The sequence below is a fragment of the Cucurbita pepo genome, chromosome 2 (genome assembly GCF_057944985.1).
Source record: "Cucurbita pepo subsp. pepo isolate OVF chromosome 2, ASM5794498v1, whole genome shotgun sequence".
NCBI lineage: Eukaryota > Viridiplantae > Streptophyta > Magnoliopsida > Cucurbitales > Cucurbitaceae > Cucurbita > Cucurbita pepo.
Window position 1 is genome coordinate 6,927,758 of NC_141799.1, and position 71,712 is coordinate 6,999,469.

The following is a 71,712-nucleotide window of genomic DNA, read 5'->3' on the forward strand; positions in this document are numbered from 1 at the left end:
GTGTTCGAATTCAAATTAGGGAATATGCGCTACATATATACGATATATTTAACCGCATTTTTGTTTTATTTACGAATTAAACAAAAGGAGAGAATCAGAGATATTTAAATAAGATTTAAATATCTTAATCAATTATGTGTCGGAATTGATTGGGATTGGCATTTGAATTAATATTAAATATTAATTAAATAGTTTAATTAATCATTTAATGTTACTTTAATTTCAAATTATTATTCAAATTAATTGTTGAATTAAAATGAAGAAAGTCAAAATGTTGACTTCATTTAATGGAAAAATCCATGTTAGTGGAACTTTGAGGTGTCAAAATTTGGTTTAACCAAACTTGCATGTTTGCCAAATAAACCCCACAAGTTTGAGTTAAATTTTGAGTGTCAAAATTTGGTTAACTCAAACATGCATGCTTGCCACATAATCTCAAATATTTGAGTGGAATTTTAAGTGTCAAAATTTGGTGATTTAAAATTTGCATGAACATGCAAACATCACTCTTTAAATAGAGTGATCATTGTACATGGAAGGTCTTCTTCTTGGTGGAAAACCTTGAGAAAAACCTCTCACAAACATCTCTTCACATATACAAAATCCCTTCCAAGTTTAGTCACTCACCGGATTCCACAATCCCGTTCTAAGGCCGGAAGATAGTGGAGAAGACACTAGTGGTGGTTCGAAACCGGTTCGCGAAGAAAAAGAAGTTTGAACTACAAAAGGTTAGTATCTAAACTAATTAAGTTTTAATACTTATGAACATGCTAGTTATATACTATAATTAATGTTCTTAAAGTGCTTAAGATCCAAATTGCTTCCGCATGTGTTATATTAACACCATCACATATCATGTTGTATACACACAATTTAAGAGACCTAACATAACGTTCTATGCTTTTAACAAGTCATAACGTAAACACTTCGTAGTCATATCGTTCTCTAGCTTATCATAGCCTTAACGTTCTTATACCTATCACAGACATATCATTACGTGAAGTACTTTAGTCATATCATCACAAGAACTTAACCTAACGCTATCGTTCTATCAATCTATCACAAACCTATCCCTCTCTACCCGTAACCTAACCGTATTCTTCCATCAATCTCTCTTATTCATATCACTCAGATATGTAACCTAACCTTAACGTTTCATGAACATATTTTACTCCTATCGTTACATTTCGTTTTGTTCATCCTTCTTGTATCCTATCTCAAACATATCCTTGAACACATCGTACCATAATTATTATCATACAATTCACATATTATAACATATACATAACATAAAGGAAGCATATCGATCCACAGAAATTTTGCACATATCAATATATATGACATGTGCAGAACCACAGGGCACGTGTCAACATCAAATATAACCATGCTGATAGTAAGGTCACTTACTTGGTTAGCTTAGGCTGATGGTTCGTCATTATCCTTAATGAAAGTTCATTGAAATCCAAGTCAACCTACGTGAATAAAAGAAAAACTACTGACCTCTTTGAATACAATATCTCTTTTTAGTAAAATATCTCTTACTAGCAAAATTTAATATAAACCTTTTTGTGTTTGTTTTTGCAGGAGAGAAGAAATTCTGATAGGATTAAATTGGTTTAATCCTTTCTTTTTATGGTTTGTTTGTTACCTTTTCAATTACGTTACCAATTACTTTTGACCAATTTAATCGATTCTATTTTGTTTCTACTAATCCTGACATATCTTTCTGTTTAAATTGCTAAATAAAACTAAATAATTGGAGAAAAAAAAAAAAAAAGGAGATTGAGATATAACTTATGTAAAAATCTCAAATCTCTCTCCCATGTAAATCTTCATCATTTCTCTAAACCCATCTCCTATAGATTTGATGCGAGGCATTTCTGTTTTATCAGGGAGAAATGAGGGAATAATTGTTTTTATTTACTTATTTATTATTTATTTATTTATTATTATTATTTTTTTTTTTTACATCATAATAATTTTTTTTTGTTTATTTATTTATTTGTTTATTTGGGCTGTTAGAGTTTAAATGGACAAACAGTGAATCAGAAGCATACGGGGTCGGTGCATTTGAAAGAGTCATATGTATCAGAGGAATAATGTCAATGGTTGCAAGCAAAGAAGCCAAGGGTCAGATCAGACGTGCGCCCGTCAAGTGCTAAATGTGCACAATGCAATCCATATGGGTGGACAATGTCACTACAAGAGTTAAGTGGGCGAGAGCCTTAGAGAATTAGTTGCTCACTCCAAAGAAGTGCTTCAAGAAGCGAGTACAAATGTGTCCCTTGAGTCATCTCCTAGTGTCTAATGTTGATGACTTCATAAGAGTGTCGAGACTAGCATTTGCTCAAGAAAAGAGCATCAGACTGGACACGAGCGATATAGTGATCGAAGCTGTAGTAATACCAAGGAAGTGTTAGTACAGTGTTTGCCATATGAAGGTGGCCAATTGAGAAGTTGGCTCAAGTGTAATGCCAACACGGGGCTGAGTTACAAGCTGGTAGAACTTGCCTCCGAAAAGGGTTGTGGTCACGACAAGGGAATGTATACAAGCCCACATTGCCACCGTAAAGGGATGTGGCCATGACGAGAGAATGTAGATGTTAGATTTTTCCATGGTTTGTGTGGTGAATCCATGGTCGAGTCCAAAAAGTCGGTGAAGTAAGGTCCCTGGAAGGATAGCCTACAACTATTGGGCAAGTTGTGTTTTTTCATGTTTATGCTACGAGTCTCAAAGATCGAGAGAAGTTCCGACAGTGGAATAGCCCATAAGTAGTGTGCATGTTACTGTATTCATTTTAAAAATTGAGAGAAAGTTGGTTGTGACCCCACATGCAAGACAGATAAGGAGAGATTAGGTTGTGACCCCACACGCAAGACAGATAAGGGGAGATCATGTAGCGCCTATCCGTCCACATGAGAGTCAAGATTGAGAAGTACCATTATGCGATCGAGGAGGGCATTACGGCAACCAACACACCAAAAATGTTCATTCAAGCAAAGTTGAAGCATAGCAAGAGTTAAGAGAACAAGGCGACACAAGTATCGAAGACAAGTGCAAAGAGGGCCAGGTAGGGCCCCGGGCCATAACCTTAGAAGTTTTAGTTTCGAAATGAGTTTCAACATATGCGACTCTGGAGCTAAGTCACTTTCTTATCTCGTTCACTCGATGATCTCTGACAACTTTCTCTCTCTTCCTGAAACCATCTTTGACGTTAGTTTCTCACCGTTTTCCTTCAGTTCTTCATCGTTTATCCTTCCTCTTCACCTCCCACGTTGTATTATGGTTTGTAATACCCTAAAATGCACAGATATGTGAGGTTCTAAACTTAAAAAACCAATTCTCCTTTTCGACGACGAATAACACGTCTGAGGTATGAAAGCTTACCCCTTCAGTACGTGTAGTAGTTAGTGATCCCTTTTCCAGCGTGAAATGGACATTTTGACATCAGATATGTGGGATTCGTCTCGCTGGAGAAGTTATCGAGCTTCCTCTCTCTTTCTCTCGTTCTCCCTCTTGCTTATTCTCTCTGTTTTTCCTTGCAGGTAGGCTTTGGGTCAGTTACTTATTTTATTATTTTTATATTGGTGTCGTTATTACTGTCCTTTTTATGTCAACCACACACTTTTCAAGATTACACTAATGACCTAAAATTTTCATACCATGATAATATTAAATGGTAAATAAAATAATAAAAATTAAGTAATTAATTAAGTGTCTTTTTAGCATAAATTCCAACACTTACGTACTTGGGTTGTCCATTATTTTGTATTTGGTTTTTTGGTCCTCGTTTTGTAATAAACTTTTGAACAATACTTTGATTCGTAATGTTTTTTTGTTTTAATTTTTTAAATATGTTTTTTTTTAAAGATTGGTATAAAATTTTATCGTACTTTTCATTTTTGTCGGTCTATCCGTCCATGTCACGATCCATGGTTCTAACTTTGAAAGTTTAGTCATGACATTTTATATGTATATGCAAGACATGTGTTACATTTGTCACGTAAGATCAAGAGGTTGTAGAAATGGTTGATAGTCTCATGAGATACGTTATGTATGAATAACATCAGTCATGGCTTTCATAAAAATATCGATAGGTAGAAATGTTGATAAATAATAATTTTTTAAAACTCGATCGAAATAAAATAAAAATGTTGATTACTCCGGCCATTATTGTCTAAGCCGCCGCCGCCGCCGTCGGCCCAATAAAAGCCCAAATCGGAAGAACCGAACCGATCGAATTGTTTGAAGATCGGTTTTCTTCGGTTTTAAATTGGTTCGGTCGTCTTAGAAGCCGAGAACATTATTGATTGTACCGGGACATTAGATTTAAACCTATTTTCAAAGTTCCTCCTTCGAATCCTGCCCAAACACCCATCGCGGGCACTTTTGAAACCGTTCGAGAATTTTCTACTGCACTCCAAGAAGTTGATTCTCTTCGGATCGGGGGCTCTGGAGGTTTGTGATTCTGTTTTTCTCTTTTCACTTCATTGGTTTATCGGTCAATGTTCCATTATATGATTCTGTTTATTCCAATGTAGGATCATTCGGATGATTTAAATTCTTTTAGGGTTTTTTTTTTTCTTCTTTCCCTACAGGTTGTTTCTGCTTCTACGAGTCTGCTCCGTATTCTTGAAGATGGTATGTGTTTTGTTTTTCTTTTTGGTCCACTTGTGTTTTGAACACAGTTTCTAAATTTTGATGGTTGTAACTTATGAGCGTGTATTTATTCACTCAATGCCTCGGATCAGTTGAATTGATTCCTTCAAATGCTCCGTCGTTATTTGTTTTGTTCGTTCTTTTCTCTTTTTGGATGAACTCTGAAAGATTTTTTTTCCACTTCTCAGCTTCCACTTTCGCTCCTAAAGACTGCTCAAGGGCATCCAATGGTAAGGGCCTCATTTCAATTTTCTTATTTGAATCTTTTAGTATATACGGGTAGAGACAGACTCACATTTTATTGTCAATGAACTTTACAAATTTTATATCGAGATAGGTGGCACCATGTGTTTTGAACCCTTCTTTCCCCGGAGCTCCAATTATGATTATCATTATTAATATTTTCACGTGCCTAAAATGCCACTTTGCGAATTCATTTTAGTTGTAACTTGTAAGGCTGTGCTTTGTCTGTGCGATTGCGGCTGCTATGCCAATAACTTTCATCTTAGGAATTTGTTTGTGAATGTATTTTATGAATGTGTAATTTCTGTGTTGAACAGTTGGTGGAACTGAAAAATGGTGAGACGTACAACGGCCATTTGGTTAATTGTGATACGTGGATGAACATTCATCTCCGGGAAGTCATCTGCACTTCTAAAGTAAATGCACTTTTATTTTATGGATGAATTTTGCTCTTTTACGTTTGTTTTTCTTTCTTTTTCTTGATGATTGTTTGCAATGGCTAAGTTTTATAATTATCAAATTTAGGATGGTGACCGGTTTTGGCGAATGCCTGAATGTTATATCCGTGGTAATACAATCAAGTATTTGCGAGTTCCTGATGAGGTAATCATGGAAGCTATTTCCATTTTTTAACGTCTAATTATGACTTTGGAGGTTTCAGAGGACCAATTATATATATGCTTTTAGAACAAAAAACCCATATGCCTTAAGATTTAGTTCTTTGCCCATTTCTGTCACATGCTTGCCAGCCACATCTCATTTTTATTTCTGGTTTCTAATATCATTTCCTATCTTCTTTTACTTTTACAACTTTGTGTTTAATTATTTATTTATTTATTATTATTATTGTTATTTTTTGGTGGCTAGAAATATTTTCATTGATGTATGAGATTACAAACAGTGAGGGAGAGAAAGCCCCAGACCAAAAGTGTTACACAAGACATCTCAAATAGGTCAAAAGTAAAGAAAAGCTAGAGTAAAACATAGAGTTCAACTTACACCAAGTAATAGTAAGGTAAACAACACTATCAAAGGAAGCCAAGTAATCGTTTTCCTTTGTACTGAAGGTCCTATTGTTTCTAACCAACCACTAAAAAGCACAAACAAAAGTCTTCCAAAGAAACTCCTTATCCTTGAAGGGATGGCCCAAAAAGAGGATGTTGAGGAGAGAGTAAGGGCCATTGGAGAGCACCACCAACCAGCCAAATATAAGTTGAATGTCAATCCTGAAGCTTTGAGCAAAGAGTAGTGATTAAATAAGTGAGATTGATTTTCCATACTGCTCTTGCTAAGGATGCACTGCGACTAGGAGAGATGGCCATGTAAGGAAGATGCCTCTAAAGGCTATCATGAGTGTTTATACCCTTGTGTGATAGCTCCCAAGTGAAGAATTTTACCTTCTTTGGGTATTCATCATGCCGAATCACTTTGTAAAAAGATGGGAGGAACTAACAGCTGAGAGGTCAAGGATTCTAATTTTAAGCAAGGATTTGACAGAAAAATCACCATTAGCCTTGTGTGGTCGAACTCAATCATCACCATCAAAACTCAAACTAAAGTTGGAGAAGAGGAGGATTAGGTTAGCCCATTATGTGATTGAATCATCCTTCAATAATCTTCTGAAATCCTAGCCCCAAAGAGCTGTATATTCATGCCACATATCTTTGACTGAAACTGTCTTCTTATTAGTAACCCGAAAGAGCTTGGGAAAATAAAGATCCAAGGTCTATTACACAACCAGGAATCATTCCAAAAATCAATGGATAACCCATTTCCCACTGTGGACCAAATATAGCCATGAATTAATGTTTCTCCTTTTTCTAGTGCCAAAGCCACTTGGCTAGAGAGCACGGCTTTATCTTTGATATAATGGAGGCCCAAACCGCTTTTTCAATGGGGAGAAGAACTGTTTCCCATTTAATTGTTTGTGGTTCACCGGTGGAGCCTTTCCCAAAAGAAATTCCTGAATAGTTCAATCAATTTAGCAACCTTTGTGGGAAATTTTCGAAGGGTGAGGTAGTAAATAGGAAGGTTGGATAGAATGGCTTGGACGAGAGTTAATCTTCCTCCCTTTGATACATTTGCTCTTTACGAGTCAGATACACTTTATCCGAAGCTCTTCTCATTACAAGATATCTGTTGATATTGTAATACTTTGTTCGCATATAATTGTTTCTTGGTTTCTTTTATTTCTTGTTTTTATTTATTTATTTATTTTTGTTTCTTGGTTTCTTTTATTTTTTGTTTTTTTTTATTTATTTCTTTTTTTTTTTTTTTCTCTTTTCACTCCTTTATAGAGCTTGTATCTTTGAACCTTAGTCTCTCTTAATTTTTTCAATGAACAATTTTGTTTGTTAAAAAAAAATATATATATATGTAGAGCTTGATGTGATAACATTTATTTTTTATTTCTTTTCATTCATCCACTAGCTCATTAGCAATGTATGATGCATCAAGATTTTGGCGAACAAAAGTAAAAGATGATTGATAGTTTTTAATTGCGGGTTCTTCCCAAGTCTTTCAGAGGGAACTTTAGAAATGAGAATACCTTGTAAAGGCTAAAGTAAGGCAGGTTGGTCTATTGTCATTGACTGTAGGTGAGTCCACTCTCTTAGGGATGAGACAAATGACGATCTCAATTAAGGAGGCATTGTTAATCCATCCTTAAAATGTCTTGGAACAGACCTCATGACGTCACCTTTAAGGATGTTCAATTTTTTAAAAAAATAATTCAGCAGTAAAACCATTGGGACCGGGAGATTTGTTCGTGCCCAAATAAAAAACAGCATGTTTTATTTCTTCCTCAGTAAAGTCTGCTTCCAATTGGGATGCATGTGTAGCTAAAATAGGGTCCCCATTGAGTAAGTTGAGGGAGGGAACGATTGCCTGTGCAGCTTCCAAATGTTTTTTCAATGAAATAATTATTTGTTCAATTTCACCATCTGTTAGGCAGCTTCGGTTCTGTTCAGAAAGATATTCTGTTATAGTACTTTTTCTTCTTTTTGAATCCATGATACGGTGAATGAAAGAGAGTTAATATCACCATCTTTCAAAGTCTCCTTTTTGGCGGTGAAATAGTGCAACTGTCCTTTCATAGAAATCCTTTGGATTTTGTAGTTAGGGAGCATGTCACCTGACTCCTCCATACTGTCAATAATGGAAATCTCAGATACAACTTGGTTTTTTTCGGCTGTTAAACAGCCGTAAGTGTCATGATTCTTATCCTTTAGAATAACCTTTAGACCTTCAAGTTTTTTCATAAAACCAGGGACCAGCCATCCTCAAAGAGGGGTGTTAATTCACCAATATTCCAATGAAGGTAGAAAAGTATACAATGATGATGCATCCACCTATTTTCAAAATGGAAGGGGGTGTACTCCAATTTGTGATAATTTTTAACTTTTTTATTTGATTTTACCCTTCGTCATCCACCAATTCAGTTACTTGTTAAAACTGTTCTTTTTGTGATTATAGAAATTATCATTCCCATCATTTTACTTGTCATAACCATAGCAAAGTTTTTGTGCAAACTGTTGCAATATTTGCTAGCTCAAGTATCTTCCTCATCCATACACACATGCACAAGCATGCAGACGTAAAACGTTCTCATTCACTAATTTTGTATTGTTTCCCAGGTTATTGATAAAGTACAGGAAGAAACCAAAACTCGTGCAGGTATGGTGTCAAAGCATTTTATGATATAATCAATTGGAGTGAAATATATTTTGCTTATAGGGAACTTTAAAATCAATTTCATTGATTATTCATCTGGCCTTACTAAAATTTTTGACAAAATCCATGTACTAAAGGATGGGCATTTGATAACACTCCATAAAACACCAAAGACATTTGCTGACGTTTCGATGTATTTTCTCTTGAGTCTAAATAAACAACGCCATTAAGATTAAGATTAAATTCTCTTTTGCCCTTGGTTTTGACAAGTTATAGCTTTTGTATTAAGGAAACTGATGGTTGGTCACTGAATTTTCAGATAGGAAACCTCCGGGTGTGGGACGTGGAAGAGGAAGAGGGCGTGAGGATGGTCCTGGTGGAAGACCAGCAAAAGGAATGGGGCGAGGCTTTGATGATGGTGCTAAAGCTGCTTCTGGAGGACGTGGAAAGGGTGGCCCTGGTGGAAAACCGGGTGCCAACAGAGGTAAATTCAACTGAATCATTATTCGTTTTTTAGTTTTTAAAAATTCATCTACGATTTCAAAGTGGAATTTGAGAGTAGATACAAACAGTAATGCCATGCTGTTGTGTTTTTCTTGATATAGTTGGAGGCAGAGGCCGAGGGTGATCTGAGTGCCCATATGGGTAACAGATGAGATGGACTAACTACATATGCAAGCCCTGCCCCATTTTCTGGTCAGTGGCCGTGTGTTTTTCATTTTTTATGCATTTTCTCCTGGTTTGGATTCTGAAGTGAATATTTATGCGAGCTTAGTCCGCCCTCTACCAAAGTTGTACACGAGATGACTATGGTTTTATTGGTGTAATTGAATGCAAATTGGTTCATGGAATTGTTATGTAGCAGATGATCTCATGTTTCCAGATGTTTCTTAGGGGGTTGGAGGCTATTATATGTCATAAATTTAGCTTCACTCAACATTTGAAAGCAACTGAGACAGTTTAAAAAATATACAAAATGGCCACTAACAACTACTAATTACAAAAACGGCCGTAATCTAAAAGAATGATGCCAAGTTGGTAGTTACCTGATGAATGGGTGCCCACAAGGAGTTAAACATTTGAAAGGTATTACTATCGAGGTCTTAACACACCTTAATTTAATTTTTAAATCTAAAATAAATATAAATATGAGACAACTAGAAGTTATTTTCTTTTTTTAATATATAATAAAAATTTTTATTTGGGGAAAATTAGAGTAGGATTGTAATGTATTTTTATTAAAAACGTAAATATACATATTATCTATTCGTAATTATTTTAAAATGTTCAAAACATAACTGTGCTTGAGATGATATAAAAATAACTTTTTCAGTATTATAATTTAAATGTTATATTAAGAACTTTAAGCAAATGACTGAACAAGTGAAAAAGCCAATGGTGGAGTTCTCAATTGAGATGTTCACTATAGCATAATATCAACATTGTTTTCACTCCCAATTTCACAGGATTCTCTGTTTAATTGGGGTTTCTCTGCCACATTTGAGGCGGTCTCCGAAGGATCTTGATCTAACCGGGTAAATTTAATGGACATCTCTAGTTGTTAGTCCTACACAACTATGCTTCCGCAATGATCAAAGATTGACCTGCAAAAGAACTTTTAGAAATTAAAAAAGGATTGGTGGGTACATCTGTTTGTGAGTCGGTTGCTTTGAGGGAGAAAGAGTGGAGTAAGCATCAAACGTGGGTTTAAGTGAGAGAATTAGAGTTACCGGCCAAACACAAAAATGAATTGTTATGTAGTTGTTAAACTCTTTTTGTACACAACCTATCAAACAAATCATATAAAAATATTTTTTTAATATGTCGTTTTGTCATGTACAAGTCTTCGGTCTTTCATTTTAATGTTCCTGCTCTTGCCTGGAGATTAAATGGGCATGACTCCCCCATCTTCACTGTTCTACTGTATTATATGAGTGAGAGCATAGATAGAATTAGTGTAACACTACTTTTTGGAACACGTGATCCATGAAATCGTAATGTAGTGACATGGAATATAAGACATATATCTGAAAAAATAAAGAGAAATGCTAACTTGTAGCTCTGGAGGCTAATGGAGGATAGCCGGCCTTTATTGGATCCTAACCCCTCTAACCCAAAATTATCTCATGTTTAGATCCTATATGGGCTGATTGTTTCACTTAGTCTAGCTTCGGTAGGCTCTCATGTTTGGCCCAATCAAGGCTCTCAGCTCGGTTGACATCTCATCACTCGATTTCTCAAAATGCGTATGCTCCAGAGCAGAGTTAAGTCTCATTCTTAGTCTCTCTCACAGTTTAGTAGGGGATCTTTGAGTGAATTGGTTAGCTCTTTACAATTGTATGTGTTGTAATCACGTATCATGATCTGTGAGGCGTGACCTCTTTCTAGTTCCAACTTATTGGTCTGTTGGGTATATTATGGAGAGAATTGTATGCTTGCTAACTACATTATGTATGTGTGGTTCAGGTTAGATATTTTATACTCTAAAATTTCGTAATTAATAATTTAATTTTAATAATAATTTTGATTATTTTACTTGCAATTTAACGTTATCTATTGTATCAAAAAACTGTGATTATTAATGTAATATTGAATAGTTTGTGGTTTACCTACGTGAGAATCATATTCACAAAATAACCTAAAGGATCTATAGCATATGGATAAGGCTAATGGGCTTATCCTAGTAATATCAATGGTGCAACTTACTTTGTAATTGTAACAAATGATTTGATTCATGTCCTTCGTATGGAAATATTTGAGTGGAAGTATCCTATACTATAAGATTGTATAAGATTGGACCACAAAATATTTAATATTTTCATAAGTTGATTAATTGAGAAGATTGATAATTTACAAAATGATCATATATGACTCAATCTTAATTCTTAGTGAGTTAAGAACTCTTACGTACAATTTTGGGGACTTTTGTAGTCAATTCAATAAGCCTACAATTTTGGGGACCTGACCAATTAGGAAATGGGAGACTTAAATTTATGAGATATAATTCATTCATTCCCAAATAGATGCAAGTAGATGAGTAGTTCCTTTAAATGATGATTTCAAAATTGGACAATGAGGCCCTACCCTCCCACTCGTTTGATTAGGACTTTATGACACCCGAGTAAAGGAGTGGTATATGAATGAACTAAGACCACATCCGAATGAAAGCGATCCTGAGGATAGGATGACTAAGAAAGACTGAAAAGAAATGAAAGTTACTACTTATAACAACAAGGTGCATCTTCCTTTCCAGTGACCTAATCATAAGATCTCTATGATTAAACGTGTTTTGCTTGGACTTCAACGGTTGGAGGAACTAGAGTAAGAAATGACTTGTTCCTACCTTCCTTGAACTCCAAAATGACTCCAAATACTGAAAGAATTTCAAACCTTACGTCCTCCCTCCTTACTTCGTTAATACTGGTTGGAATTGATCTAGAAAACTTTTCTTAATGTCTCATCTTTCACTAAATTGAAAAAAAAAGAATGATTGAGAATTTGCTTGAATGGAAGTTTGAATAGTATAGTTTATAGGTTTGATTTATGACTTCTACTACCTAATTATGACTACGATTGATATGTTTCAACAATTGGGATTAGAATGAAGGACATATCGAAGACGACCTTCAAGAGCCGTTGTAGGCATGACGAGCTTATTGTTATGTCATTTGATCTAACCAATGCCGCTAGTATTTATAGAGTTGATGAACTGAGTGTTTGAGGACTTTCTCCATATTTTCCTCGTTGTCTTAATTGACTATTCTAGTGTTCTCTAAGACAGAGGTGAATCACAAGCATCACCTAAGAAAAATATTATCAGTGCTGAGAGTACACTAGTTGTACGTCAAATTCTCAGAGTGTGATTTGTAGCTTTATGAAGTGGCTTTCCTAGACGTGTGGTATCGAGTAAGGGGATAATAATAGACCCAGCTAAAATAAAAGGTAATAATGAGATGGCTCAGGTCAACCCGATAAAATTCTTTTTGGTTCCTTAAGAATATACTCAAAGGAAAAATTGGAGCCATTTGGTACTGGAAGCTCGAGAATTGAGGACTCAAATGTCAACAATAAGATAAATATCTATTTAGAACTTTTCTTAAGTTATAGTTATAGGAACCATTTGGATTATAATATGAACCTTAGTTCAAGTAAAGGCTTAAGAATTATGCAAGAATTAAGCCAAGAACTACAAGTTAAAGACCTAAACTGAGTGTTTTGCTTAAGATTTAAGTAACGTTAAAATGACCTACTAAATGAATTCCGCTATTTATTAATTTTTACTAGGGGGCTTAAGATGACATGATAAGGATATGTATAAAGTTTGATGGTCATTGGAGTTTGTTTAGGTGCTAAACCAAAGATAAGTGCAAAATGACCCAAATGCCTCTACATGCCTAAGGTCATGTATTAAATGAACTCCAAATAACCTAAATTTTTATATATGGTCTACTTTAAAAGATATAAGAGGTTAGACAAGGTTTCACGTTTAGGAGATAAATCAAGAATTGAGGGTAAAGTGAACAAATGTCAAATGTCAAATGTGAAGTAAGATAGTTTATGAAGACTCATGCACTGATGTTACAATAATAAGAATTTGTTATGTAATGACAAGTAGGATGCTATAACTAGTTTAAGCTAATGAGGATGATATGTTAACACAAATATGACATGCATGCTTACTTTAGGGCCTTGAATTCTAAGCATGCCATGAAGTTAGAGGGTGTTATTACTTGAGGGTTAGCCCATGATGATATGTGAGGATTACTACCCTAAGAACATGAGCAAGACATGAACATTACACACCCATGCTTTAAAGTTATCATGACCCCAAAGAATGCAATGTAATACTCTAATCATCCCCGATGTGACCCTTAATCTCCCACCATGCAGTGTATCATGATATCTATGTTTTTCCTCATCTAGATGGGATGCTCTGCAACAGCCTTACCGGGATCATATTTTCCTCATCTAGATGGGATGCCTTGTGCCAGCTTTAGCAAGATGACATGTTTCATGGTTTCCTCACCTAAATTTCTAATTCTAAACGGGATGCCCTGTGTCACAACCTCACCGAGAGAAGTGTCATGATGGGCCCCCACACACAAAACAAACAAGGGGCGACCCTCAAGTGGCACCCATCCGGCGACACGAGCACCAAGATTGAGAAGTGTCATGATGCGACCGAGGAGGATGGTGCATCATTCAACACACCAAGAGTGTGCATTCCTAAGTCGAGGCATATGCAAGGTTTGAGAGAACAAGGTGACAAAAGTGTCGAAGATAAGCTTGAAGAGAGCCAGGTAGGGCCCCAAGCCATAACCTTAGAAGTCGGAGTTTTGATATGAGTTTCGACATTAAGTCTGTATATATGAAAGATGAAAGCACACCAAATTTGATGTCAATCGGATACTCAATGAACTATGCATGAGGTTGTATGTTCGTTTGCCAAAATGACGTCTACTCGAGAAGGATTGAAAATGCCTAAGAAGTGTACTATAGGCGGAGGCATGGTGTCAGCTGTCCACAACCCGGGCCTTGTGGCCTAAGCAAGCTATCTTGTGGCACGTATGTGTGTCACAGCGTAGACGAGCGTCACAGGACGAGCATCTCAAGCGTCTTCCTTTGAAAAGAGTCTTTTAAAGATAGCACTTTACAACATGAGTGTGCCAGTATTGCGCCCCAACCCATGTGTCAAAGGTTGAATTATTCACTCGCTATCTGGAATGTATATTGTAAATGGTTTAGCATGGACATGAGAGAGTTTAATGCTCGCGAGAACCCGAATGGATGGATGTTCAAGATGTCTCCATGAGATAATCGCCACATGGGTCAGTTTCTAATGGATGTGGCTGAGCAAGCCAGGATGACCTATCTCTCTCAAGACATGTGATGACATCACAATGTATGAGTCGTGTTGTTGGAAAATGAGATGATGATGAAATTCGATGTTGTTGTATCGTTGACAATTGAACATGCACATGTAGGCGACGTGTGTGGCCAGACAAGCTTAGATTCTGCACAAGTGATGTTCGGTTTGCGAAGGCGAACCTCACCTCAGATCTGACGAAGCCACATAGCTGGACAAAAACTGTGAATAGGGCTTGAGTTCTCCTTTAAGGCTTGTTGTGAGCGTATCAAGATCACGATATCGCACGATTGAAAAAGTACGATCGTGACACCCTACACCATGTTTATAGGATGTCTACCCACGCCTACATGCGTAGTATGAGAATAATTGGAAGTAGTATTAGTGCATAATGGTGTATAGATAGTGGTGTGACAACGACCAAAATAGTGAATGCCTTCCCCACAACACACCCAAAAAGCACACTAAATTTCAACATAAAAACCAATGGAGTATTGGTATTGAAGGCACCATAGAAATGAAGTGCATGTCTTCTAGATTTCCACCTCAAATTTGTCTCTCTTTTAGACATTACCCAATGTGCCAAACTTCCATGTCCACCCACAAACCAGAAACAACTACTCTTCTTTCTTACTTCTTCTATTTTTTTTCTTTACTTTTATGAATATTTTTAGGCCACAAATACTCCCAAACATATCTCTATTTTATTTATTCAATTTTAGTGTATAAATTGATTAAAAAAAAACTTATTTTATACTTATTTTAGTGTACAAAGACAAAGGAAAGAAGAAAGTGGGTAAAGATGCAAATCTTTTGATGGAACTAAGGCAAATGGTGTTTTGGTAGCCCTTTAAATGCCTTCTCTTACATTGTTGTTCCATTGTTCAATTCTTTGAGAGATGAAGCTTTGCCTGCCTCTCTTTTTCGTATTAACGCTTCCTTTTCTCTTCTTCTCAGGTATTTAAACTACGTACGTCAATTATAATTGAACTATGCTCATTTTTATTTACGTATATAACTAAATATGAACAGGGAAGGTGGTGGAAATGAGGGGAGATGGAGGAGGAAGATGCATGACAGTGATTGATCCAAAGGCATGCGACTTGTGGTCTTGCAAGAAACAATGTCTTGAGCATAAAAATGGAAATGGAGTTTGTTTAAGGAACTTCAAAGTGGGTTACCAATGTGTCTGTTACATTAATTGCTTTTTAACTTAATGGAAATGCATTATCATAGACATACAATCAAAGAACCATGAGGTTACTTTATATTAATTTCTTTCATGATCTTTTCGAAGGAATTTGAAAAATATACCTGATAATTGAAAATTTGAAAAATAGCCCTGTATGTTAGAACTTTGAGAATAGCCCAAAGAGTTAAAAATTGCAAAAATAACCTTACAAAGCTTGATTTTATGCACATATGGTTGTTGAATAGTGGTTTTTGGGCTTCCCACGTTACTCTGAATCTTGCTTGCTGCTATGAGGAGCTGCCATGAATGATCCAGCAGTCTTGATTGGCTTGAAATAGTCTTAGTAGCAAAAAAGGTCAATTTTTATGAACTTGCATAATGGAACTTGTAAGAATTTTGTAGAGTCTAAGGTCGTTGATGGTAGGGTTTTAAAGAGCTCAATGAGGGCTACATTTTCATGTCTTCAATTTTAAAAATGAAGCATTATAGGCAGTTCTTTTCTAGCTTCATACACACAATTCGGGAAGAAATTAGAGGCCTACATAGCATCAATTAGGCTGATTCTTGATCCTAAAAGTATCTAGAATGCAAAAACCGATTAAGCCTTACAAATCAAAAGAATCAAAGGCTAATAAACTCGACATTCAACGATTTATAGAAGTGTTTTTGGGTAAGTAAGAAATGGCTTAACACACAACTTTTACTTGGTATAATCGAATCGAGCTTTTGTTTAAATTGACCCATGAAATAATTCGACAAAGTTAAAAATTAAGTGAGATGTTATAGTAATCATTATGTTTTGTTTAGGACATTAATTATCATTAAGGTTGAAAACAACGAAAATACCCATGGTGGACATTTTAACATGTTTAATAGCCCAATAAATTCTGAATTAAATGAAACTTGGCATACGCCTTATTATGATAGTTTAAATGATTTGACATAAAATTAATAAATATATGATGTAATGACCTTACTTTTTATACTAAGGTAAGGTTGTTACTACATGCATATCATGAATATCGTGAACAAGAAAATCATTTAAATGTACATAAACTCATCCAACACAATAATAGCATCTAACATAAATGAAAATTGAAAAAAAAATAACATGTCTTGTCAAGATGCTATTTTCCTATCTTAAGGACTATGACTTGGATGCAGAAAGCCAACTATCGTAACTTCCACGACCTCCTCAACTAATGTCATCATCTATACATGAGAGCCGACTTAAAAAAAAATAGTAAACCTGGTTTGAGTATTTAAAAATAATCAGTAAGTGGCCTCACTGTTGGGGCCGAAAATGCAATCATAACCAATCTTGGTTCATGGTAGGACCTATCTTTTCATGATTGTTCTTGGGTTCTACTTTCTTTTCCAAGTAGAATTGGATATGTAACGATCCGAAATTTTCTACTTAATTTAAGGTCGCTACTGTATACATACCATAAACATTGAATGCGGAAGACTTCATTTAAATTCCATAAAACATAACCTTTATCTTAAAAACACAGCCATGGACTTACGTGTTTCGAAAACATCTTTAAAACGACACAACAAAAGACCCGAAATAAAATAAATAAGCGTTTAAGTTTAAAACATCTTATTCTATCCTAAGTCTAAGAAAATAAATACCACTATCCTATGCATGTGCCATGATCTCGAATTGCGATGCCGTCGTCAGCCGTACAGGAATGCCTTGCCTTAACCTGAAAAATGTAATAGCACATGGCCTGAGTATTTAAAGAAATACTCAGTAAGTGACCCCACTATTGGGGTTAAATGCAACAATCACATGCAATGAAATGATGGGACCTATCTTTCGTTTCGTTTCGTTTTCCCTACGGTGTAATCCTAACAGGTAATCGTGGACGTGTACCATATACTCTACACGCAGCCCATACGTGCGAGTATGGGCTCACCAGCTAGTTTGCACACCGCTGGGCCACTGTCCCTAGCCGGTGGGCATGCTCTGGGGGCCCACCGGGACCCGTTAAAACTAAAACCGTCATGGCAGCCCTATGCAGGGCATAACGATCGTTGTCCTGCCATTTGGATGTACGCGTCCGTACCCTCGTGATGGGATAGGGGTATCCCCCCAAATGCATGATCACACAATATACATGAGGTCCCACTAGTCCTACAGTCATCATTTAATGAACATAACCCCGTGTCACGTTTTCATGCTTACATGTCATTCTCATTCTCATTTCGTTACATATCATACATATTCCTAGCGGGGTTATGTATCATGCAATTTACCGTATTTCATGTCATACAATTCATTCAGTTACATTTCATTACCCATACAACAAGTCATAATCGTACAAGGGCCACACATCGTCACATGCATTCATATCATATCAACTAAGTAGCATAAATAACATACATTCACGTTCACATGATTTCGTACTTAAGCACAATAATCTAGCATACAATGTATCATATCATAACCAAGTCATAACGTAAACACTTCATAGTCATATCGTTCTCTAACTTACCATAGCCTTAACATTCTTATACCTATCGCAGACATATCATTACGTGACGTATCTTAGTCATATCATCACCAGAACGTATCCTAACGCCATCGTTCTATCAATCTATCACAAACCTATCCCTTTCTACCCATAACCTAACCGTATTCTTTCATCAATCTCTCCTATCCATAGCACTCCGGTATGTAACCTAACCTTAACGTTTCGTGAACGTATCTTACTCCTATCGTTACATTTTGTTCTGTGCATCCTTCTCGTATCCTATCTCAAACATCTCCTAGAGCACATCATACCATAATTATTATCATACAATCCACATATTATATAACATAACATAACATATAGGAAGCATATCAATCCACAGACAATTCACACATATCAATATATATGACACGTGCAGAACCACAGGGCACGTGTCAACATCAAAAAATAACCATGCCGATAGTAAGGTCACTTACCTGGTTAGCTTAAGTCGTTGTCACGAATATATCCTTAATGAAAGTTTGATTCCGTCGTTATCCTTAATGAAAGCCCATTGAACTCCAAGTCAACCTATGTGAGCCCATGACATCAGTTCCGAGTTTGAATTTCTACAAAATTGTTTCTCTAATTTATATTGATTCATGTGTTATACTTCATGCGAACGTTAAAGTCTTTGCCTGAGTTAGGTCTTGAAATATTTATATACGTTTGTTATAGTATTATTTTCATATAAACCATTTAATACCCATTAAAATTTTCCAGATATTCTATTTTCTCTTACCGTGTTTAATACTCTTTAACATTTTCCAGATAATTTCAATTATATTCACAATCTTCCCTCCCGGTCTCTTACTGTATTTCTCTCCCCTGTGTTTGAGGATAACTTTTAATATCATTAAATAATATAAAAGGAAAACTACGAAATGCAAAATCCTTTTAATATCATTAAATAAAATAAAAGAAAACTATTTACCTCTTCAAATCAAAATCTTTTTCTAGCAAAATATCTCACTGACAAAACTAAACCTGAACTTTTTTTTTTTTTTTTGTTTTTGCCGAGAGAAGAAATTCTGATACGTTAAATCTGTTTAACCCTTAGCAATTATTTTGGTCAATTTAATCGATTCTATTTTTTTCCGCTATTGATACTGACGATCTTTCTAACCCGGTAAATTGCTAAATAAAACTAAATAATTGGATAAAAAAAAGGAGATCTGAGATATAGAAATCTCAAATCTTGATCAATCTCTGCAAATCAATCTCCTATAAATTTGACGGTAAATTTGACGCAGATATTTCTGTTTGGGTAAATTTGACGTGACGCAGATATTTTGACGCAGATATTTCTGTTGGGGTAAATTTGACGTGACGCAGATATTTCTGTATATATTTCTGTTGGGGTAAATTTGACGTGATGCAGATATTTCTGTATCAATCTCTGCAAATCAATCTCCTATAAATTTGACGCAGGTATTTCTGTTTGGGTAAATTTGACGCAGATATTTCAGATATTTCTGTTTGGGTAAATTTGACGCACATATTTCAGATATTTCTGTTTGGGTAAATTTGACGCAGGTATTTCTGTTTTCCCAAATATGATATTATTTCTGTTTTCCCAAATATGATATTTTTCATTTGCAGGTATTTCTGTTTCCCAAATCTGACATTTTCATTTCTGTTTCATTTTTGCACAAATCTGACATTTTTCATTTGCAGGTATTTCTGGGAATTGCAGGTATTTCTGTTTCCCAGATCTGACATTTTCATTTCTGTTTCATTATTTTCATTTCTGTTTCATTTTTGCACAAATCTGACATTTTTCATTTGCAGGTATTTCTGGGAATTGCAAGTATTTCTGTTTCCCAGATCTGACATTTTCATTTCTGTTTCATTAGGAACTATCAGGTGGGTTGAGGAGAGGGAATTGCAGGTATTTCTGTTTCCCAGATCTGACATTTTCATTTCTGTTTCATTAGGAACTATCAGGTGGGTTGAGGAGAGTGTGTTGTCATTAGGAACTATCAGGTGGGTTGAGGAGAGTGTGTTGTCATTAGGAACTATCAGGTGGGTTGAGGAGAGTGTGTTGTCATTAGGAACTATCAGGTGTGTTGAGGAGAGTGTGTTGTCATTAGGAACTATCAGGTGGGTTGAGGAGAGTGTGTTGTCATTAGGAACTATCAGGTGGGTTGAGGAGAGTGTGTTAGGAACTATCAGGTAGGAGAGTGTGTTAGGAACTATCAGGTAGGAGAGTGTGTTGTCATTAGGAACTATCAGGTGGGTTGAGGAGAGTGTGTTGTCATTAGGAACTATCAGGTGGGTTGAGGAGAGTGTGTTGTCATTAGGAACTATCAGGTGGGTTGAGGAGAGTGTGTTGTCATTAGGAACTATCAGGTGGGTTGAGGAGAGTGTGTTGTCATTAGGAACTATCAGGTGGGTTGAGGAGAGTGTGTTAGGAACTATCAGGTAGGAGAGTGTGTTGTCATTAGGAACTATCAGTTCAGGTGGGTTGAGGAGAGTGTGTTAGGAACTATCAGGTGGGTTGAGGAGAGTGTGTTGGGAGGGAATTGCAGGTATTTCTGTTTCCCAAATCTGACATTTTCATTTCTGTTTCATTAGGAACTATCTTAGGTGGGTTGAGGAGAGTGTGTTGGGGAAAGTGACTAGGAGAGATAGGGAATAATTATTTTTATTTACTTATTTATTAATTTATTATTATTATTATTATTATTTTTTTTTTTTTACATAATAATAATTTCTTGTTCTTTATAATAATTTTTATTTATTTATTTATTTATTTATTTTTGGCTGTTACAGGATACATAATACTTTTCTACACATAGTTCACGCACACATGAATCAATTAGGTTGGCTAATATATGTACTCCATAGGCATGACTGCGGACTAGCGCACGCTCACACTGCTAGAAACCACAGAAAGAAATAAACTTGTATCAAATCATGGTGTACGTGTCAGTACATAAAATATTGGAGAAGTATTCCGTGCTTGTGACACACAACATGCATGAGATTCCACATTTTCAAATCATGGCATATGGTTATGATGCACATCATACTTCCATTACTTCTCATAACATTACTCCCCTATGAGAAGTGCATATGTATACATGACATATCTTTCATCATTATCATAGATGGCTCATCAATGTCTTATAGGCTAAACATGAATATATCATAAACATATATGGGCTAGCATACTAGAAGTACATATCATTACATAATCACAGTAAACATCACATAATCAAAGCATAACATTAAAAAACATGAGCATAACATTAAAAAACATGTAAATGGGTCACAGGTTGGTATGTGTCAATCATACATCACTGAAATGATCCAACCAAACTCGAAGGCATTTTAACAATAAGTCCACTTACCTTGTTGGCCCAAGTCAAAAACACTAAATTTTCTAAGTTGATGTGTATTTGATCTTGATCCTGCTCACCGAGGTCTAATTCCAAAGTCGATGCTTTCAAGTAGTTTAGGTTTAGAGTAGAGTCTCTTACTTTTGCTTCACAAGAATCACAAAAAAAAAACTACCCTTTCTTACCAACACTTATCATATTAAGATACCCCTATTAGTACACTCACTGAATGTCAACTTAAACGAACCCCAAGTACCCTGTTGTTCTTTCATTATCTCGCAACAATCCAGAACCAAACATATAAAGTAGAATTCTCTGCACAACCTGGAAAGCAAAGAAAGACAAGGAAAAAAAAACAACAGAGATGATAACAAAACTTCATTTCTAAGTGACAATGCAAGTCTTTGGCAGGCATTGCGCGATCGGGCTAGGAGCTACCATCAGACAAAGGCGATCCGTAGCTCCTCCCCAATATCGGTATATGTACATAAACAACATATTTGATAACTTAATGGGAATAGAGTTTCAGATCATTTTATTAGTTTTGTAATTAGAAGACAATAATTCTGAGGGACGAGCGTTTTTTTAATTCTAAACTGGCTGTCCAGGTCAAACGGATTAATTGGCAAACTCTATCCCTGTCAAGGGAGATCCAGCATGAAGTTGAAGGGCAACATCCCCTATAACCTGCAGTTCATTGCAGAGACATATCAATTCTCTGTTAATTGATTATATGAGTATAACTCAGAAGGCTAATGAATCGCAAAACCAAGGTTTCCAACAACATTCACCATACGTGACCGTATCGTCTTCATAAAAAAAAAAAAAAAAAAAAAAAAAAAAAAAAAACTGATACAATCCATAAAGTCTTGTAAAAGCCAATAATGACCTTGAACAGTTCACCAAAATATCACATTGAATTCCCATCATTATTAAACGGAACTAACAGGTCTGAATTAATAAAACCATTTCCTCTGAGAAAACTTACAAAATTCTAAACAATAAAAGATATATTGGATGCTTTTATGCTATAATATATATTTACTCTAGGTTATATCTATAATTTAGTCCTTAATGTTTGAAAAAGTTTTCAATTTTGTCTCTAATCTTTTCAACATTTTAGTTTCATTGTTTATATATTGATTTGTTTTTTCAATCAAGTTATCATTGTCACACAATTAAAATTTATCAGTGACAAACAGAATCAAGTACTACTTCTGCTTTATATATTAACTACAGGGATCTCATGGAAAGGCTTAAATACTGCATTATGGAAGAGACGATAAACAGAACCAATGTCGCCATGAAATTAAGAAAACAATACCAATAGAATACCTTAGCCATGGACCGATAAGAGTGTTCGGTAACTCCAGCAACATGAGGAGTGATGATCACATTATTGAACTTCAAAATTGGATCATTGGGGTCAAATGGCTCAGTCCAAGCAACATCAATGCCCAAGCCTCCTAAGTGACCAGACTCAAGGGAATGTAAAGTGGACTGGTAATTCAGGAGACCACCTCTAGCAACATTTACCAAAAGTGAACCCTGTAATTGACATTAAATTAAAGCACAAAGCATAGGAAAGAAATATAAAGCAAAAATTCCAACGATATTTTTCAATACTTTATTCAGTTTACTACTAGAACCACAAACCTTTTTCATGGAAGATAAGAATGACTCGTTCACGATGCCGACCTGAAAGTAAAATCACAAGTCATGTTCAGAGAATAAGTCACACCTTAAATCTTAGTGTCCTGACTCCGAATCGAATTATTTGGGCTTCAGAATGATCCTTCTGAATGGTAATGACTGAAGTAACACTGCTAGAAAATCGACTTTCCAAGAAACTACTTCACTTCTCACAATGGTTTAGTTCAGCAAAACAACAAAGTAGAGAACACAAACTTGCAGTAACGAAACTTGAAGCAAATAAAAAGTTTAAGATATTTTTTGAAGTTCAGTGGCATTGTCAACAGAAGGCTTTTAGAATTGTAGCTATGCGTATTCAATCAACAGGGATAGGCAACAAAATTAAGAAGATTGACAATCTATTTTTAGTGATACATAAAACATAATCTGCAATGATCATTGCTGAAGAGGCAAGAAGAAAGTAACCAAGAGGGCAGTCTTACAGTTTCTCTATTAAGACACAAGCAACAAACAACGATGTCTGCAATGCTCGCGAACTTGTGAATATCCTCGTGAGCACCTTTCTCATCAACAAGATCATCACTTGCACCTTTATGAAATGGTATTGACACCAATGAGTAAGAGATTAAACATTAAAAGTATCATCTTCTGGTCGCTTTTATTACCATTCAACTGGCTAGAATTTTGCGCCCAACTTCGTTTTGTAGCAATAATTCTTACACCAAATGGGCGCAAGCGCTTTGCCAATTCCAGACCAATGTTCCCGAAGCCCATGATGAAAACCTAAAAAGGTAGAAAATTACGTCTCTTAAAAACTGACAAAGAAAATTGTGTCCGAGAATATTAGATCAAACTGTCTAGGTGGGAGGGGAGGATTCAAACAAATACAACTTCTTGAAGAAAATAAGTATGACTTAACCACTGAGTTATAATTAGATTGGCAATGCATTATAATTCATAGAAAGTCAGTGACTAGTTCCTGTGGGTGGGACAATTCATGTTGACCGACTGGAGAAGGCTATTGACGAGGATAATTTCACTTAATCAGATGGTTCGAAAATCACTCCCTTTAAATAAAGTTTACAATAGTAAAAACTTCAAGTCAAAGGCTGCCCTGTGAAATTCTGAAATGCAGAAAATTGTTAAAAATATCAACAATTTTATTTTCATTTTGTAGTAGTTAATACCTCAGTTTAACACCCCCCTCATTTGCATGGTTTTTTGAAGTAAAGATATTTGTGTCAAAAAAGGTTTTTCTGAAAACTTGATTGTTGAATTGTAATACAATAAATGACAGTGACTTCTTCAAGATCAAAGTGTATAACTCTTCAAGAATCTTTTTCAACTAAAAGGTTTACTGCTTCTTAAGAAAACATGAAATAGCTCCTAAACTTAGCATGAAATCTTAACTCAAAGCAGTTTTCCAATCATCTCGCTCTCCTGCAAAAATCACTCAATAAAGCCTATCAAACGTTTTTTTTCCTTTCTCGTAAAGTAAAACGAAACTCCATAATTCCTTTCAAATTGCCCAATTCTCTTTTCAACAAGAATACGTATCTTCTTTGATTTCTCCATCTACTTAAAAAGAATTTTTTCATACATTATACAACCTTGTCACTAATAAATACATAATACTTCCAACAATTTGTTCATAAAAAAGTAAAAACATTCAAAATTGCAATTCAAGGAGGAACTTTCTGGCTGTACGAAATATTTCTTGAAATATATAATTTTAAACATATATGTTCATCTAAATTCATGGTTATAAGCATATTGAACCATTGTTTCAGAAAAAATGTTTCATCATTCTTAAAAGTTGTAGTATCCTCTTAACATGTAATTTTTGTTTTCCTTCAAACAAATTCTATGTATAAATATCACTCACTCGGCTTATCAGCTCATTATTTCCCCTATTTTTCCTATTAGGCAGCACTTGAATTTCACATAGACGAGCCTATTGCACAGACCATCACCTATAATTATTTCTAGTAGTTGTGTGCCATCTTGTACGTACATATATTTTGGTTCTGTTTGCTCTTTAACTAGTATGGCTAATATTTTTTACTTGCACTATAATGTTTTTGAGGAGTTATAAATATTTTAGCTACAGAGTAAATAGTTTATTATCGATAAAAACGTATGATTAGCATCATTAGAGAATTTGGGAACTAAGTGACATACCTATACAATGTAGTTACAAGTTGGGTTATCCAAATTTAAATGAATCAATGTAAGCTTATTTGGAGTATCATTGAGTTTTCCTTCTATTGTTGTGAAGGTGAATTGATGTAAAATTATTAGGAGTATCATTGTGATTATTCTATAATTTAGTTAATGAGTTAGTTTGGGCTACGTAGCCAGTCAGTCAGCTTGATTAGTTTATTTGGTTGTGTGACTAATCATTGTAACATACTTTCGACATCCTACACCTAGGCCATAAGTATAAAGACTTTGGTTTCCCAATCGTAACAGCATAAAGGCTCTACCACTGATCATTTTAGATTATTTAGCAAATTTCTGAAATTGTAGCTTCTCTGACTGTGCAAAGAGTGAGAGAGAGAGAGTTACTGTTTTTCCAAGGAGTGTATCCCCAGTTGGCTCTCCAAGCCTTCTTTGGTCAATTGCAATCTGCATCTCTTTCTGAAAATGCATAACATACGGTAAAATATCCATTTGAATTGAACAGAATAATTGTCTATTCTTTCATATTCACAATAGATACAAGGGTGAGACCTTTTTTAAGCAGAAGAAAGACCTAATACATAAAGGGAAAAAATTTACACAAATAGTTACAATCTAATCACTGCTAGTAAATATAATTAAAGAAAATATCAAAAACGTAAACCAACACTCCCCCTCAAGCTGGTTTGAAGATATCTTCCATTGTTAACTTGTCAATGAACTTTGCAAATTGTCACTTTGGAAGTCCTTTAGTTAACACATCAGCAATTGCTCCGTTGTAGGAAGATACGGAATACATATCACTCCAATATCAATCTTACTGTTTATAAAGTGCTTATCAACTTGGATATGTTTTGTTCTATCATGGAGGATTGGATTGTGAGCTATTAAGATGGCTGTCTTATTATCACAATAAACACGCATAGACGTCATCTGGAAAAATTTCAATTCTTCCACTAGTCTTTTTTATCCAAATACCTTCACTAATGTCATGAGCTGAAAGCTTGAATTCTACGGCAACCTACATCTAACTACGACTTTTTTTTTTTTTTTTTTTTTTTACTTTGTTGGGTAACTAAATATTCCCTCCTACAAAAGAGCAATAACTAGAAGTAGATCGTTATTTTGTGGTGCTGCCTGCCTAATCAACATTTGTGTAAATTTCAACATGTAAGTGATCATGTTGGTTAGAAAGTATGCCCTTTCAGGAGTTCCTTGCAAATATCTTAGGATCATGTAAATTGCCTCAAAGTAGCACATGCATGAATTAGCTTACTATACTAACTATAGTAATATCCTAACGAGTGTGAGATAAGTAAATAAGTATTCCCACAAGTCTTTGGTATCTTTCCTTATCTTTTACCTCTTCCTTCTACACCTAGCAATTTTTAATTTGAATCGATAGGAGTTTATGTTGTCCTACGACCTAGCAAATCTATCTCTTTAAGCAAGTCAATAATATATTTCCTTTGATTAACAAGGATATCTTTTATTCACCTCGAAAATTTCATCTAGGAAATACTTCAAAACTCAAGTCTTTGATTTGGATTTCATTCGCTAGTTTTTTCTTCAAACTATTCAATCCAACCCCATCACTACCTCCTATAAGAATGATTTCCTCAACATACAATATTAAAACAACCATCTTGTAATTTCCAGTGTGTTTATGAAAATGATATGATTGGTTGGATTCTAAAGAAAACCATAGCTTGTAATTGCTTTCCCAGAACGTTCAAACCATGCATAGGAAACTGTTAATGCTATACAGAGATTTATCTAGCATGCATACTTTTTTGACTCCAAGATCCACCTCAAAACCTGTTGATAAGTTTGCAAATATCTCCTCTTCAAGATCACCATTGAAGAATGCACTTTGAGATCAAGCGGATCAAGTGGGCACTCTGAATTAACAGCAATAGATAAGCTCACTCTAGCGAATCAATCTTAGCAAAACAAGCAAATGGTTTTTGATAATCAATTTCATAGGTCTAAAGCCTTAAGCAACTAATCTAGCTTTGTAAAGTTCAATGTTGCCGTCATCTTTGCACTCTATATTGAACACTTATTTACACCCTACTGATTACTTATCTTTCAGTAGTTGTACTATGATTCATGTGCAATTTTGTTTAAGAGCATTCATCTCTTCAATAACTACTAATTCTAATTTGGATAATATTTTGGTCTCTTGTATATTCCTTGGAATAAATTGGTTGGTTATCTAGAAGGATTTACGATTATCAGAAAGGTAGTATGCAAAAGAATATATGTTTGTTCTGAATATCTTTCCAAGGCCTTTTAACTTTCTTCCCCAATCTTTACTCCTCCAGACACACTGTCCACCAAACATGCCCAAGGGATTAAAGTTTTCCCCTTTACTATGCTTTGACAGAGCTGAACTTCTTGGCAAATTTTTTACAAAATCCATCAAATCCTTCTAAAGTATATCTCACTTGTCCTCTCTTATACAAGGATTTCTCCAATCAAAGTATATAATCTTTTTTTTTTTTTCTTTTTAATGAAAAACCATACTTCTATAGTGGAAGAGAAAAAATATACAAAGGGTATTGACTAAATAGCTTAAGGTACCTAATCACCACATCTTTTTGATATCAGATGTTCAGCTTGCCCATCCAAGCCAAAACTAATTGGACAGAGATAGAAACCACAAATCTCCCCTTTTCCTCACTTCTAATCCTTCCACCCCCGTACTCCACATCGAAAGGATTCCTAAAAATACTTGAATTCAACTTTGATGAGCTCTGTTTGGACTTATCATCATTTATCATTCCCATCTTCAAAATTGGCGCTCATCCGATTCCTCTCTAAATAGCAGACTATAACTATAACTTAGCTTATAACAAAATGAATAAATGAGAAACAGTTTATACAGTTTATTGACATGCTTTGAGAGAAGTTGAGGTTAATGACAAAAATACAAGGGCTTTTCACATTACACCAAGCAATTCCCCCAGACTCTAACTAATAACATCAAGGAGAAGCAATGTACGGGGATAAATTTAGTTTTACCTGCCTCCGAAGAAGCCCTAAAATCAGGTATATAGCCATTTCTGCGCATGACATTGCATTTCCAGTTACCCCACTCGGTATCCTGGCAACTTTGATTCCAAACTTTGTGGCAGCATCAATGTCCACACCTTCAATTATTAAGTTCAAAAACATATATTTCTTTAAAAGGAAAAAAAGAAAAGAAAAGAAAAGGCAAAAATACACATTGAAAGTAAAGAACATGGTAACAACCTTCAAGGCCAACGCCGTACTGCACTATGAGTTTCATCTGGCTTGCGCGAGATATCAAATCAAAATCAAATTTCATCATTTTAGGAATACACATGTGGTAGTTGGTTATAACTTTAGGTACATCCACCATTGGAACGACATCAACCTACAAATTTTAAATAAATGAACCTGATTAACAAAAGATTAGGGCAGCATTCACATATCTACAAATTATAATACATACATTATAATAAATCTAATTATCTCATCATCTAAATGTTGGTGCAACTAGGTCTTTTCTTTTCAATTCTAAAAACTAAAATGGTATACAATCTGATATTAAGCTCGTGTATTTTCACTCACCAACATTTAGATTAACTATTTAGTTTGTAGAATTGAACTAAAACCATAATAAATCTAATTATCTCATCATCTAAATGTTGGTGCAACTAGGTCCTTTCTTTTCAATTCTAAAAACTAAAATGGTATACAATCTGATATTAAGCTCGTGTATTTTTCACTCACACTTTCAATCTAATATTCAAACCTTTCCACATATATTGTATGATAAGTGAACAATATGATATACAATCTGGGTGCAACTACATATCAAAATGATTTTCTACACAAAAACAAGTAAGATATACCAAAAAAAAAAAAAAAAAAAAAAAAAGGAAAAAAAACAGAGGGCTTGTAAGAGAATCGATTTGAAAATAGTTCTGTTTTTTATAGAAGATACATCTTATGAAAACATTTTTTGAATAACTATTTAAAAAAAATTCAAGTATTTTCAAAATGAACTCTTTTTCAAAAAAAAAAAAAAAAAAAAAAAAGAAAAGAAAAAGAAAAAGAAAAAAGAAACAAGCATTTTCCATTAAGAACTTGATAAGTACAAGAGGACCAAAGAGTTGCACTAAGGGTTTCCCATTGGTTCAGATATCAGAGAGAGAGAGAAAGAGTAATTACACAGAAATTTGAATCTTAAGGGCCCACAAAGCCATAAAATTGTATACTCTTCTAAAATAACATAATACCAAAGGTTCAATTACACTTCTTATAAATGAGTTCAAAAATAAAATTAAGAATTAAAATATATATAATTTTAAAAAATAAATAAATAAACATTTTGAAAAATGAAAATAGCTTTTGAAACAAGCCAACATCTTCTTATACAAAGAATAAAAAAAAAAAAAGTTCAAGAGAAATGTTCAAACACTATAATTACAAGAAAAACAAAAAAAAAAACAAACAAATCATCTACAGAGAGATTTGTAAAAGGTATATATCCAATCTATCTCAAACACTACGATTATCCAAAACAAAATCATCTAAAGAAGGTTACAAAAAACTTGCTGCATTGGAGTTCAATTTCTAAAACACTGGAACATCGCTAAAGCTAATAAACTGTTTGAAGAGCAGATTCAAAATCCAAAAATGAGTTTGTTAAATATCGGTTGATTTTTACCTGAAGCTCTATTATTCACAAAGAAAGAAAGAAAAAGTGTACAATGAAAAATTCTTCAAGTTACCTGAATGAACGGATACTTCTGCAAGTATTCTTTAGTATAATTATGAGAACTAGCAAATTGAGACCCACAAAAGAGAACACGGGTTAAACCTTTGCTGCTATCCTCATGTGTTTTTTCCATCTTCCACACTGAGAGAAATGCATTGCACATCAGCTAAAAGTTAATGGATAGAGAAAAACAATCATCATTGTAACTTATAACGCCACAGCAAAAGAAACGGAAAGCACAGCAGCGAACTTTATGACTATTAAGCTTCACTGTCTGCAGAAACAGACCACGCATGAACATATTAGAGCTAACTGGCTTTTGTCTTTGGGTTTGTTAGCAATTTCCACAATAAAACTACTTCTTTTGTAATTACGCCCTTTTTATGATTCAAACCGGTAGGAGGGCCTTCATGCAACTCCTCAGTTTTTTTGTTATCATTTTTCTCAACAACGACATTAGCTTCATTTTGTATCCACGAAAAAGGGTGGGAAAAGGTTTTTTCTGCACTGTTAGACAAGTCTTTTTTTCCTTAACATATGAAATTTAAAATTCTTTAATAAATGAAAGCTTCTGAGTGTTCTTTGTCTAAGTTCTTTGACGATTAATTTTTGTTCAAGTGTCATATAATTAAGTTTACCATAATCCATCCGTTTAAGTCTTTGGGTTGATTGATGATTTATCATGATATCAGAGCATGAGGTTTTGTGTTCAAATCTCTGTAAAAGACATTTCCTAGTTACTAATAGTGATTTCCATTGTTTGGGCCATTTACAAACTTTTAAACCCACAAGTGAGGAGAGTGTTAAGTGTTGATATAACTAAATTTACCATAACCCATCCGCTTAAGCCTTTGGCTTAACTAAAAATCCAACATTCGTCGTAGGTTTTCCAAATCATTGGGTACAATGTATTTTCTTACAATTCTTTTCTTCATATTCCACTATGCTTTATTGCCATCTATCCGTCTTCACTTTGCAAATTTTGACTTGTACTCTTACAGTTTTTCAATCATTAATGAAGAGTTTTGTTTCTTGTTAAGAACTACAGTATATTAAACCCAATAAAACTTGCATAAAGGAACAAAGAAAAATATAGGGGAGATGAAGAATCCCCGCAAGCAAAAGGAGGACATATGTTGGCATAAATTATCAAAATCATCATATGACTACGTAAGTCTTCTGGACAAAGTACACCACTAGAAAAGAAAAATTCAAGTCCCAAAAGTCTTCAAAACTACTACATCTATCTGTGACCAATTTCTATCTCAACCTTGATAGTATTGATATGTTTAAGGATTTCTTTCACAATTCATGTGCGAGTAACATTTTTGCTAAAATATAACCATGAGAACAATCCAAAGCCTCCATAAACCGAAACTGGTTAATCATCCCCCACATATTCATTCCAGAACATCATGAATGTGTTGAAATTTTGACTGTGACAATGATCTAAAGTTCTAATTTAAACCAAAAATTAAATTATTTTCTAGTTGATATGGGATTTTCTATTTCGCATGTTCTTCATGAGCTAACACCCACATTGAGTTGAGACCTACAGAGATAACTTTACTTGAGTGACTTACAATTACAAGCTCCCCACACGCTCTGATGATGGAGGCGAACTTTGTCCTTGAAAGACTGTAAAGAAAGTGTACCAGAATACCTGGTGAGAGTTGTGAACATTCCAGTTGAAAGTTGAGCAAACAATCTAACAAAGACCTGTTGATTTACGGAAGGATATGTTAAACTATCAATTTCCATCCTATCTTGTTTTTTAGAAACTGATTTCCATTAACTCATATGAAATTACGAAAAACAAGGTGTAACGGCCCAAGCCCACCGCTACCAGGTATTGTCCTCTTTGGGCTTTCCCTTTCGGGCTTCCCCTCAAGGCTTTAAACGCTGTCTGCTAGGGAAAGGTTTCCACACCCTTATAAAATGTTTCGTTCTCCTCCCCAACTAATGTGGGATTCTCACACAGGGCAATAAAAATGTGGAAATATTTTGTTGATAAATATGAGGCTAGTAAGGTAAGATCCAGGTGATGCCATTGCTGTAAATACCTAGGTTTATAAGCTGGTGTGGGCATTAAAAGTAAAGTTATTCATTTGAGTTCTGCAGCTGTTTGCGATGTTTTTCTGTTTGTTTGCCAAGCTTTCGGTTCGTCTTCAGCTTCAACTGATGCGGTTGCTAAACTAGAAGATGTTAACGATGGTCTAATAGATCATTTTTAACATATGGAAATGAAGACATAGTTATTTTAGCTTTTGTGAAGTCTTTAAGATGGTGTAGTGTTTGTTCTAGAAACTAAAAGGAACATTCAACTGACTGCTACCATATTCTCAAAGAAAATACATTCATAGTGATGAAATTACGCGAAAACATAACAGCAATTCACCAAATCTCTACTGACATATATACTAAATGCTGCAAGATGAATGAGATAGAAATGAAATTTAAAAAGGAAAATGGGAATAAAGAGGGAATTGCAGAAAATCGGTGCGTACCAGATGCGAGGCTGATTCTCTTTTGCTTCCAATCAAGAACAGTCCGACTCCTCTTATAATCTGCCTATCAAATACGACTTTCCAAACGGTCGAAGGATATTTCAGGTGATTCGATATTAGAATTCGAACAGAAAAAAAAAAAAAAAAAAAAAAAAAAGTTTCGAAAATTAAAAACCCACTTTTAAATTAAACACAAGAAATGCTAAAATCAAATTCCAATATTTATATCAAATTTTGTTTTTCTTAAATTCAGCTTTTTCTTTTTTCTTCCTTCCAACCCGGTAACTCGGACCAATCCAATCCAAATTATAGAGGTTGAGTTGAGTTAGTATGGGTTGGGTTATTTTTCTTGAACCCGAATTGACTGGGTTCGATTTTGGATTCATAGGATAAAAATTTTGAATACCCTCGAACCCAACAAAACTTATAAAATACATATAGATATTTAGCATACTCACGGATTTGTTAGAGTGGTAATTCGGATTTACTATAACTAAATTGTGGATAAAACAACCCAACCCGAAAATGGAGGGATGAATTGGGTTCGGTTGTGAAAATTTTTGGGTTGGGTAAAAAAAACCCTTCAACCCAACCCAACTCGGACTATGTACACCGAGTGAAATTATTTTTTCTTTAGCAATTATTTGCTTCACATCCTCATCTTGAAATTTAGCCGACAAGAGTCTCAATAAAATGTTGTAAATTAGAATTTTTAAAATAAAATTAAAAAATTAATTCTCATTCGGGCTTACGTGTTATAAATTCTCCCCTCCTTGAAAACTTTGGTGGTTGAAAGTTGCTTAGCTTATTCCCGAATCCTGGAGTAGGACATCCTCATGTATATTTCCCTTTCTTAGGTTGCTATGTCGTTCAATATGACTAGTCTAATGTGCATCCATCTATGGATGAAAGCTCGTACCGAATATGAGCGGAGTACCCAACGTCTTTCATAGACCCTCCGAAAACGTGGAGTAGGCCTTACATCTCTTCTATTAACACTTCCTCAAGTTCCTTTGTCACGACCCGATTTTTTATGCTTCGAGAAATAGGACCACGATGAAAAGAAGAAAACGGAAGTAAAAAGAATAAAAATAAAATAAAAACAAACAAATAAAAATACAGTAAAATTGCGTGTAATTTAAAATCAAACAATATCATTGACAAAATCTAAAACAATAGGATACAAAACAAGTATTGCTTCAATTATTTACAAACAGAGAACGAGTGCAAAAAAAATCAAAATAAACGACAACCCAAAACGAAATACAAAATCACATCAACGTCCCGGGTCGACATTCCTCTTTGAAAGCACAACTCTCGAGCACCTCCCTACCTTGACAATACCTGAAAAAGACAAGGGAAGAGGGGTGAGTATAAAATACTCAGTAAGCAGCCCACGTGTAGGCTCTCATCACATCCGTAACTTAATATGTTTCCACGGGCTTGTCATATGGTTTAAAGAAATTCGTCTAGTTCAGGTATCTCCTAAATGTTACCTCACACCATGATTGTCTATCACAAGCTAATCTATTTGTGTAGTCCCTCATTTCCTCTCAGAGTGGGTTTTCCTCCACACACAGTAATAGCTCCTCAATATACTACTTATATAGCCTCTTGTCCACTCTCAGACAAGTTTATTCTACACAATAATATATTCTTAATCAACTACTTGTGTAATCCATCGTCCCTTCTCAAGGTGGTTTACATACACACAATAGTGATTTCTTATGCAACCTACTTATGTAGTCTCTCGTCCCCTCTCAAGGGGGTTATCGTACATACAGTAGCAATTTCTCATATCACCCACTTATGTGGTCTCGCGTCCCCTCTCAAGGCGGATTATTATACATATAGTGGTAGCTCTTTATATCGTCTACTCGCGTAGACCACCTTGGATGTCATGGAGATATATTTTGTTCTAAGGCGTCTAGTGGACTAGGTCACAACAAACGATTCCGGATCGTTCAGGGTTAGCTCCTCGTGGCTAAGCCAAATCTCGAGGTGCACCTAGATCTCTGATGGCCGCTCACGATCCCAGGGTGCTCAGCGTACTATAAACTTTTTGACCTAAGATTTTGCATAACCACTCAGTTCTGCCGCCCTACTTACTCTAAAAAAGATTTATTAGGTTATTTAGAATTAAGATAATTTCCTAATTAACTTATATTTTTCATACATATTTGACTATAATGTTTATATTTAGAAAATTAAATTAGTAAAATTGATATCTTAATTTAATCCTATTCTTTTTCTAATTAGTTTAGTGTGAGATCACACGTGCCTTTGGGAGGATAATGAAACATTATTTATAAGAGTGTGGAAACCACACTAGAATACCTCGAAGGGTAGATTTGGGGTCTCACATCGATTGAAGAAGGGAACAATGCCAGTGTTGGATTTTATGTCCTAAAACTCATAGTTTGAAAACAAAACATATTCTATTTTTAATAAAGTAATTATTGATGTTTATATTGTTATTGAATGAAGTGAATTTTAGGATCATCAATCTAAATCCAATAAACTAAGAACACTCTGGCTAAAGTATGATTCTAAATCCAATAAACTAAGAACACTCTGGCTATAGTATGATTACTTGAACGATATGTAGAGACATAAGAGTGGATCAAGTTTAAGTATATAGTCAAAATGATCTATAGTACTGTAACGACCCGAAATTTTCTACTTAATTTAAGGTCGCTACTGTATACATACCATAAACATTGAATGCGGAAGACTTCATTTAAATTCCATAAAACATAACCTTTATCTTAAAAACACAGCCATGGACTTACATGTTTCGAAAACATCTTTAAAACGACACAACAAAAGACCCGAAATAAAATAAATAAGCGTTTAAGTTTAAAACATCCTATTCTATCCTAAGTCTAAGAAAATAAATACCACTATCCTATGCATGTGCCATGATCTCGAGTTGCGATGCCGTCGTCAGCCGTACAGAAATGCCTTGCCTTAACCTGAAAAATGTAGTAGCACATGACTTGAGTATTTAAAGAAATACTCAGTGACCCCACTATTGGGGTTAAATGCAACAATCACATGCAATGAAATGATGGGACCTATCTTTCGTTTCGTTTCGTTTCATTTTCCCTACGGTGTAATCTTAACAGGTAATCGTGGACGTGTACCATATACTCTACACGCAGCCCATACGTGCGAGTATGGGCTCACCAGCTAGTTCGCACACTGCTGGGCCACTGTCCCTAGTCGGTGGGCATGCTCTAGGGGCCCACCGGGACCCGTTAAAACTAGAACCGTCACGGCAACGCTATGCAAAGCATAACGATCGTTGTCCTGCCATTGGATGTACGCGTCCGTACCCTCGTGATGGGATAGGGGTATCCCCCCAAATGCATGAGCACACAATATGCATGAGGTCCCACTAGTCCTACAGTTATCATTAATGAACATAACCCCCTGTCACGTTTTCATGCTTACACGTGATTCTCATTCTCATTTCTTTACATATCATACATATTCCTAATGGGGTATGTTTCATGCAATTTACCATATTTCATGTCATACAAAATTCATGCAGTTACATTCAAATATTCATACAAACAAGCCATAATCGTTCAAGGACCACACATCGTTACATGCATTACACATCACATCAGACTAAAAGCATACATTCACATTCACATAATTTCGTACTTAAGCACAATAATCTAGCATACAATGCATCATATCATAAACAAGTCATAACGTAAACACTTCATAGTCATATCGTTCTCTAACTTACCATAGCCTTAATGTTCTTATACCTATCACAGACATATCATTACGTGACTTACCTTAGTCATATCGTCACAAGAACGTACTCTAATGCTATCGTTCTATCAATCTATCACAAACCTATCCCTTTCTACCTATAACCTAACCGTATTCTTTCATCAATCTCTCCTATCCATAGCACTTCGGTATGTAACCTAACTCTAACGTTTCATGAACGTATCTTACTCCTATCGTTACATTTCGTTTTGTGCATCCTTCTCGTATCCTATCTCAAACATCTCCTAGAGCACATCGTACCATAATTATTTTCATACAATCCACATATTATATAACATAACATAACATATAGGAAGCATATCGATCCACAGACAATTCACACATATCAATATATATGACACGTGCAGAACCACAGGGCACATGTCAACATAAAAAATAACCATGCCGATAGTAAGGTCACTTACCTGGCCAGCTCAAGTCGTTGTCACGAATATATCTTTAATTAAAGTTCGATTCCGTCCTTTGAAATCCGAGTCAACCTATATGAGCCCATGACATTAGTTTCGGGTTTGAATTCTACACCATTATTTCTCTAATTTACATTGGTCTATTGTTAAAAGTCTTAAATGTTATATATCTGTAATTATATTTTTATTAAAAATCTCATTTTTCATGGTTACTATGATATAAAAAAGTAGATACAACTAAGTTATTCTGAGCTTTACTGTTATCTGTATTTACCCTCTGTATTTACCTTTCCCTCCATATTTAGTTTGTGGATTTTAATTCCCTAGTCTCTTTTTTTTTATGTGTTGCCTTTTAATTCTGTTCTCATGTATTCCAAATTTAGAGTGGATCTCTATTTCCAAATCTTTACTTATCTCAGTGTTTCCTATTTCTTATCTCAATTTCCTATTCAGAAGTTTTCTTGGTCATTCTATCTTTAATCTATTCATTTGGCTACTGATCAAAATTTAATCTAATATTACTAATATGATATGATTGACTAGAATTGTATAAATGATTTGACATTTAATTTCTAATTAAAAGATGGATCATGGTAATAATTCAACAAATATCTAACTATAATTGGTTGTGATTTCTAAAAAAAATAGGATAAAAGAAAATGAAGATTTAATACATACCTTATTGATCAGATCTATCTTCACGTAAATCTTCAGCTAATCTCAACTGGGTAAAGGTCATTCTCATCTTTTTTTTCTCAAGTAAATTTGACAATTATTGTTTTTCTTTTTCTATTTGCAGTAACTGTTACTTTCGGTGGTCAAGATTGGTTGAGGAGAGAAATTGTGGGAAGGGATGAGAGGTTAGTGGAGAGAAGTGGGGAAATGTTTTTTTTTTAATTTTTTTTAATTAATTAATTAATTATTATTATTATTATTATTATTTTAACTATTTTTATAATTACTTTTATTCATTTATTTCTTTATTTATTTTTGGGCTATTACAAGCACAGGGATAAGACTCAGTACCTTATCCTGAGACAGTATAGATGTAACGCCCCGTTAGGTTTAATATATATATGTATTAGAATAAAAATAACAAAAATAAAGAAGATGGTTTAATATATATATATATATATATATATATAGATATAAATAACAAAATAAGGAAGAAAAAAGAAAAAAAAAAAAAAGAAACTGACCACCTCTCCTTCAATCTCTCATCCCCTCCCCTACAATACCTCTGTCATCCAGTATCAATAATTCATCAAACAAAATAGAAACGGAAAGAAAATATTTTCGAAAAAAATGCTTATGGAGAGATGGTTAGACAATAATGACGGAGAGATGGTTAGACAATAATAGAGATATGGTAGGCAGATAAAGGAAGAAAGATGTCATTTGGAAAGGTTAGTAGTCAGATTTACCTTTTACTTTTATGAAGGATATTAGCAATTATTTAGATCTGAGTAGAACTCTCAAAATTATCAGTTTCTGAATTAGAAATTATCTATCTTATGAAGAGTCTTGTCAGAAAAAGAAAAGAATAGATAGATAAGAAAGAGAGGAAGACAGGAAAAGGAAGATCTGTAAAACATATTCAAACAAAAAAAAGAAATTTGGAAAACAAGATAAAAAAGAAAGAGAGAAAGAGAGAGGGGAAGATTGGGAAAACATATCAAATAATAATAATAATAATAAAACAATATATGGAGAGAAGAAAATAAAAACAATACATGGAAAGAAAAAAAAAAAGGAATAAAATAAACTGCTAGGCAGAATTGAAGAGAATTAAACGATTTAGATTTAGATATGGGAGTACAATTAAAGTTTTTTTTGTAAGAAACTATTAAAATAATTATAGAATTAAACTCATCAAAGAAACGGATTAAAAGAGTTAGATTTAGATATGGTAGTAGAATTAAACTCCTCAAGAATTCTAGAATTAAACTCATTCAAGAAACTGATAGTTGGATTTAAATTGCTTAAAATAATGAGATAGGGAAGTAGAATTGGACTGGTTAAAAGAATTAGAGTTAAAAAGAAAAAAAGAACAAAAAAAACAAAAGAGAAATTTTAAGAAAAAAAAAAATTAGAACCCTTGAAAATGGCAAGTACTAGATGGTGTACTGTAAACATAATAAAAATAGAGAATGAGAATGGAAGATATGAGAAATTATTATATTTGTATTCATAGGATATAACATTAAATGTTGAACTATCCAAGTCGCTTGAAATATTAATAATATTGACATAATTTAAGTTTTAAGTTTTATTATTCTATATAATTTAGAAACAATGAAAACATGAAACTCGATTTTTATTGAGGCCGTTTAGAGCCGTATTTCACACTGTTAGTTGGATTATTAATTAAAATGTGAAATACTAACAAAAGGTGACGAACGATGCGATAGGAATCAAACTTTTGGTGTAGTTCTCGAGGAACTGGAGCTTACGTTAAATAAATTAGGGAATACTTCGGCTAAGGCCAACCAGGTAAGTGGTCTTACTATAGGATAGGCTAAAAAATTGTATGAGTTACGATGATGTATGAACTATGTCGTACGATGCGGTATATGAGTTATGATGATGTATGATGTATGACTTTGATGATGTATGAGTTATGATGATGTGTGGGTTACGATACCTGATGATGTGCTCAGTATATATATATTTTGATGAATGTCGTACTAGATATGTTTGATGCACTTTGTGGCAATATGATGAGTATGATGATTGTGTGACGTTTACCTTAATATGATGACGTTTTCCATATTGAGCATGCTATATGATGATGAGTGTCATATTGCATCATGTCGTTAGATCGACATAGGACACAACCCTAAGAGCGTGAAAATGATATTAATATAAATATCCACGAGTATGTGTTACCTAGAGTAACAAAGAGATGAGACTAGAGGGTTGTGTCAGAAGAGACATTATGATGGATTTAGAGGGACCTCATGCATATTGTATGTTCATAAGCATAGGGCTACTTCCCCTAGAGAGGATGAGTGCGGACGCGCACCGTACGATGAGCTCGAATGCGCACAGGTGCGAAAGCACACAGATGAGGGTGTTCATGAGATGCATGACACTATGGGGTTCCGCTGACCTCCGGACGTCGCTACATATTAGCTTGACCAAAGGGTCCAGGGGGTGTGCGAGCGCCCTGGAGATTCACACTCGCACGTGTGAGTCGTGTGTAGGGAAGTACTACACATCCAATTTGTCCGAGACTGGAGGCCACCCCTAAGATGATTAGAGATAGGTCCCTAAATCATGATTGCATGTGTTTGCATTTGCATGGCCCCTGTAATAGGGCCCCTTACTGAGTATTCTTTGAAATACTCAGGCCGTGTGCCACATCATTTTTCAGGAAAAGGGCAAGGCGCACTTGTGCGGAGGACGGCGGCATCGCGAGCAGAGACTGTGGCACGTGCATAGGATAGATTTATATTTAAATTCTTAGTTTTAAGTTAGAATAGGTTGTTTTGCCTTCCATTGTTTTAAATTACTTTGTATTTGTTTTTATTTTTTCTAAACTTTAGTATTTTGTATTTAAACACGTAAGACCATGGCTGTGTTTTCCAGAGAAGAAGTTGTTTTAAACGTTTTTGAAGTTTACGTTATAAATGATGTTCATGTAAGAGTTATATTTCCGCTTTATAGATAAGCATGAGACGTTAGTGGCGACTCTAGATATGTGGAAATTTAGGGTCGTTACAATAGATGCGACTTACTTTTGTGTATGATATAAACAATGTGATCACTAAATTGTACATGTGGAGACATGTGAGTGGGGGCGTCCTATGCAATGAGTATTGCATAAGATCGGACCATGAAGAAAATCATTCTCACTTTATAATGTTGTTTACTGTTGAGATTGATTTTTTCATTCAATGACCTAGGTAACTTGATCATAATCCTGAGCTAACTATGAACTCATGTTTATTCGGAATTATCCTTAGATTTGCATGGGTGAGAGTGGGCCGAGTTCACCGATTCAATAAGCCTCCCATTTCAGGGGTAAGACTGGGTGAATAGATGGGGACAAGGGTGCAAGATGAAATTTATTCCTAACAATTTAAACAAGCTAAAAGGTATGCATACTAACCTTAAACGCTTCCGAAGAGTTGAAACTAGAAGAAAAGAGTACGAACGTATCAAATCTAAGCCAGATCAACCGAAATACTGATATGAAACCGCCAGAAAGTGTATTCTCGATTCGAACCGTTCAAGTTGGATGATAAAATGAAGTGAGAGATCTTTTTTTTTTTTATAGTTGAGGTCAACTTCCCACTCCTCAGTTCAAGCAACATGAGACAATTTCTCTTCCATTTTCCTAATTTTTTGGGTTATTAAATCATACACATCTAAAAGGTTAATCTTGAAATTACTCGTGGTATTTCTCCCTCATCTCTTCCCTCTGTTTTCACATAGTTTCTTCTACTGGTTTTGTAAAGACCATTTGCCTAGTATAAAAGACCTCCACTTTCCGGGCTAAAATTCTTATTGGTCTTTTCTTGCAACTTTGGCTATCGTCTATCTGTAAGGACTCATAATCTACGACATGAGTCAGGTCATCCAACTTAAGGAGAAGGCAAACAATCTCATGTTTCTTTCATAAATATGAGGTAGGATGCTTACTTTTTGAGTTGCCTTAGTACTCTAATTAGTTATCTCTTCATAACATCATTAAACTTTACTCACCTTCTTATATCATATAACACATCTTTATACTATGGTTGAGGCCAATAACTTCCTTAACTTTTGAAAGCTCTTCTAACCGACTATATCATCTAGCACATCTTTATACTATGGCCAAGGCCAGCAAATTCCTTGACTTCTGAAAGCTCTTTTCACAGACTCATTCTAAGTGCGAATTGCGCTCACATGAATTGACTGAGTCCAACTAGAAACATTTGAGTAGACCTTCTACATTGTTAGAGCGAGGGAACTTAAAACTTTATGTCTCTAAACAAGTCTAGACCAACTACAAATTGTTTTGAACACATTCTAACATTCAGTGTCCAAGGAAATATTTTTTGTTCAACGAAGACTCATAATCTAAGAGCTTGGTTTAATGGTCACTTTATAGGGATATTAGGTTGGCTTAAGGGTTCATTTTGTTGTCATTTTTATCTCTGATCAGCCTCCTGTAATCAATATGAACATTATTATAAAACAGGTCAGGAAACTTTATTGCATATCTTATTCATGGAAATTACTTAAGCGATGGGGGATTAGTGAGCCCAACGATATCACTCTAACTCACACAACTATGTTAAATCCAGAGCAAAACTTTTAACATTTCCCTTCTTAGTTCGTATACGTGAGGAAACTTTTGTTTCTACACGAGTGCATTTTTTTTTCTTTTTAATTCAAACACAGTCAAATCAGCGCTTTATATAGCTGATACAGGAAGAGTAATAGTAAGGGGAAGAAAGAATCAGGCTATTGGCTGCATCTTCTGGCCTGGAGGATGATTCTTTCACTAGGTAGGGTTGAACTATTCTTCTTTCACAGTAACCAAGGTAAAGCGTCTTTCTTCTTCCTTCACCGGATTGAAGAGTAAGATGCAAAAGAAACCAAAACCTTATACTCTCCTCCCTGACGATATTACCTTCCCTGAGCGAACCTGGCTCCTCTTTCCTTATTGAAAGACAAGGGAAAGCTCTGTCAGTGAGTTTGCTTCTTGAACAAGGTAAATGGGTTCACTCCTCGGGAAAGCCAAAATGAAAGATGACTGAGAGTTCTCCAGCTCTTTCTCCTCTGCCTTATTGTCCCTATCTATTGATTCTTTCACAGTAGGTAAACTCATTCAGTGATTGATTGTTTCCCTCATTCCCTTCTTTCACTCCAATCACTATCCGGATCAACTCTTGATGTTCAATATATTGTTGCTTGGGCCAATTCTTTCATCTTAATGACTAGAGTTACTGCACTCTCTCTAACAAATGTTGAGGAGTGTGAAGTCTTGGCTTAGTAACTCATGTCTATAGCTCGATCTACCTCAATTCTACTATATTGTCTTGTCTGTACTCTTAAGAGTTGCAAGCAGATTCAAGGATCATCCTTTTTATTGAAATCAATATCTCGTTTTGATATTAACGTTGGAATAACTTAGATATAAGATTCAGCTTTCTTTTTTTTTTTCAAGGATCCCTAATAGGAGGGTTATTTTCTCCAATTTCTTTGTAACATTAAGGAGGTACTTGCCTAAAATTGATATGGCATAAGTATAATAAATATTCTTGTATTTAGTAAAACTCAAGATACTTACAAATAAGTTTTGGATACCCATCTTGACACTTGGTATTCATAATAAACTTTGATTTCTTATAAAGGATCTTTAGGGGTAGTTTCGTCCTTTTCCTTAGAGTTCATACCTCAAACATGTTCTTCCGCTCCTAAGATCTAGCATACTTACCCTTAAGGTCATAAATGAGTTCCATAAAATATTTTAGAATTCTTATAGGGGTATGTTGGTCATGTTGGATGATGGAAGTCCCAAATACTAACTTCATTCGTTTGAGGCCTTTTAGGGAAGCCTAGCAAAGGCAATTCTTATAGGGGTATGTTGGTCATGTTGGATGATGGAAGTCCCAAATACTAACTTCATTCGTTTGAGGCCTTTTAGGGAAGCCTAGCAAAGGCATGAGAGCTTATGCTCAAAGTGACAATATCCAATATCATACCATTGTGGAGAGCCGTGTTCCTCGCATCCTCAAATATGGAACAAAGAACTCCTAAAGAAAAGGAGCCAAGCTCTAGGCGCACTTTGTTCGAGGGGAGGGGAAGTTCGCATCCATTGAGCCCATATAATGGGGATAGCGCACTTTGTTCGAGGGGAGGGGAAGTTCGCATCCATTGAGCCCATATAATGGGGATAGCGCACTTTGTTCGAGGGGAGGGGAAGTTCGCATCCATTGAGCCCATATAATGGGGATAGTTATCTATAGTCGGACGTATGGAGATCAACAAACCCACGCCCTTTCTGACCAGAACCTTAAACTAGCGCCTTAGACCAACTCGGCCATCTCAACATCGACAAGGCAACTCCATCTCTAGGACATGTACGTAAAGCTTTCTAAGGCCAAAGAAAATAAGAATGTTGAGAGTGGGATTTGAACCCACGCCCTTTCGAACCAGAACCTTAATCTGGCGCCTTAGACCAACTCAGCCATCTCAACTTCGACAAGGTAGCTCCATCTCTAGGACATGTACGTAAAGCTTTCTAAGGCCAAAGAAAACAAGAATGTTGAGAGTGGGATTTGAACCCACGCCCTTTCGGACCAGAACCTTAATCTGGCACCTTAGACCAACTCGGCCATCTCAACTTCGACAAGGTAGCTCCATCTCTAGGACATGTACGTAAAGCTTTCTAAGGCCAAAGAAAACAAGATTGTTGAGAGTGGGATTTAAACGCCCTTTCTCATACCAGAACCTTAATCTGGGCCTTAGACCAACTCGGCCTCTCAACTTCGGCAAGGCAACAAGGCAACTCCATCTCTAAGGCCAAAGAAAACAAGAATGTTGAGAGTGGGATTTGAACCCACACCCTTTCGAACCAAAACCTTAATCTGGCGCCTTAGACGAACTCGACCATCTCAACTTCGGCAAGGTAGCTCCATCTCTAGGACATGTACGTAAAGCTTTCTAAGGCCAAAGAAAACAAGAATGTTGAGAGTGGGATTTGAAACCACGCCCTTTCGGACCAGAACCTTAATCTGGCACCTTAGACCAACTCGGCCATCTCAACTTCGACAAGGTAGCTCCATCTCTAGGACATGTACGTAAAGCTTTCTAAGGCCAAAGAAAACAAGATTGTGGAGAGTGGGATTTAAACGCCCTTTCATACCAGAACCTTAATCTGGGCCTTAAGACCAACTCGGCCTCTCAACTTCGGCAAGGCAACTCCATCTCTAGGACATGTACGTAAAGCTTTCTAAGGCCAAAGAAAACAAGAATGTTGAGAGTGGGATTTGAACCCACGCCCTTTTGGACCAGAACCTAAATTTGGCGCCTTAGACCAATTCGACCATCTCAACTTCGACAAGGTAGCTCCATCTCTAGGACATGTACGTAAAGCTTTCTAAGGCCAAAGAAAACAAGAATGTTGAGAGTGGGATTTGAACCCACGCCCTTTCGGACCAGAACCTTAATCTGGCACCTTAGACCAACTCGGCCATCTCAACTTCGACAAGGTAGCTCCATCTCTAGGACATGTACGTAAAGCTTTCTAAGGCCAAAGAAAACAAGATTGTGGAGAGTGGGATTTAAACGCCCTTTCATACCAGAACCTTAATCTGGGCCTTAAGACCAACTCGGCCTCTCAACTTCGGCAAGGCAACTCCATCTCTAGGACATGTACGTAAAGCTTTCTAAGGTGGGATTTGAACCCACGCCCTTTCGAACCAGAACCTTAATCTGGCGCCTTAGACCAACTCGGCCATCTCAACTTCGGCAAGGTAGCTCCATCTCTAGGACATGTACGTAAAGCTTTCTAAGGCCAAAGAAAACAAGAATGTTGAGATTGGGATTTGAACCCACGCCCTTTCGGACCAGAACCTTAATCTGGCACCTTAGACCAACTCGGCCATCTCAACTTCGACAAGGTAGCTCCATCTCTAGGACATGTACGTAAAGCTTTCTAAGGCCAAAGAAAACAAGATTGTTGAGAGTGGGATTTAAACGCCCTTTCATACCAGAACCTTAATCTGGGCCCTTAGACCAACTCGGCCTCTCAACTTCGGCAAGGCAGCTCCATCTCTAGGACATGTACGTAAAGCTTTCTAAGGCCAAAGAAAACAAGAATGTTGAGAGTGGGATTTGAACCCATGCCCTTTCATACCAGAACCTTAATCTGGCGCCTTAGACCTACTCAGCCATCTCAACTTCGGCAAGGCAGCTCCATCTCTAGGACATGTACGTAAAGCTTTCTAAGGCCAAAGAAAACAAGAATGTTGAGAGTGGGATTTGAACCCATGCCCTTTCATACCAGAACCTTAATCTGGCGCCTTAGACCAACTCGGCCATCTCAACTTCGGCAAGGCAGCTCCATCTCTAGGACATGTACGTAAAGCTTTCTAAGGCCAAAGAAAACAAGAATGTTGAGAGTGGGATTTGAACCCACGCCCTTTCGAACCAGAACCTTAATCTGGCACCTTAGACCAACTCGGCCATCTCAACATTTTTGGGACAAATTTTTAGAGATGCGACTTCGACAAAGACCCGTTTCTATAGAGGATTGCAGCTTAATAGCCTCTTCATACTATTCTATGTGACCAATTTGGGTCAAGCTCGACTATACTAGGTTCTGGAATACTTTCCATCAAGAGGAAAACTAGTAGTTCCAATCTAGATCACTAATAAAACTGGTCATGTACCAGAGAAAATAAAAGTGATCTTATCTCTCGGGTGATACACTGCTCATAAGCCTAGTAAGCTTTCTTAGTCATCCTTAAATTTTGTGGAGGTTTTCTAGGTTCTTACATAGTCGCTTTTTTAAATCTCAAACTCACATTTTCTGGACACTTGTGATTAGATTATCAAGACTAATTCAATATTTGGGAGCATTATGGTATCATCTTTGATCGTTGTAACGATTCTAGGGCGCTTGGTTTGCTAGAAATATATTAACCTAGGTCAATGTTAAACTACCCTAGCTCTGGCGCTTAAACTTAACTTAGTATATTCATAAATGCTTAGTTAGGGTGACAATGATATTGATCACGAGGAAATACATAATCTACACATTCATGCAAGCTCAATAAGAAGACAACATCTATCAATTGCCCATAATTGTGAAATCTCATATTGGTTGGGGTGGGGAACGAAACACTCTTTATAAGGGTGTGGAAACCTCTCCCTAGCAGACACGTTTTAAAGCCTTCAGAGGAAGCTCGAAAGGGAAAGACTAAAGAAGACAATATCAGCTAGCAATGAGTCTGAACTGTTATAAATGGTATAAGAGGCAAACATCGGGCGATGTGCCAGCGAGGAGGTTGTTCCTCGAAGGAGGAAGACACGAGGCGGTGTGCCAGCAAAGACACTGGACCTCGAAGGGGGGTAGATTTGGTGGGAGTCCCACATCGATTGGAGAAAGAAACGAGTGGTAGCGAGGACGCTGGGCCCTGAAGGGGGGGGGGTGAATTGTAAAATCCCACATCGGTTGGGGTGGAGAACGAAACACTCTTTGTAAGGGTGTGGAAACCACTCCCTAGCAGACTCGTTTTAAAGCCTTCAGAGGAAGCTCCAAAGAGAAAGCCCAAAGAAGACAATATCGGCTAGTGATGGGTCTTGGCGTTATAAATGGTATCAAAGGCAGACACCGGGCCATATGCCAGCGAGAAGGCTGTTTGTATTAGTAAAAAATAATAATAATAAATAAATAAATAAACAAAAAAAAAAAAAAAAACAACCCTTTCTCCCTCCTCAACTCATCCCTTACCTATAAAAAAAAAATGATGGGATTTGAACCAACGCCTTTAAGACCAAAACCTTTATCTAGCACCTTAGACCAATTCAACCATCTCAACATTTTTTTGAAACACTTCGACAAAGACCCATTTCTATAGAGGACGGCATATTAATAGCCTCGTCACACTATCCTATATGACCAATTTGGGTCAGGCTCGACTATACTAGGTTCCTGAATAATTTCCATCTAAGAGAATAACTACATGTTAGGCTTATGGAGCCTGATACTTATTTATAGCTTGGTCAACGGTTATATCCGGTAAAGCTATATTTAGTAAAGCTATATATAGTAAAGCTATATATGGTAAAGCTATATCCGGTAAAGTTATATATGGTAAATAGCTATATATAGTAGATGGCTAAATCTGGTAAAGCTATATATAGTAAACTATACCATATATATATCTGGTCCGGTAGAGCTTTGAAAATGTACTTTTCTATTCTCTGTACTCTCTCTTGTTGTACATACCTGAAGTCATCAATACAAAATCCTTTTAGCCAGAGTTCTCCTTGCAACTTTTCTCTATCCTTTTTCTTTGTGTTCATCTAGATCGAGCGTGTGCGTTGTTGTGCGATCCTAACAACTGGTATCGATCCTAACAACTGGTATCAGAGCCAGGCGGAAGTCAGAGCCAGGCGAAATTCACCACGATCTGTGAAGATGGAAAGTTCAAAGATTGGAATTGAGAAGTTCGATGGATCCGATTTCGGTTTCTGGAAGATGCAGATTGAAGATTATCTGTACCAGAAAGATCTTCACGAACCTCTGTTGGGGGTGAAGCCAGATACCATGACCACGAAACAGTGGAAGCTCAAGGATCGATAAGCCTTGGGGCTGATCCAGTTGACGCTATCCAGAAACGTGGCGTTCAACATTATCAAGGAGAAGACAACGTCAGGTCTGTTGAAGATGCTGTCGAATATGTACGAAAAACCGTCGGCTATGAACAAGGTGTATTTGATGCGGAGATTGTTATGAGTCCTTGTGAGAATTTCGTTATGAGCAAACATAAACGAGTTAGCTTCACAAAGACTGTTAGAGAATTGAAGAAAAGTACCAGAAGTGTCGTTGAAACTCTAGAGGGAGTCGCGTCGTCCGGAAGCTTCGCTGAAGCTCCAGAGGGGGTTGCGTCGTCCGGAAGCGTCGCTGAAGCTCCAGAGGGGGTTGCGTCGTCCGGAAGCGTCGCTGAAGCTCCAGAGGGGGTTGCATCGTCCGGAAGCGTTGCTGAAAGCTCCAGAGGGGGTTGCGTCGTCCGGAAGCGTCGTTGAAGCTCTAGAGGGGGTTGCATCGGTCGGAAGCGTCGCTGAAGCTCCAGAGGGGGTTGCGTCGGCCGGAAGCGTCGCTGAAGCTCCAGAGGGGGTTGCGTCGGCCGGAAGCGTCGCTGAAGCTCCAGAGGGGGTTGCGTCGTCCGGAAGCGTCGCTAAAGCTCTAAAGGGGGTTGCGTCGTCCGGAAGCGTCGCTGAAAGCTCCAGAGGGGGTTGCATCGTCTGAAAGCGTCGCTGAAGCTCCAGAGGGGGTTGCGTCGTTTGGAAGCGTCGCTGAAGCTCTAGAGGGGGTTGCGTCGTCCAGAAGCGTCGCTGAAGCTCCAGAGGGGGTTGCGTCGTCCGGAAGCGTCGCTGAAGCTCCAGAGGGGGTTGCGTCGCCCGGAAGCGTCGTTGAAGCTCCAGAGGGGGTTGCGTCGACCGGAAGCGTCGCTGAAGCTCCAGAGGGGGTTGCGTCGACCGGAAGCGTCGCTGAAGCTCCAGAGGGGGTTGCGTCGTCCGGAAGCGTCGCTGAAGCTCCAGAGGGGGTTGCGTCGGCCGGAAGCGTCGCTGAAGCTCCAGAGGGGGTTGCGTCGTCCGGAAGCGTCGTTGAAGCTCCAGAGGGGGTTGCGTCGTCCGGAAGCGTCGCTAAAGCTCTAAAGGGGGTTGCGTCGTCCGGAAGCGTCGCTGAAAGCTCCAGAGGGGGTTGCGTCGTCTGAAAGCGTCGCTGAAGCTCCAGAGGGGGTTGCGTCGTTCGGAAGCGTCGCTGAAGCTCTAGAGGGGGTTGCGTCGTCCGGAAGCGTCGCTGAAGCTCCAGAGGGGGTTGCGTCGTCCGGAAGCGTCGCTGAAGCTCCAGAGGGGGTTGCATCGTCCGGAAGCGTTGCTGAAAGCTCCAGAGGGGGTTGCGTCGTCCGGAAGCGTCGTTGAAGCTCTAGAGGGGGTTGCATCGGCCGGAAGCGTCGCTGAAGCTCCAGAGGGGGTTGCGTCGTCCGGAAGCGTAGCTAAAGCTCTAAAGGGGGTTGCGTCGTCCGGAAGCGTCGCTGAAAGCTCCAGAGGGGGTTGCGTCGTCTGAAAGCGTCGCTGAAGCTCCAGAGGGGGTTGCGTCGTTCGGAAGCGTCGCTGAAGCTCTAGAGGGGGTTGCGTCGTCCGGAAGCGTCGCTGAAGCTCCAGAGGGGGTTGCGTCGTCCGGAAGCGTCGCTGAAGCTCCAGAGGGGGTTGCGTCGCCCGGAAGCGTCGTTGAAGCTCCAGAGGGGGTTGCGTCGACCGGAAGCGTCGCTGAAGCTCCAGAGGGGGTTGCGTCGATCGGAAGCGTCGCTGAAGCTCCAGAGGGGGTTGCGTCGTCCGGAAGCGTCGCTGAAGCTCTAGAGGGGGTTGCGTCGCCCGGAAGCGTCGCTGAAGCTCCAGAGGGGGTTGCATCGCCCGGAAGCATCGCTGAAACTCCAGAGGAACTCCAGAGGGGGTTGCATCGCCCGGAAGCGTCGCTGAAACTCTAGAGGAACTCCAGAGGGGGTTGCGTCGACCGAAAGTGTCGCTGAAGCTCCAGAGGGGGTTGCGTCGTCCGGAAGCGTCGCTGAAGCTCTAGAGGGGGTTGCGTCGTCCGGAAGCGTCGCTGAAGCTCCAGAGGGGGTTGCGTCGTCTGGAAGTGTCCCTGAAGCTCGAGAGGGGGTTACGTCGGCTGGAAGCATCGCTGAAGCTCCAGAGGGGGTTGCGTCGTCCGGAAGCGTCGCTGAAGCTCTAGAGGGGGTTGCGTCGGCCGGAAGCATCACTGAAACTCCAGAGGAGGTTGCGTCGGCTGGAAGCGTCGCTGAAACTTCAAAGGAGGTTGCATGGGCCGGAAGACTCTTGCTGAGAAACCAGAGGTGAAGCAAGTGAGAGTTGATGTTGAGTTGCTCAAGGATTCACAGAGTGATGTTGTAGCGGATACTCAAGAAACTTCTGAGACTCTTGCTGAGAAACCAGGGGTGAAGCAAGTGGGAGTTGAGGTTGAGTTGCTCAAAGATTCACAGAGTGATGTTGTAGCGGATACTCATGAAACTCCTGAGACTCTGCTGAGAAACCAGAGGAGAAGCAAGTGGGAGTTGAGGTTGAGTTGCTCAAATATTCACAGAGTGATGTTGTAGCGGATACTCATGAAACTCCTGAGACTCTTGCTGAGAAACCAGAGGGAAGCAAGTGGGAGTTGAGGTTGAGTTGCTAAAAGATTCACATAGTGATGTTGTAGCAAATACTCAAGAAACTCCTAAAACTCATGCTGTTGGTGAGGAACTCGGTCTATCATTCAAAACACAGAAGGCGATACCATTTCACTCGGAGGTTAGTTGAAGATGGTGATGTGTTTTGACAAGATAGAGGGTGCAAAGAATCCAGCAAACATGTTGACAAAATGTGTTGATGTTGGAATATTGAGGTTGTGCAAAATCTCAATTGGTATGGTGCAGTGAAGATGCTCATGGTCGTTTGAGAGTGAAATTCTTGGTTGACTAGATCAGTCTCCAAGTGGGAGAATTGTTAGGCTTATGGAGCCTGATACTTATTTATAGCTTGGTCAACGGTTATATCCGGTAAAGCTATATTTAGTAAAGCTATATATAGTAAAGCTATATATGGTAAAGCTATATCCGGTAAAGCTATATATGGTAAATAGCTATATATAGTAGATGGCTAAATCTGGTAAAGCTATATATAGTAAACTATACCATATATATATCTGGTCCGGTAGAGCTTTGAAAATGTACTTTTCTATTCTCTGTACTCTCTCTTGTTGTACATACCTGAAGTCATCAATACAAAATCCTTTTAGCCAGAGTTCTCCTTGCAACTTTTCTCTATCCTTTTTCTTTGTGTTCATCTAGATCGAGCGTGTGCGTTGTTGTGCGATCCTAACAACTGGTATCGATCCTAACACTACAAGCTCCACTTAGATCATTAATAGCACTCATCATATGCTAAAGAAAATAGAAAAGCGATCTTGTTGTAAGGACCTGGTTGACTCCATGTCTCCCCGAACTAAAAACAAAAGGAATTTAAATCATAATATACATTATATTTAATATTATATCAAAATAAGGTTCATACATTATTATATAAAAACACAATTTAACATTTAAAATACAAAATAAGGAACTGTCAAAATATTTAAAACAAAAGGGTGTGGAGGACGACTCGTGAGGCTTGTCTACGGTACTTACTCCAGAGTTCACTCCCGACCCCAACCAACTCCTTATTTACCTTAAAAACATGGAAAAACATGGAATGAGCAAGAAGATTCTGTGCGTAGCCTACTTGTAGGCTCTTAACCGTGTCCTTAGGGTACCACACTCGTTCTTTTCTTGTTCTGGTTTTTGTTTTAAGTACTTGGGCCCTTTAGTCCTATTCGTGACTTGTGGGTTCTTATCATGATTTATCTTGAGGACCTTGGTCTTTAGATTCTGAAATCTTGGTTCTGGTATAAGGGCCTTAGTACTATGGTTCTTGGTTCTTGGTTCTTTTCCTTAAAACTCAGATCGTGATCCATGTTCTAGTCCTCGACCATTGTTTTGTTCTTGGTTACTTTCTAGGTTCTTGTTCTATTCTCGGTTCATTCTCCAAGGCACTCCCCCTAGAATTTACCATACAAGTCATGAACTTGACAACCTGTATCCAAGGCTTTATACGTTCCAATAAAAACAATCTTAACCAACGTCCAAGGCTTCATGCGTTCCGAACGACATATTCTGAACCCGCACCTTAGGGCTTGCCCTTCGGTACGGTCTAAAAACCTACATCCAAGGCTTTTTATGTTTCAAGCGATGCGGTCTGATTCTATATCCAGGGATTTCCCTATGATAGCCTGAATACCTATGTCCACTTCATGCGTTCCAAATGGCATAGTCTAAATACCTATGCTCAAGGCTTCATGCGTTCCAAGCAGCGTAATCTGAAATCTTGTATACAGGGCTTGCCCTATGATACCGGTTGAATACCTATGCCCAAGGCTTCATGCGTTCCAAGCGGCATAGTCTACATACTTACGCTTAAGGCTTCATACGTTTCAAGGAGTGTAGTTTAAGTCTGATGGTGTTACTATAACACGTACGAAAGCAATTTGGATCTTAGACCCTCTAAGTACATCAATTATAGTAAATTAGCTAGCATGTTCAAAAGCATTAAAACTCAATGAGTTTGAATACTAACCTTTTGTAGTTCAAATTCCCTTTTCCTCACGAACCAGTTTCGAACCACCATTAGTGTCTTCCCTACTATTCTCCGGCCTTAGAACGGGATTGTAGAATCCGGTGAGTGACTAAACTTGATAGGAATTTAGTAGATGTAAAGAGAGAGTTCTGAGAGATTTTCTCAAAGTTTTTCAAGAAGCATTTCCATGTATCTTAATCACTCTAGAGTCATATTTGCATTTTCATGCAAATTTGAGATTACCAAATTTTGACACTCAAAATTTCCACTCAAATTTATGGGATTATTCGCAAACATACAAGTTTTCTTAACTATATATTGACACATGGATTTTTCCATTAAACAATTAATTTCAAATCAAAATAATATTTGATGATTAATTAAACAATTTAATTAATATTTAACATTAAATCAAATGCCCATCCCAATCAAATCTCGCACATATTGATTATGAATTCTTATTCCTAATTAATATATTTAAATCTTATTTAAATATCTCCAATTCTCTCTTCTTGTTTAATTCATAATTAAAACAAAATGCGGTTCAATATATTATATATATTTAGAGTATATTCCCTAATTTGAATTCGAACACTTCGAACTCACTCGACAAAGTGTTCTAAGGTTTAGTCCGATATGAGCTAGCAGGGGGAGCTAATGGGCCTACAGATCATGGGCTCCAACGATCCAAGATTAGTAAGTCAATCCTTCATAAGTTGTTCGTAACTAGAGCTGGGTGAATTTACCGTTTTTACCCCTAAAGTTACTTTTTGTTTCTTAAGTCCCACTGATCCTCTAATCAACAATTGGTTTGTGGTACAACCATCAAACCGAATCCCTCTCGGGCCAATGAGAGGGTGGGGCCCCTTGTACAAGACCTGGAGTCAGTACTTAAGAGAACAACCTCTCTACTATCCCTAGAAGCAGGTAGGAGTGAATTCTATCTTGCACCCTATGTCCCCAGTTATTCACCCAGTCTTACCCTTGAAATGGGTGGCTTATTGAGTCGGCGAACTCGGGCCACTCTCACCCATGCAAATTTAAGGATAATTCTGAATAAAGAGAAGTTCATAGTTAGCTCAGGATTAAGGTCGAGTTACCTAGGTTATCGAGTGAAAAAATCAGTCTCAACAGTAAACAGCATTATAAAGTGAGAGTGATTTTCTTCATGGTCCGATCTTATGCAATACTCATTGCATAGAACGCCCCCACTCACATGTCTACACATGTACAATTTAGTGATCACATTGTTTATATCATATACAAAAGTGGGCCGCATCCATAGTGTCCCCAAGGTAAGGTACTCAGCCATATCCCTATACTATAGATCATTTTGACTATATACTTGAACTTGATCCACTCTTATGTCTCTACATATAGTTTAAGTAATCATACTATAGCCAGAGTATTCTTAGTTTATTGGATTTAGATTAATGATCGTAAAATTCACTTTATTCAATAATGATCTTTATTGAATAAACATCAATAATAACTTTATTGAAAATAGAATATGTTTTTGTTTACAAACTATGAGTTTTAGGACATAAAATCCAACAAGGTGTAAGTATAAAATACTCAGTAAGCAGCCCACTTGCAAGCTCTCATCACATCCTTAACCTAATATGTTTCCACGGGCTTGTCATATGGTATCTTCTAAATGTTACCTCACACCACGATGGTTTCTATCATGAGCTAATCTATTTATGTAGTCCCTTGTCTCCTCTCAGAGTGGGTTTTCGTCACACACAGTAGCTTCTCAATATACTACTTATGTAGTCCCTTGTCCACTCTCAGTCGGGTTTATTCTACACGCAATAGTATATTCTTAATCACCTACTTGTGTAATTCATCGTTCCCTCTCATGCCGGGTTATCATACACACAACAGTGATTTCTTATGCAACCTACTTATGTAGTCTCTTGTCCCCTCTCAAGGCAGGTTATCGTACATAAAGTAGCAATTTCTCATATCACCCGCTTACGCGGTCTCGCGTTCCCTCTCAAGGCAGGTTATTATACATACAGTGGTAGCTCTTTATATCGTCTACTCGCATAGCCCACCTTGGGTGTCATGGAGATATATTTTGTTCTAGGGTGTCTGGCAGACTAGGTCACAACAAACGATTCCAGATCGTTCGGGGTTAGCTTCTCGTAGCTAAGCTAAATCTCGGGGTACACCTAGATCTTTGATCGCCGCTCACGATCCTAGGGTGCTCAGCGTACTAGAAACTTTTTGACCTAAGATGTTGCATAACCACTCTAGTTCTGTCTCCCTACTTCACTCTAAAAAAAATTATTAGGTTATTTAGAATTAATATAATTTCCTAATTAACTTATATTTTTCATATATATTTGAATATAATGGTTATATTTAGAAATTAATTAGAAAACTAAATTAGTAAATTTGATATCTTAACTCAATCGTATTCTTTTTCTAATTAGTTTAATGTGAAATCCCACATTGGTTGTAGAGAATAACGAAACATTATTTATAGGGGTGTGAAAACCTCTCCCTAGTAGACCTCGAGGGGGGTGAATTGGGGTCTCACATTGATTGAAGAAGGAACAATGCCAGCGAGGATGTTGAGCCCTGAAGAGAGATAGATTGTGACATCCCACATTGGTTGGGGAGGAGAATAAAGCATTCTTTAAACCTCTCCCTAACAGACTCATTTTAAGAACCTTGAGGGGAAGCTCGAAATGTGGATTGTGAGATCCCACATTGGTTGGAGATGGATTTGGGGGTGCCACATCGATTGGAGAAGAGAACAATGCCTGCAAGGACGTTGAGCCCCGAAGAGGAGTGGATTGCAAGATCCCACATTGGTTGAGGAGGAGAACGAATCATTCTTTAAACCTCTCTCTAGAAGACGCATTTTAAGAACCTTGAGAGAAGCCCAAAAGGTGATTCTGAGGTCCCACATTGGTTGGAGGTGGCTTGGGGGGGTCCCACATCGATTGGAGAAGGGAACAATGTCAGCGAGAATGTTGAACCCCGAAAGGGCTGGATTATGAGATCCCACATTGGTTGGGAAGGAGAAGGAGAAGGAAGAATTATTTATACGGGTGTAGAAACCTCTCTCTAGCAAACACGTCTTAAAAACTTGAGGGGAAGTCTGAAAGGTGGATTGTGAGATCCCACATTGGTTGGGGAGGAGAACAAAATATTCTTTAAACCTCTCCCTAACAAACGCGTTCTAAGAACTTTGAGAGGAAGCTCGAAATGTGGATTGTGAGATCTCACATTAGTTGGAGGTGGATTAGGGGGTCCCACATTGATTGGAGAAGGGAACAATACCTGCAAGGACATTCAGCCTCGAAGGGGGGTGGATTATGAGATCCTATATTGGTTGGGGAGGAGAACAAAGGATTCTTTAAACCTCTCCCTAACAGATGTGTTTTAAGAACCTTAGGGGAAGTCCGAAAGGTGGATTGTGAGATCCCACATTGGTTGGAGGTGGATTAAGGGTCCCACATTGATTGGAGAAGGGAACAATGCCAGCGAGGACGTTGAGCCCCAAAGGGAGGTGGATTGTGAGATGGATTAGGGGGTCCCACATTGATTGGAGAAGGGAACAATGCTAGCGAGCTCTCACATTAGTTGGAGGTGGATTAGGGGGTCCCACATTGATTGGAGAAGGGAACAATGCTAGCGAGCTCTCACATTAGTTGGAGGTGGATTAGGGGGTCCCACATTGATTGGAGAAGGGAACAATACCTGCAACGACATTGAGCCTCGAAGGGTGGTGGATTATGAGATCCTATATTGGTTGGGGAGGAGAACAAAGGATTCTTTAAATCTCTCCCTAGCAGATGTGTTTTAAGAACCTTAGGGGAAGCCCGAAAGGTGGATTGTGAGATCCCACATTGGTTGGAGGTGGATTAGGGATCCCACATTGGTTGGAGGTGGATTAGGGGTTCCACATTGATTGGAGAAGGGAACAATGCCAATGAGGACGTTGAGCCCCAAAGGGAGGTGGATTGTGAGATGGATTAGGGGGTCCCACATTGATTGGAGAAGGGAACAATGCTAGCGAGAACGTTGAGCCCCAAAGGGAGGTGGATTGTGAGATCCCACATTGGTTGGGGAGGAGCCCCAAAGGGAGGTGGATTGTGAGATCCCACATTGGTTGGGGAGGAGCCCCAAAGGGAGGTGGATTGTGAGATCCCACATTGGTTGGGGAGGAGAACTAAACATTCTTTATAAGGGTACGAAAACCTCTCCCTAGCAGACGCGTTTTAAGAACTTTTAGGGGAAGTCTGAAAAGTGGATTGTGAGATCCCACATTGGTTGGGGAGGAGAATTAAACATTCTTTATAAGGGTATGAAAACCTCTCCCAACTTTCAGGGGAAGTCCGAAAAGTGGATTGTGAGATCCCACAGAACTAAACATTCTTTATAAAGGTATGAAAACCTCTTTTAGGGGAAGTCCGAAAAGTGGATTGTGAGATCCCACAGAACTAAACATTCTTTATAAGGGTATGAAAACCTCTCTCAACTTCCAGGGGAAGTCCGAAAAGTGGATTGTGAGATCCCACAGAACTAAACATTCTTTATAAAGGTATGAAAACCTCTTTTAGGGGAAGTCCGAAAAGTGGATTGTGAGATCCCACAGAACTAAACATTCTTTATAAGGGTATGAAAACCTCTCCCAACTTTTAGGGGAAGTCTGAAAAGTGGATTGTGAGATCCCACAGAACTAAACATTCTTTATAAGGGTATGAAAATCTCTCCCTAGCAGACGCGTGTTAAGAACTTTTAGGGGAAGTCTGAAAAGTGGATTGTGAGATACCACATTGGTTGGGGCGGAGAATGAAGCATTATTTAAACCTCTTCCAAGCAGACGTGTATTAAGATACCACATTGGTTGAGGCGGAGAATGAAGCATTATTTAAACCTCTTCCAAGCAGACGTGTATTAAGAACCCTGAGGGGAAGCTCGAAAAGTGGACGGTGAAATCCCACAATGGTTGGGGAGGTGGATTGTGAGATGCGAAACGTGGATGGATTGTGAGATGCGAAACATGGATGGATTGTGAGATCCACATTGGTTTGGGAGGTGGATTGTGAGATGCGAAAGGTGGATTATGAGATCCCACATTAGTTGGAGAGTACAAAATGAAACATTGTTTATGAAGGTGTGGAAACCTCTCCCTAGCAGACGCGTATCACATATAGGTTGGGGAGGAGAACGAAGCATTCTATCACATATAGGTTGGGGAGGAGAACGAAGCATTCTTTATAAGGGTGTGGAGACCTCTCACTAGCATACACATTTTAAGAACCTTGAGGAGAAGCCCGAGAGGTGGATTGTACCTTGAGGGAAAGCCTAACAGGTGGATTGTAAGATCCTACATTGGTTAGGGAGGAGAACAAAGCATTCTTTACAAGGGTGTGGAAACCTCTCCCTAGTAAAGGCTTTTTAAGAAGCTTGAGGGGAAGTTCGAAAGGGAAAGCCCAAAGTTGTTAGAGTGCAACTGTAACGACCATAGATTTCTACTTAATCTAAATTCGCGGCTGTATACATAAAGTAATCATTTTATGCGGAAAGTTAATCATTTTATACGAAAATAATCATTTGAAACATAATCATAAAACATTTCCATGAACTTACCTCGTTACTGAAAGGTCTGTAAAACAATTTAACATAAATTAAAATAGACATAAGTAAAATAAAACAGAAATACTCTATACCAACTTATAGTCTACAAATTTAAATACAAACTCCCCTATATGCATGTGTCATGGTCTTCTCAGTTGTGATGTGACCATCAATCGTACATGGGAGCCTTGCCTATATGCATGTGTCATGGTCTTCTCAGTTGTGATGTGACCATCAATCGTACATGGGAACCTTGCCTCTACCTAGAAAATAAGAGTAGAACGTGGCTTAAGTATTTTAAAAAATATTCAATAAGTGACCCCACTATTGTACTTAGATGCAAACACATACAATCGTGAGTGAGACCTATATTTAAATTTGTATTCCTTGAGGCAACTATCCTAAGGGATAATTGGATGTGTATTTACTATTATTCTACACACGGTCACATGTACGAGTACGGACCTCCAAGTCGGTTCGCACTCCTTCTGGGTCACTTTCCTTGTCGGGCTAGCATTGTCTAGTGCTATTACCAGACACTCGGTAGGAATAGTGACCGTCACAGCATTATGATAAACGTAATGATCATTTTCTGTTTTATAATGTACGGTCCGTACCATCGTAAAAGGGGAGATTCTCTGATGCATGTAACACACAATGATGCATGAGGTCCTAACATTTTCGTCCATTAAATATGTAAAACAACACGTTCTATTTTTCCTTCCTATCATATCATTTTTATCATAACTTTCAATATATATTCGGGGTTGTGTATCATGTTGAAACATCTTTATCACATTTCATTCATATCATACATGTATCATATCACAAACGTATCTTATCATAGACATAACATATTATAATCACATCACGCATAACAAACATATGACACATGCGAAGCCACTGGACATGTGTCATCATATATAACACAATTTCTAACCACACTAGTAGTAAGGCCAATTACTTGGTTGACCTCGGGCTCACCTAATTTTACCTAAGGAGTCCAACCATCATAAATTAAAATTCTACTATCGAAATTGGCTCACCTAATTTTACATAAAATAATTTAAACTTACTCCTTAAAATTTAAATAAGAAAAAAGTAGGCATACTAACCTTAATCGCGTTCGAAGATTTGAGACTAGAAGGAAAGGGTCCGAGCATATTAGATCCAAGAAAGATCAACCAAAATGCTGATCTGGAACCGCCAGAAAGTGTATTCTCCGACTGACTTCCAACCGTTCAAGTGGGATGATAAAATGAAGGGAGGGTTTTTCTTTTTATGGTTGAGGTCAACCTCCCACTTTTCAAATTAAACAATGTGGGACAATTTTCCTTTTCTTTTTTCCTAATTTTTTGGTTATTTAAAGTAACTTTCGTCCTTGAAAGTGTCTTAATCTTGAAATTACTCGGGGGTATTTCTCCCTCATCTTTTCCTTTTGTTTTCACATGGTTTCTTCTACCTGATTGTTTTGTAAAGACCATTTTCCTAGTACAAAAAACCTCCACTTCTCGGGCTAAAACTCTTATTTGTCTTTTCTTGTAACTTGTCTACCTGTAAGGACTCATAATCTACCACATGAGTCAGGTCATCCAACTTAAGGACGAGGCAAAAAATCTCATATTTCTTTCGTAAATATGAGGTAGGATGTTTACTTTTTGAGTTGCCTTAGTACTCTAATTAGTTATCTCTTCATAACATCATTAAACTTTATTAGCCTTCTTATATCATATAGAACATCTTTATACTATGGTTGAGGCCAGCAAATTCCTTAACTCTCGAAATCTCTTCTCACAGACTATATCATCTAGCACATCTTTATACTATGGCTGAGGCCAGCAAATTTCTTGACTTCTGAAAGCTCTTCTCACAGACTCATTGTAAGTGCAAGTTGTGCTCACATGAATTGACCGAGTCCTATTCGAAATATTCGAGCAATCCTTCTACATTGTAGACTGAGGGAACTTAAAACTTTATGTATTTGAACAAGTCTAGACCAACTACAAATTTTTCCTCATTTAAAATGGTTCACTAGAACACATTCTAACATTTAGTGTCCAAGGGAATATTTTTGTTCAACGAAGACTCATAATTTGAGAGCTTGGTTTAACGCTCACTTTATAGGGATATCAAGTTGGCTTAAGGGTTCATCGTGTTGTCCTTTTTTCTCTGATCAACCTCTTAGCAATATTATAAAACATGTCCAGAAACTTCCTTGAATATCTGATTCATCGAAATTACTTAAGCTATGGGGATTAGTGAGTCCAACGATATCACTCTAACTCACACAACTATGTCTGATTCAGAGAAAATCTTTTAACCTTTCCCTTCTTAGTTCGTATACTTGAGGGAACCCTTGTTTCTACACGAGTGCATGTTTTTTTTCTTTTTAATCACTATTCGAATCAGCTCATGATGTTCAATATATCGTTGCGTGGGCCAATTCTTTCATCGTAATGACCAGAGCTACTACGCTCTATGTAACAAATGCTAAGGAGCGTGAAGTCTTGGCTTAGTAGCTCATGTGCCTATGGTTCGGTCTACCTCAACTCTGCTATATTGTCTTGTCCATATTCTTAAGAGTTGCAAGCAGATTGAAGGATCATCCTTTTTATTGAAATCAACATCTCGTGTTGATATTAATGTTACATTGTCCTCCTAGTCAAATTTATTTTAAGCCTTGCTAAAGGTCCAATAATTTACTTCTTTGTCCATACATCCTCAAGGCAACGTTTTAAATTTTCATTTCATATAATCATAATGGAAAGACAACGTAACCCAAGGGGATTTTTTTTTTTGGGTGGCTCCCCAAATCATTCATAAATTTAAGATATCTTGAAACTTTCAAACGGTAGCTTGTCTACATGAATATCTATAAAAGTTTGACTATGATCTTAATGTTTCATTCAAACTGTGGTTAGATACATTTAAATTACCTCCTAACTTTTATATTTGGAGTTGTAGTTTTAAAACTTTTCAATTGGTGTTGAGGGAGGGAGGTTTTTTTTACCTCTCACTGCTTCCAAAGCTTAGCTCCCATGAAAGGCACTTGTGTCATTCATAAGTCAGTTTAAGTATACAATATTTCAAGTTTTATGCTGTTGGCTCTTTTTTTTTTCTTCACATCGATACTTAAATTTATATTTCATAGTGATGAAATTTCCTTTCGACACTATCACTTTTAATATTTATAGCAGACTATAAAATATTGTCGCCTATCAAGTTTCATTGGTCATTTCCATTTAAAACTATTTACTCTTAGTATAGGTTGGTACAATCTTTTTCATCTCTATGGTCATAACACTGCGTTTTTTTTTTTTTTAACTATGTTCAAGATGTCTAACTGTAACGGATCGGATGTATATATATATATATATATATATATATATATATAAAATACGGAGTCGTCGGCAGAACCGAAAACTCTGGCGAACGCCGGAGTTTTCGTTCGCACACGACCCACAAAGGGTGGCCGAAGTCTGGGTTCCATGAAAACTCGATTCTGACCTTCAACCACCCCAAGACACCTGCAAAGAAGAAAAAAATGAGGGAAAACGAGGAAGACAGTGAAAATCCAACGAAACTTCAGCAAGGCCAAACCCTACGAAATCGACGTCTAAACCTCCATTTTATGCAACAAAAGTAATCCTAGAGCCTTTTACACACATAAGGGGTAGATTTAGATGAGCCCTACACGTTGTACACCTCGGCAAGGGGGACGGAACGTTGAATTTTCGAACCCTCTCAGATCCGAGAGTGTGAGGCCTTTACGAACCAAACCAATACCAGAAACGGAATTAGGGGGAGAAAGGGACTCGAGAACGGAGGAAAAAAAGAGGGAAAAGGACGTTGAAACGAAGTTAATAAGGAGAGAGAGAGAGGTCGCCGGAAAAATGCAGGCAACTGGGTGAAGAAGACGAAGTCCGACCCGAGTCGGATCCCGCGACCCGAACCGAGTCCAACCACTGTAAGTCAGTCCAACACTTGACTACTCCCGCGGCCCAGTCGCCTCAGCCCAGTTACGGCCTAACCCACCAGCCACGACCCAAGAGCAAAAACCCAACCAACCCCAGTCCCGCAAGCCCAGTCCAACACGCGACACGCACAGCCCAGCCCACCTACACGTTTCCTTCAGCCCAGGCCGGCCCGTCACCCGCAACGTGACCCAATAACCCGCGCCTCGGCCCGAGACCGTTGTACACGCGTCTCCCTTTGCTTGTGCCACGTGGCACATTTGCAGCGCGACACCCCTTAGCTTCGGCGACTTGATCGGCTCGGCGGCAGCTTCTCGCCGGTGGCTTATTCGGCTCGGGAAACCTATTTTTGACCCGTTTGACACCGTTTCGACCCTCCCGGACTTAGTGTCGGTCCCGTTTAAGGAACCAACCACCAACGGGAGCGTAGAACGTTTACGAGGAGCTAGAAGCTTACGTTTATATTTTAGGGAGTACTTCGGCTAAGGCCTACCAAGTAAGTGGCTCTCCCGTCGTAGGTTACGCGTTATTTGTTGTTTGTTGGCACGTGCCCGTGGATTCACACGTGTCATTAAATAGTATGATAGGTTGTTGTGCTTAAGAACGTAATCATGTGAACGTGAATGTATGCTATGTATGCTGTTTGGTCTGATGTGTTATGTAATGCATGTGACGTTATGTTGTTCTTGAATGACTATGGCATGATTGTATGAAATATTTGAATGTAAACAGCATAAATTGTATGACATGAAATACCGTAAACTGTCTGGAAACATAACCCCGATAGAAATATGTATGATACGTAAATTGAAAATGAGAATGACATATAAGCATGGAATGTGACAAGGGGGTTATGTTCGTTAATGTTAAATGTAGGAGTAATGGGGACCTCATGTGTAATAGCCCAAAAATAAATAAAGAAATAAACTAATAAAAATAATTATAAAAATAGTTAAAATAATAATAAAAAAAATTAATTAATTAATTATAAAAAAAAAAAAAAAAAATCTTTCCCCATTTTTCTCCACTAACCTCTCATCCCTTCCCACAATTATCTCTCCTCAACCTATCCGCCAGCAAAGTAACAGTTGTTACGGCAAAACAGAAAATCAATAATGGTAAGATTTACTTTGAGAAAAAAAAATATGAGAATGACCTTTACCCAGTTAAGATTCACCAGAGATTTACGTGAAGATAGATCTGATCAACAAGGTATATATTAAATCATTATTTTCTTTTATCCTAATTTTTTAGAAATCACAACTAGATCTTCATTGAATTATTACAATGATGTAGCTTTGAGTTGGAAACTAAATGTCAATCATTTATACAATTCTAGTCAATCACGTCAGATTAGTAATATTAGATTAAATTTTTATCAGTAGCCAAATGAATAGATTAGATAGAATGGCCAAGAAAACTTTTGAATAGGAAACACTGAGATAAAAAAAAAAAAAAAAAAAAGATTAGGAAATTAAAAACCATAAACTAAATATAGAGGGAAAAGGTAAACAGTAAATACAGAGAGTTTACAGAGAGTAATAAAGCCTAGAATAACTTGAAAAAGCTGTATCTACTCTCTTATACAACAGTATGAAAAATAAGATTTTTAATAATAATATCATTATAGATATATAACATTTCAGACTTTTAACAATGGACCAATGTAAATAAGAGAAAGAATGTTGTAGAGTTCAAACCTGAAACTAATGTCATGGGTTCATATAGGTTGACTCGGATTTCAAAGGACGGAATCGAACTTTAATTAAAGATATATTCGTGACAACGACTTAAGCTGGCCAGGTAAGTGACCTTACTATCGGCATGGTTATATTTGATGTTGACACGTGCCCTGTGGTTCTGCACGTGTCATATATATTGATATGTGTGAATTGTCTGTGGATCGATATGCTTCCTATATGTTATGTTATGTTATAATATGTGGATTGTATGATAATAATTATGGTACGATGTGCTCTAGGAGATGTTTGAGATAGGATACGATAAGGATGCACAAAACGAAATGTAACGATAGGAGTAAGATACGTTCATGAAACGTTAAAGTTAGGTTACACACCGGAGTGCTATGGATAGGAGAGATTGATGAAAGAATACGGTTAGGTTATGGGTAGAAAGGGATAGGTTTGTGATAGATTGATAGAACGATGACATTAGGATACGTTCTGGTGATGATATGACTAAGGTATGTTACGTAATGATATGTCCGTGATAGCTATAAGAACGTTAAGGCTATGGTAAGTTAGAGAACGATATGACTATGAAGTGTTTACGTTATGACTTGTTTATAATATGATGCATTGTATGCTAGATTATTGTGCTTAAGTACGTAGTTATGTGAAAGTGAATGTATGCTTTTAGTCTGATGTGATGTGTAATGCATGTAATGATGTGTGGTCCTTGAACGATTATGACTTGTTGTATGAGTATTGGAATGTAACTGAATGAATTGTATGACATGAAATACAGTAAATTGCATGATACATAACCCCGCTAGGAATATGTATGATATGTAACGGAATGAGAATGAGAATGACATGTAAGCATGAAAACGTGACACGGGGTTATGTTCATTAAATGATGACTGTAGGACTAGTGGGACCTCATGCATATTGTGTGATCATGCATTTGGGGGGATACCCCTATCCCATCACGAGGGTACGGACGCGTACATCCAAATGGCAGGACAACGATCGTTATGCCCTGCATAGCGCTGCCATGACGATTTTAGTTTTAACGGGTCCTGGTAGGCCCCTAGAGCATGCCCACCGGCTAGGGATAGTGGCCCAGCGGTGTGCGAACTAGCTGGTGAGCCCATACTCGCACGTATGAGCTGCATGTAGAGTATATGGTACACGTCCACGATTACCTGTTAGGATTACACCGTAGGGAAAACGAAACGAAACGACACGAAATGAAACGAAACGAAACGAAAGATAGGTCCCATCATTTCATTGCATGTGATTGTTGCATTTAACCCCAATAGTGGGGTCACTTACTGAGTATTTCTTTAAATACTCAAGCCATGTGCTACTACATTTTTCAGGTTAAGGCAAGGCATCCCTGTATGGCTGACGACGACATCGCAACTCGAGATCATGGCACATGCATAGGATAGTGGCATTTATTTTCTTAGACTTAGGATAGAAGGATGTTTAAACTTAAACGCTTATTTATTTTATTTCGAGTCTTTTGTTGTGTCGTTTTAAAGATGTTTTCGAAACAGGTAAGTCCATAGCTGTGTTTTAAGTTAAAGGTTATGTTTTATGGAATTTAAATGAAGTCTTCCGCATTCCATGTTTATGGTACGTATACAGTAGCGACCTTAAATTAAGTAGAAAATTTCGGGTCGTTACATCATGCATTATGTGTGTTCATGCATCTGGAGGGATACCCCTATCCCATCACGAGGGTACGGACGTGTACATCCAATGGCAGGACAACGACCGTTATACTTTGCATAGCGCTGCCGTGACGGTTACTAGTTCTAACGGGTTCCGGCATAAGGGGCTCCCAGAGTATGCCCACCGGATAAGGAAAGTGGCCCAGCGGTGTGCGAACTAGCTGGTGAGCCCATACTCGCACGTATGGGCTGTGTGTAGAGTATATGGTACACGTCCAAAGTTTACCCGTTAGGACAGCACCGTAGGAAAAACGAAACAAAAATATAGGTCCCATCATATCATTGCATGTGTTTGTTGCATAATCCTGATAGGGGGCCACTTATTGAGTATTCTAGAAATATTCAAGCATCGTGCTACTTTACTCTTTAAGATAAGGGCAAGACACCAATGTGACATCGACGACGGCATCGAACACCCCGGGACCGTGGCACATGCATAGGGTAGTTATTTTTCCGTTTCGTAGTCTAGGTTGAATTCAGTTTGCATCATTAGTATAGGTTAGCATAGGTTGAATTGTATTTGCATAATAAACCTTAGGATAGGGTAAGACATTCATTTCAGTTTTGGTCCTTTTCCTTTATTTCAATATTGTTCTTTTTCCTTTCTTTCCCTTGTATTCGTTTTCTCTTTCACGAGGCAATAAAAGGCGAGGGTAAGCCGCATTTATGATCAGGGCTCATTTAATGTAAATTTTGCATTTCAAGGTATAGTAATGACCTTAGATTAAATATGAAAAATTTAGAGTCGTTACACTAATTGAAAAATCTAACCTTAGCAAAATCATTTTCATACATTTACTACTATTTACTAGTTTTCAAAACGATAGCTCCCCATTCATAGTACAGATATTGCTAAATCTAAACACCATCAATATATCAATTAACAATCACATTCCATGCTAGGTAAATTATAATATAACAAAATAACAAAATTTGTTATCTTTTGTAAGGCATACCTGACAGTGATAGTGCATCAGCAGTGGGCTATGGAACTTGCCAAGCCTACCTCGTAAGCTAGTCTACAGAATCCATAACCTAGAGCTCTGATACCAACTATTAACTTCCAATTCCACCTCTCGTAGATATTAGTGGGACTAGGCTAGTACATTTATATCTTCAATGTATTTGAATATAAATGTTATATTTGAAAATTGATTAATTGGAAAATTGAATTAGGATGTTTCCTTGTAAATTAAATTTGATATTTTATTTATATCATTATCTCCCATTCTTAATGAGATTAGGGTTTCCTTAAAATAAATATATTCCAATTCATATTTTAGTTAAAAATTTTGAATTTAATTTATATTTATTAGTTTCTGATGGGATAACTGTAACGACTCTAAATTTCAAGTAACCTAAAAGTGCTACCATTTCAATTGAATGCGATGTGCTGTGGGACGTCGAGGAAGAGCATAGCATCTGGGAGGTTTCACACAAACCTATGGCATCGATTATCTCGAGGCGTTTTCTCCTACAAACTCACAAAAATTCTATACGGGGCATTCTGTGAGTTGCAGCTAACCGGATTGAAGAGTAAGATGCAGAAGAAACCAAAACCTTATACTCTCCTTCCTGACGATTTAACATTTCATGTGAAAATAATCATTTAAAAATATCTTCATAAAACAATGTCATGGACTTACATGTTTCAAAGAAATGTCTTTAAAGCGACGCAAACAAAATATTAAATAAAACATTTAAATACCACTATTCTATGCATCTACCATAATCTTTACTTGCGATGCTTTCATTAGCCGTACACGGGTACCTTGTTTTTACCTGAAAAGTAGAAGTAGCACACGACTTGAGTATTTTAAAAAATACTTAGTAAGCGACCCCACTATTGGGGTCAAGAAATGCAAACACATGCAACTCATGATCAGGAACCTATTGTTAAAATTATCATAAAGGTGAACTCCAGTTCGAAAAAATTAGATGTGTATTACTTCCCTACACATGGTCCACATGTGTGAACGTGAGCCCACCAAGTAGTTCGCATCCCCTTGAGCCTATATAATCGGGCTAGTTATCTATAGTCGGATGAATGGAGGTCAGCAAACCCTCTAATATCATGCAATCAAGAGGAGAATGTCCATGTGGCTTCATTTCTTGAGATTAGTACTTCTGAAAATTCCTCAAAAATTAGTTTTCATGATATATATATTTTTTACCCTAAACATACAAACGTTCAAATTTTAATTAGTTTTTTTTCTGGGATTTGAACCTATGCCCTTTCAGACCAGAACCTTAATCTGGTGCCTTAGACTAACTCGGCCATCTCAACATTTTTTAAACCAATTTATAGAGACGTAACTTCAGCCAAGTACCATTTCTATAAGGCTGGCAGCTTAATAGCCTCGTCACACTATCCTATATGACCAACTTGGGTCAAGCTCGACTATACTAGATTCTTGAATACTTTCCATCTAAGAGGGAAACTAATAGTTCCAATCTAGATCACTAATAGAACTCGTCATGTACTAGAGAAAATAAAAAGTGATCTTATCTCTAGGGTTATTTGGCAGACTGTTCATAAGGCCGGTAAGCTTTGTTAGTCATCCTTAGCTTTTATGGAGGTTTACTAGATGTTTACGAAGTCTAGGCTTTTTTAAATCTCAAACTCACATTTTCAGGACACTTGGGACTAGATGATCAAGACTAATCCAATTTTTTGGAGCACTATGGTATCATCTTTTATCACTGCTGCAATGGAAATATACTTACCTAAGTCAACGTTAAACTGCCTTAGCTCTGGCGCATAAACTTAACTTGGTACAGTCATAAATGCCTAGTTAGGGAGACCATCATAAGAAATACATCATCTAAATACTCATGAAAGCTCAATAGAAAGATAACATCATTCATATTCTAACAATATAAGGCAAAATATGCTCGCATGTTACCATGTCGTAACGATCCCTACAAGTAATACTTGAGGAAATTCAGAAAAGCTACTTACTTGGGTGTTGCATTCCTTCTCGAGCTCATTGTTTTGCTTACTAGAAGCTCAAAAGTTTCTAAAATTTCTCTCGTAGTTCCCCACGCATTCTTAGTCACCGCACACGTAACGACCTTAGATTTTTGCTACCTAAGCTCTTATGTGGAATTTAGCTCTTAAAACATCATTATTAAAATCATGATTTCAATATAAGCATAACATCATCATCATTGAAAATATGGTCATGGTCTTACGTGTTCAAAAACATAATTCAGAAACAAAAATTAAAACGATAATAATAAATAATTCCAAAAACACGAAATGCATAAAAACGTATCCAAACGTAAGTCTTAGAATTTAAATATGCTACTAGCCTATGTACATGTGATGGTCTCTGATTGCGATGTCGTCGTCAACCGTACATGAGAGCCTTGCCTTTACCTAAAAATGATGTAGCACACGGCCTGAGTTTTTCGAAGAATAATTAGTAAGTGACCCCACTATAGGGGCCGTGAAAATGCAAATACATGCAAGTCATGCTCTAGGGATCTATTTTTAAAACATCGTAGGGGTGGCCTTCAGCTCGGACTAAATTGAATGCGCAGTGCTTTCCTACACACGACTTACATGTGCGAGCGTGAATCCCTAGGCTGTCCGCACCCCCTGGACCCATCATAGTCGAGTTAGCTGTTCGCTGTGACGTCCGGAGGTCAACAGACCCCTGAGTGTCATGCATGACATGATCACCATCATCCTCGTAGCATACGCATCTGTACACATCATCGTAAAAGGGGAAGTATCCCGATGTATATGTACACACAGAAATGCATGAGGTCCTTATGGTTTTTCATCTTTAAAAATATTTTTATGACACAACCCTAATTCCATCCTTATATTACTATAAGTAATATACATGCATTAGTCTTTGTTCTTTCATCATCATGAATATTATTAACTAGGGTTGTGTCCTATGAAAATATCCTCATAATGCAATATGACATTCATAACATGCTTCTTATTTTGATATGGAAAATACGTCATATTAAGGAAATAACATCATCTTACATAGTCATATTAACATGCATCGTCATCATAAACACATCATAATCATCGTGAAACATCATCAAATGTCATCATATAACTCATACACATCATTACATCATATCATAGGTTATACATCATAAATAATCATCAAAGCATTATCAGCATAAAGCATAAATGACACGAGTTAGTGCCACAAAACATGTGTTCTTATACGTTAAATAATTGTCTAGACTATCTTGTAGTAAGACCACTTACTTGGTTGGCTTTAGCCGGCGTTTCCTAAATTTTGAGTTCACTAAGCTTTCGTTCATCGAAGTTACTTCAAATGTTTCCAAGATTCATTTCCTATTAGATTATCCACTCCATTTCGTTAGTATTTCACAATTCTAAATAAATTTTAAATTTCAAAAACATTTTTAAGATTGCGCTGGTTGTTTGACACGCATTGCCTAAATTTGAAATTTCTTGAATTGTTTGGTACATTCTTCACGATATCATGTTTTTCTTAATATTTTCTGATTTTTGTATATTTTTTTTACATAATTCGGTAAAACTCGATTCCTTATCTAAAGCTTAGGAGTTTTCATCCCGGTTTGGAACAAAATTAATCTCATACAGTTTTGTTAACTATGGAGTAAAAAAAAAAAAATAAATAAAAATAAAACGCTAATTACCGTTCTTAAAAATAGAAAAATAGAAAATTGTTGAGAGTGGGATTTGAACCCACGCCATTTTGGACCAGAACCTTAATCTAGTGCTTTAGACCAACTCGGCCATCTCAACATTTTTGGGACAAATTTATAGAGATGCGGCTTCGACAAAGACCCGTTTCTATAGAGGATTGCAGCTTAATAGCCTCTTCACACTATCCTATGTGACCAATTTGGGTCAAGCTCGACTATACTAGGTTCTGGAATACTTTCCATCCAACGGAAAAACTAGTAGTTCCAATCTAGATCACTAATTAAACTGGTCATGTACTAGAGAAAATAAAAGTGATCTTAGCTCTTGGGTTATTTGGCACATAAGACTAGTAAACTTTCTTAGTCATTCGTAAATTTTGTGGAGGTTTTCTGGGTTCCCACAGTCTAGGCTTTTTTAAATCTCAAACTTGCATTTTCTCGACACTTGTGACTAGATTATCAAGACTAATTCAATATTTATGAGCATTATGGTATCATATTTGATCGTTGCAACGATTCTAGAGAGCATTTGGTGTGTTCTTCAGTCGAGGACTTTGGATTCTTTTTTAGCCTTTCAAATAGTGGTTTGCAAATTGGTCCGATATTTTGAAAGAAATCAGACACATAATTGAGACATCCCAAAAATCTTTGGAGTTGAGTTTTATCCATGATTTGATCCGAAAAATTTGGAGCAAACTCGATGGATCTTTGGAGGGGTTAATTAGACCCAAATGAATCTCGAATGCAAGAAAACTGATTTTTGTTTGAAAAAGTTTAATTTTTTGTTTAGACACAAGTAAACCATTTCTTTTGACTGCAGTAAAAAATGTTTGAAGATGCTTAAAATGTTAATCGATGTTTTGAGAGAAAATCAGAACATCGTCAATATAAACAATTGAAAAGTCTTGGAAAGGATTGAAAATATCATTCATAATTTTTTGAAATTCGGATGGAGCGTTTTTTAGCCCAAATGGCATAACGTTCCATTCGTACTGTCTGAAAGGAACGTTGAAAGCCGTTTTGTACTTGTTTTTTTCCGAAATCTGGATTTGCCAAAATCGTGACTTCATATCAAATTTTGAAAGTACTTTTGCATTTGAAATCTTTTGCATTAAATCTGATTTATTTCGAATTGGATATCTAATCCATTCCAAAACTTTATTTAAGGGTTTGTAGTTGTTTACCAGTTGCGGGACTCCTCGTTCCTTCTTTGCTTGGTTGTTGATGTAAAAAGCCACGCATGACCAGGGACTCTTTGATGGCCTAATAAGACCTTTCTGCAAAAAATCATCAATTTCTGCTTTGCAGAATATTAGTAATTCTTTATTCATTTGAATAGATCGA

The 71,712-nt window shown here is 37.2% G+C and overlaps 2 protein-coding genes, 1 long non-coding RNA gene and 10 other non-coding genes across 14 annotated transcripts; 2 read left to right on the top strand and 11 right to left on the bottom strand.

Annotated features, from left to right (window-relative positions):
* Positions 1 to 4,304: 4,304 nt before the first annotated feature.
* LOC111787556 (putative U6 snRNA-associated Sm-like protein LSm4) lies at positions 4,305 to 9,426 on the top strand. 2 transcript variants are annotated; one of them, XM_023667561.2, is made up of 8 exons: positions 4,305 to 4,459; positions 4,600 to 4,642; positions 4,849 to 4,890; positions 5,221 to 5,319; positions 5,429 to 5,506; positions 8,539 to 8,578; positions 8,895 to 9,059; positions 9,181 to 9,426. In XM_023667561.2, exons 2-8 carry the CDS (start codon positions 4,640 to 4,642, stop codon positions 9,201 to 9,203), a joined length of 450 nt encoding a protein of 149 aa, XP_023523329.1. In that variant the 5' UTR covers positions 4,305 to 4,459; positions 4,600 to 4,639; the 3' UTR covers positions 9,204 to 9,426. The 2 variants fall into 2 exon arrangements, with proteins under 2 accessions (XP_023523329.1, XP_086977082.1); XM_087120956.1 differs by having other exon boundaries at positions 4,317 to 4,459; positions 4,543 to 4,642.
* A 5,540-nt stretch (positions 9,427 to 14,966) lies between these two features.
* LOC111787557 (uncharacterized) lies at positions 14,967 to 15,860 on the top strand. The gene is made up of 2 exons (XR_002814003.2): positions 14,967 to 15,398; positions 15,474 to 15,860. It is a non-coding gene; the product is annotated as an uncharacterized LOC111787557 (long non-coding RNA).
* A 6,001-nt stretch (positions 15,861 to 21,861) lies between these two features.
* LOC111787553 (D-isomer specific 2-hydroxyacid dehydrogenase family protein) lies at positions 21,862 to 32,727 on the bottom strand. Its single transcript, XM_023667556.2, has 11 exons — positions 32,591 to 32,727; positions 31,667 to 31,802; positions 30,097 to 30,224; positions 28,589 to 28,733; positions 28,358 to 28,485; positions 25,718 to 25,789; positions 23,815 to 23,932; positions 23,632 to 23,738; positions 23,153 to 23,194; positions 22,832 to 23,044; positions 21,862 to 22,183 (listed from the first exon to the last, which is right to left on the bottom strand). Exons 2-11 carry the CDS (start codon positions 31,764 to 31,766, stop codon positions 22,115 to 22,117), a joined length of 1,122 nt encoding a protein of 373 aa, XP_023523324.2. The 5' UTR covers positions 31,767 to 31,802; positions 32,591 to 32,727; the 3' UTR covers positions 21,862 to 22,114.
* Positions 32,728 to 43,919: 11,192 nt separating this feature from the next.
* Positions 43,920 to 44,000, bottom strand: TRNAL-AAG (transfer RNA leucine (anticodon AAG)). The gene has a single exon. It is a non-coding gene; the product is annotated as a tRNA-Leu (tRNA).
* A 66-nt stretch (positions 44,001 to 44,066) lies between these two features.
* TRNAL-AAG (transfer RNA leucine (anticodon AAG)) lies at positions 44,067 to 44,147 on the bottom strand. Its single transcript has one exon. It is a non-coding gene; the product is annotated as a tRNA-Leu (tRNA).
* Positions 44,148 to 44,488: 341 nt separating this feature from the next.
* Positions 44,489 to 44,569, bottom strand: TRNAL-AAG (transfer RNA leucine (anticodon AAG)). The gene has a single exon. It is a non-coding gene; the product is annotated as a tRNA-Leu (tRNA).
* Positions 44,570 to 44,777: 208 nt separating this feature from the next.
* Positions 44,778 to 44,858, bottom strand: TRNAL-UAG (transfer RNA leucine (anticodon UAG)). The gene has a single exon. It is a non-coding gene; the product is annotated as a tRNA-Leu (tRNA).
* Positions 44,859 to 44,924: 66 nt separating this feature from the next.
* On the bottom strand, positions 44,925 to 45,005 carry TRNAL-AAG (transfer RNA leucine (anticodon AAG)). Its single transcript has one exon. It is a non-coding gene; the product is annotated as a tRNA-Leu (tRNA).
* Positions 45,006 to 45,335: 330 nt separating this feature from the next.
* Positions 45,336 to 45,416, bottom strand: TRNAL-AAG (transfer RNA leucine (anticodon AAG)). The gene has a single exon. It is a non-coding gene; the product is annotated as a tRNA-Leu (tRNA).
* Positions 45,417 to 45,624: 208 nt separating this feature from the next.
* TRNAL-AAG (transfer RNA leucine (anticodon AAG)) lies at positions 45,625 to 45,705 on the bottom strand. The gene has a single exon. It is a non-coding gene; the product is annotated as a tRNA-Leu (tRNA).
* A 66-nt stretch (positions 45,706 to 45,771) lies between these two features.
* TRNAL-AAG (transfer RNA leucine (anticodon AAG)) lies at positions 45,772 to 45,852 on the bottom strand. The gene has a single exon. It is a non-coding gene; the product is annotated as a tRNA-Leu (tRNA).
* A 66-nt stretch (positions 45,853 to 45,918) lies between these two features.
* On the bottom strand, positions 45,919 to 45,999 carry TRNAL-AAG (transfer RNA leucine (anticodon AAG)). The gene has a single exon. It is a non-coding gene; the product is annotated as a tRNA-Leu (tRNA).
* A 24,388-nt stretch (positions 46,000 to 70,387) lies between these two features.
* Positions 70,388 to 70,468, bottom strand: TRNAL-AAG (transfer RNA leucine (anticodon AAG)). Its single transcript has one exon. It is a non-coding gene; the product is annotated as a tRNA-Leu (tRNA).
* Between the last annotated feature and the right edge of the window lie 1,244 nt (positions 70,469 to 71,712).

What these genes read in the sequence shown, in the direction of transcription:
- LOC111787553 (XM_023667556.2), bottom strand. Translation starts at nt 31,766, where the DNA reads ATGTTCACAACTCTCACCAGGTATTCTGGTACACTTTCTTTACAGTCT. An exon ending in GTACGGCGTTGGCCTTGAAG is followed by an intron (nt 28,486 to 28,588) that starts GTTGTTACCATG and finishes TAATAATTGAAG; the next exon opens with GTGTGGACATTGATGCTGCC. An exon ending in TAGGGCTTCTTCGGAGGCAG is followed by an intron (nt 25,790 to 28,357) that starts GTAAAACTAAAT and finishes ATGCATTTTCAG; the next exon opens with AAAGAGATGCAGATTGCAAT.
- LOC111787556 (XM_023667561.2), top strand. An exon ending in AAGTCATCTGCACTTCTAAA is followed by an intron (nt 5,320 to 5,428) that starts GTAAATGCACTT and finishes TATCAAATTTAG; the next exon opens with GATGGTGACCGGTTTTGGCG. An exon ending in ATTTGCGAGTTCCTGATGAG is followed by an intron (nt 5,507 to 8,538) that starts GTAATCATGGAA and finishes ATTGTTTCCCAG; the next exon opens with GTTATTGATAAAGTACAGGA.